At 45.1% G+C, this 71,689-nt stretch overlaps 3 protein-coding genes across 3 annotated transcripts; 1 reads left to right on the plus strand and 2 right to left on the minus strand.

Annotated features, from left to right (window-relative positions):
* Positions 1-11,356: 11,356 nt before the first annotated feature.
* ZNF174 (zinc finger protein 174) lies at positions 11,357-17,276 on the minus strand. Its single transcript, XM_065893670.1, has 3 exons — positions 16,436-17,276; positions 15,222-15,444; positions 11,357-12,426 (listed from the first exon to the last, which is right to left on the minus strand). Exons 1-3 carry the CDS (start codon positions 16,841-16,843, stop codon positions 11,825-11,827), a joined length of 1,233 nt encoding a protein of 410 aa, XP_065749742.1. The 5' UTR covers positions 16,844-17,276; the 3' UTR covers positions 11,357-11,824.
* Positions 17,277-18,732: 1,456 nt separating this feature from the next.
* On the plus strand, positions 18,733-29,976 carry ZSCAN32 (zinc finger and SCAN domain containing 32). The gene is given in 8 exon segments (XM_065893663.1): positions 18,733-19,095; positions 20,413-20,578; positions 25,460-25,462; positions 27,573-27,614; positions 27,617-27,884; positions 27,886-28,040; positions 29,119-29,854; positions 29,856-29,976. Coding segments are annotated over 8 exon segments (1,854 nt in total).
* Positions 29,977-32,676: 2,700 nt separating this feature from the next.
* OR2C1 (olfactory receptor family 2 subfamily C member 1) lies at positions 32,677-50,551 on the minus strand. The gene is given in 4 exon segments (XM_065893219.1): positions 32,677-32,821; positions 37,308-37,390; positions 37,630-37,713; positions 49,562-50,551. Coding segments are annotated over 4 exon segments (1,302 nt in total).
* Between the last annotated feature and the right edge of the window lie 21,138 nt (positions 50,552-71,689).

Consider the following 71,689-nt stretch of genomic DNA (forward strand, 5'->3'; position numbering starts at 1 on the left):
CTGAATCACTTCGCTGTAACCTGAAACTAACAAAATGTTGTAAATCAACTATACTCCAAAAAAATTCAAACAAACAAGCAAACAAACAAAAAACAAACACATGCCCAAAACCGAACTCATGCCTTTAGTCTTTTTAAAAAAAAAAATTTATTTTTGGCTGTGTTGGGTCTTGCTGTGTGCGGGCTTTCTCTAGTTGAAGTGAGTAGGGGCTTTTTTTTTTTTTTTTTTTTTGCTGTATGTGGGCCTCTCACTGTTGTGGCCTCTCCCGTTGCAGAGCACAGGATCTAGACGCACAGACTCAGCGGCTCACAGGCCCAGCCGCTCCGCAGCATGTGGGATCCTCCCGGACTGGGGCACCAACCCGCGTCCCCTGCATCGGCAGGCGGACTCTCAACCACTGCGCCACCAGGGAAGCCCCAGTAGGGGCTACTTTTTGTTGCAGTGCGCGGGCTTCTCATTGTGGTGGTTTCTTTTGTAGTGGAGCACGGGCTCTAGGCACGCATACTTCATGTTGTGGCATGCAGGCTCAGTAGTTGTGGCTCGCAGGCTCTAGAGCACAGGCTCAGTAGTTGTGGCTCACAGGCTTAGTTGCTCTGCGGCATGTGGGATCTTCCCGGACCAGGACTCAAACCCACGTCCCCTGCATTGGCAGGTGGATTCTTAACCACTGTGCCACCAGGGAAGTCCCATGCCTTTAGTCCTTCATCTGTCTGCCTCCAGTATGTGGCACCACATCCACACAATTGCTCATGCTACTAACACACACTCCCTCCTCTACTCCTCAAACTTTCAATCATCAAGTCCTGTGGATTCTACCTCAAAAATATCTCTCAAAGCTGACTTCTCTCTGTCTCCACCCTTACCCAACAGCACTGCCCCGGGTTGACAGCAAGGCAGGGACAGGGTTTTGACGTTGTGGGGATTACCATAGCCAGACGCTGCAGACTGGGACAAGCTTGGAGACAACAGACACTCAGGAGGCTGTTGCAATAAAGCGAGTGAGAGATGAGGGCCCTCACTAGGGGTCACGGGAATGAGGAAGATGGCGGGGCTTTGAGACAGATTGAGGAGGAAAAGGTGACTCTTTGATGGGGTGAGAAAGCAGGGAGTCAAAGATGACTTGGAAGTTTCCGGTTTGGGTGACTTGATGGTTGGTAGCTTTGTGGAGAGATTGCTTGCTTCTCTCATGAGTTTACAGTTTTCCTAAACTTTCTAGGGAGACGTGTACATCACAAGTGAGGGTGACAGTGCAGCTGTGTTCAGTGTGATGGAGAAGAGGTATGTTATGCTGTGAGAGGGGTCGCACCTGGCCAGAAAGAAGAGCTGGACTTCATTGGTTGGAGGCTTCTGGAAAGGGCACAGGGTCCTAACAGAGAACATAACAAGGGCCTCAGGTAATGTGTCACCTGACCCCACACATAGTAGGCTTTTCCTACTCACCTGGTACTGTTTCCAGGGAAAAACATAAATTGGAGAACCCAGATGCCCAACCACACCCCACAGAGAGACAGGGTGTGACATTCCCAGATTCAGTTCAGTCACAGCTGGTATGAAGCTATCCCCTGAGCCATAAGATGCTTGCACACTTGGGTGCCCTGCAACTCCCCATCCCCCAGAACTGGAGAGCCCCCTGATAAAAGATACCACCTGGGGGTGGGAATCGAACCTGCAAGCCCACCATCCTGGTCCTGAAACACTGCTGTCAATGCATTAGGCCCCTCTGCCAGGAAGGGTGGCTGCGCCAGAGAGGCTCTTAACCACCTCTGGAGAGTGTGCCATCAGTGGTTAAAGCAAGAGATGCCCACCAAGGAGCAGATCCTGGAGCTGCTGGAACTGGAGCTCTCCGGCCCATCCTGTCTGAGGGATCCACACTGGGTTCAGTGTCACACCCAGAGGGTGACAAGAGACAGCAACCTGATGGGGGATTTGCAGAGAGAGCCCAGGAACCAGGATGCTGGGTGAGAAGGGCCAGAGGAGACTCAGAGAGTGAATACAGGATGGGTGATAAGCTCCTCTCCTTGGGAAAAAGTAGACAGGGGGATACCCTGAGCATATGTTACACCCCTGCTTCCTCTTCCCCCAGGGATCCTGTTTCCAAGGCCTCCAACAAGAGTCCACACCATTGAGCTGAGGGTCACCTTTATTTTGGCCAAAGAAAAGACCCAAACTTTCAAGGTTTCATGGGCAGCTCGGAGTAGAACTGAAAAGAAAACTAGAGAGCATTTTGTCTAAAACCTCATTTTACTGATAAGGAAACTGAGGTGCAGGCATCATAGAGCTCAGTAATTGGCTGCCTGCAGCACTGAAAATGGAACCTGGCTCTTCAGTGCCTTTTCCCCATCCCAGGCCTTTTCCCACCATCTCAGGCTGTCTCCTGGTCAGGTTCAAGTGCAGCGGCACGTGTGTGATCAGCTAACTCCTTGTGAAGAAGTAACTTCTGCCTCTCTCAAAAAGACATGGGTCTGGTTGTACAACTTTGTGACTATAATAAAAAAAACTGAACTTTGTACATTAAAAAGATGAATTTTATGGTATATGAATTATATCTCAATTTTAAAAATTACCTTTGGCGGGCTTCCCTGGTGGTGCAGTGGTTGGGAGTCCGCCTGCCGATGCAGAGGACACGGGTTCGTGCCCCAGTCCGGGAGGATCCCACATGCCGCAGAGCGACTGGGCCCGTGAGCCATGGCCGCTGGGCCTGCGCATCCGGAGCCTGTGCTCTGCAGCGGGAGAGGCCACAACAGTGAGAGGCCCACGTACCGCAAAAAAAAAAAAAAATTACCTTTGAAGTAAAAAAAAAGTTGAAATGTATTTTAAAGCTGCAATAAAATATTTAAATGTAATATACAAAATAACACATCAGAGACATGAAATAATTTATGCTACCAGCATGACTTCTTTTGGGGCAGACCTGAGAGTAAAGCTGCTTTTGCCTTTTCCATGCAAAGATATCTTGTAAGATGAACTGTTAGATCCATTAGCATTTTTCAACCTTATCTGTGTGCGTTAGAAGTTTCTCAATAGTGTGCAACCAAAATAAAAATCAAATAAACTGCATGTTAATATAGGAATGCAGTTCCCAAAAAGATATTTAAAAATACTGAAAAGATATGTGTCCTGGTTTAGGCACGATTTCCTTCCATAGAACCCACCTGTTGCAAAGGGAAAAGAGTGTCTCATAGTTTCTAATAACTGAGCGTGGGAGAGTTTTCACTGGGGTTTGGGGAAAAGCTATGGACTAAGCAGGAAATCCAGATGAAAAGAGGAGCCGGTGCATGTCTCTGGTGGGGAGGCGTGCTTCCTGCTCAGCTCCTCCACCCACCCCTTACTCTTTAGAAGCAAACTTCTCCATCAGAACTTTCTCCTTAGCTCCAGTTTCTCCCTCCTGAGGGCATGTATCTGACTTCTGGTCTGATCCTTGACCTCCGATTCTCAAAATCCTTGATCAGAGAGGACTCTTACCATCCTCTTCCAGAACAGAGCCTGTTTTCCAGGAAATCATCCTGCTCAGTGCAGCATATGCCTCAGAAGTGGACATACAGGGGCATGCGCTCTGGAGGTGTCTGGGTCCCTGATGTGCTCTGAAAACATACCTCACTGGTGGGCTTCTTCCCTGCATTCAAAGGAGTTCAGATGGATTGGTGTTTATGAAGCCTTCATTCGGGGCGTTCTAGAGGCCATAACATGATCCCCCTCATCCCTGCACAGGCCCATCCAAGGTATTCACAGAAACAACCAGGGCTCCAGGGGCAAAAAGTCTGCATGGCCGGAAGTCCAGCTTCCTAGAACTTAAAACAACTAGGATGCTCCCAAATGAAATGTTGCAGCTTGTGAAGTGGCGAGTTCCCCTGTCTACAAGAATTTCTAACAAGAGCCTGGATGACAGCTTATCAGGGTGTGGTAGGAGGATCTATGTAACAGGCAGTGTGGACAATCTTGCTTTTTCCTCCAGCAATAGGCTGTGATTTTGAAGAGGTTTGTAAAGAGGAGTGTGGGGCAGTTGATCACCTCCCAGTTTTGCTGTGGGCCAGCTTTGCCAGGGGCAGCCTTGCCCACTGGTCCACACTTCCAGTGGTGGCTGGACCAGACCCATGAGAGCCACCCAGAACGGGGACCAGACCTCTTGAGGGGCGAAGTATTTATGCCCATGGAGCCTTTGCCTTAGAGTGCTGGGGCATTCACCACAATGGAGGCAAACAACTCGGATCCTCTCATTTAAACCTTATAAAGTTAAAGAAACAGGTTTGAAAGGGGAACTAGAGCCAGGACTGAAGCTAGGTCTGTCCAAAGCCAAAGTTCATGCACACCAGGTGCTATGGTCTGAACGTCTGTGCATCCCCCTAATTCCTATGTTAAAATCCTAACCCCCAGTGTGATGGTATTAGGAGGTAGGTCATGAGGATGGAGCCCTCACGAATGGGATTAGTGCCCTTATAAAAGACACCCCAAAGAGTTCCCTCAGCTTTTCCACCATGTAAGGACACAGCAAGAAGACAGCCCATCTATGAACCAAGAAGAGGGCTCTCACTAGAATTCAACCTGACCGTGCTGGTGCCTTGATCTCAGACTTCCAGCCTCCAGAACTGTGAGAAATAAATATGTATTGTTTGTAAGCCACCCAGCCTGTGGGATTTTGTTACAGCAGCCCAAACAGACTAAAACACTTGGCTATGCTGAACTATGTCCCGACGCTCCTTTATTAAAGTTTTCCAAAAGGTAAAATAAATGCCTTAAAACTCTTCCTCTGGACACTGTCTTTAGCCTGCACACCCCCATTCCACATGAACCATCTACCTCTCTGCAGCGTCACTTCCTAAGACTGTGCCACTTGCAGAATTTTGTGACTCTGGCCTTCCCTTTCACTGCTGAAAACACTGCTCTTGTCCTCCCAAGACCTCGGTGCAGTTGTCCCCTCCTGACACTCGGACACATCCATGGCCCCACATCTCCCAGGGGGACCCAGGTGAGCCCTAACTTGTAACCTTCATCTTTGGCTGTTCCACCCTCCTTAAAGCTGCTCCCATCTGGGATGGCCTCCCTCTGCCACCTTTGTCTCCCTCCTGGCCCCTAACCCTCTGCTCCAGCTCCTAGGACAAGCCCTTCCCTGGACCTCTGCCCCGATTCCTGCTTGCAGCTGCTCCAGGAACACTAATGTGCGGTGCCACTCTCACAAGACTCGGGGCCTTCTGGCAAATTTTTCATTGGGGTTTTTGAAAATATGTATTTGCAAAAAGTAAGGAGCACATTATTCATGATGGCCACAAGGTGGAAATGACCCCAGTGTCCATTGACAGATAAGTGGTTAAAATGCAGTCTATCCATGGGAATTCCCTGAGAGTCTAGTGGTTAGGAATTAGTACTTTCACTGCTGGGACCCAGGTTTGATCCCTTGTCTGGGAACTAAGATCCCACAAGCCACGTGGCACAGCCAAAATAAACAAACAGATAGATAGATAGATTTTTAATAAATAAATAAAATGTGATCTATCCATACAACGGTGTACTATTAAGCCATAAAAAGAAAAGAAATTCTAAAGAACCTCAGGAACATTGTGCTAAGTGAAATAATCCAGTCACAAAATGACAAATACTGTATGATTCCACTTATACGAGGTATGTGGAGTAGGCAACTTCGCAGAGACAGAAAGTAGAATGGGGGATGCCAGGTGCAAGAAGAAGGGGAACGGGGAGTTAGTGTTTAATGGGGACAGAGTTTAAGTTTGGGAAGATGGAAAAGTTCTAGAGATGGATCATGGTGATGGCTGCACAGCATTGTGAAGGTACCTGATGCCACTGAATCGTACAATAAAAATGGTTAGAATGGTAAACTTTATGTTATGTATATTTCACCACGATAAAAAAACTTTTAAAACGTCAATGTTAAAAAGAAAAGTAAGGAGCAGCATGAAGGGGCATTGAAGAAAGGGCGGGTGCCTCTGCTTTGGGGTGCCTCCCTCTAGGACATCAACTTTTCATAAACAGACTTTTGGAGAAATTCTTCTCCCCTTCCAGGACATTCTCTACCGCGACCCCAGTGTGAGCAAGTGCTAAATCCAGGAAAATAGGACCTCTCCACCCTCGAACACCTGTGGCCTCTCTGCTCATTCCAGGCACAAGTATTTGGATCTGAAAAGCTGAGAAGGAGATTTCAAGATGCTGTTTTACTTGACACATAATTCATTTTCTTTTTATGTAACACTTTACAGAAAATACTTTCACACACGTGTGTTCACTTCACCAATCATGTGAGGTAAGCAGAGTGGGTCTTCCCATTTCCAGTGGAGGAGACAGGCTTGAAGAATTTAAGTGACACATCCAGGTCAGGGGGCTGGGGGACAACAGAGCTGTGAGCAAAGCCATCCTTGGTCTTAGCCTGGTACCAAGTCCACTCTGGTTTGTTTATGGAGCTGCCTCAGACTTGACTAAGTCAGGTCAGGTAGGTAGACTAAGGTAGGTTCCTGGGGCTACCCTAGTTGGCTCTGCCCTTATCTGGTCCAGACGAATTTCTAGAGGCAGGAGTGACATTTTGCCTCACACGTCTGTTTCACTGGCAATTCAGGACTGTTACCGTATTAGTCAGTTTTGTATTTTGGCAGGTGACAGACAGTGCTTTAAAGAGTTATTGCAATTGTGCAAAAGTATTACATTACAACAGAATGGGAGAAAATATTTGCAAGTCATTTATCTGATAAGGATTTTAATCCAGAATATATAAAGAACTCTTCAACTCAACAATAAAAAGACAAAACCCCCAGTTTTAAAAGGGTAGAGGTTTTTGTTTTGTTTTGTTTTGTTTTGTGGTACGTGGGCCTCTAACTGTTGTGGCCTCTCCCATTGCGGAGCACAGGCTCCGGACACGCAGGCTCAGCGGTCATGGCTCACGGGCCCAGCCGCTCCGCAGCATGTGGGATCCTCCCGGACCGGGGCACGAACCCATGTCCCCTGCATCGGCAGGCAGACTCTCAACCACTGCGCCACCAGGGAAGCCCAAGGGTAGAGGTTTTGAATAGCTGTTTCTCTAAAGAAGATACACAAATGGCCAGTAAACACATGGAAAGATGCCAACATCATTAGCCAACAGGGAAGTGCAAATCAAAATCACAATGAGACACCACTTCATATCCACTAGCGTGGCTACGATCAGAAAGACAGATAATAGCAAGTGTTGACAAGGATGTGGAAAAATCCGAACCCTCATACACTGCTGGTGGGAATGGAAAATGGTGCAGACCCTGTGGAAAACAGTCTGGCGGTTCCTCAAATTCTTAAACATAGAGTTACCATAGGACACAGAAATTCCACTCCTAGGTATACAACCAAGAAAAATGAAAACATATGTTCACAGAAAAACTTGTACATGAATGTTCATAGCAGCATTATTCATAATAGCCAATCAGTGGAAACAACCCAAATGTCCATCAACTGATGAATGGATAGACAAAACATGGTCTGTTCACAGACTGAAATATTATTCGGCCACTAAAAGCATAAAGTACTGACATGTGCTACCACATGGAGGAACCTTGAAGACATTGTGCTGAGTGAAAGGAGGAAGGGGGCTCAAGGGGCCCCAGGGATGGGGAGTGAGGAGTGACTGCTAATGAGACAGGGTTTCTTTTTTTTTTTTTTTGGCTACACTGTACAGCTTGTGGGATCTTAGTTCCCTGACCAGGGATCGAACCCATGCCTCCTGCAGTGGAAGCCTGGAGTCCTAACCACTGGACTGCCAGAGAGGTCCTAAAGGTTTCTTTTTTTTTTTTTTTTTTTTTTTTTTTTTTTTTTTTTTGCGGTATGTGGGCCTCTCACGTTGCGGAGCACAGGCTCCGGACGCGCAGGCTCAGCGGCCATGACTCACAGGCCCAGCCGCTCCGCGGCATGTGGGATCTTCCCGGACCGGGGCACGATCCCGTGTCCCCTGCATCGGCAGGCGGACTCTCAACCACTGCGCCACCAGGGAAGCCCTAAAGGTTTCTTTTTAGGCTGTTGAAAATGTTCTAAAATTAGATTATGGTGGTATAACACTGTGAATCTACTTTAATTATTAAACTGTACACTTTAAATGGATACATTTTATATGTGAACTATATCTCAATAAAGTTGTAAAAAATAGCATTTTGGTTTTAGAAATATCTGGGGGAAATTTCAACTCTATCTATCAGATGGTATTTGGGAGTTGTTAATTTTGTTGGGAGCGATAACAGTATTATGGGATGGCTTTTACAAGTCCTTATCTGCTGTAGATGGAAAATGCTTTTCAGAGAAATCTGCGAGGTCCATATCCCTCACATATGCATGGAATCTTCCCCTCTCCCTGTCTCCTGGGGTAAGCCGGGGACCAAATAACCAAGGTAGGAATCATCCCACCCCCACATGGGTGAGTACAGGGCAAACTCAGAAAACATGGTGACACTTAACAGACCGCTCCATGGGTAAGGCTGCACACAAAAGGAGAGAGGTTATTTTCTCATATGGGGTAGCCGACTGTAAGTCAGCAGGTCAATGTTTTGTGCTGAGACTCTCTGGTGGAACCACACATGGGGACTCCCACATTTGAAGAAGTGAGTACAGACCAGCAAATGTGGCTGAGTGCCCAGGGGCCTTCTACCAGGACTTCAGACCCTCACGGGCACTCCTCCCCTGGAGCTGAGCCTTACCTGTCAAAGGAAAACTGGGCTGGGGGAGGCAGCAGCATCACAGGCTTGAAAACCTTTTGGGAGTGAGTGATATTCAGAGTGGTGATTTTGTCACATTTATTCAAGGTCCACAGTTGAACAGGTACCCAAAGACATTAAGATTCAGCAATTATTAATTTCATAATCAGAAGACAGAAAACACACATACACGGGTTCTTCAAAACATACCAAGTAAACAAAGCTCTTATCTTAAGAGAGATTTCCTGTCCCAAATCTAAGGAAAGTGGAAATCTATGTTCCTTTGCTTTTAGGAGAGATCGTCTTTGACTAACCGAATTGATTCACTAGATGGATGTGGTCGGCTGAATCACAGTCCCCGCCAAAGAGGTCCACATCCTAATCCCTGGAACCTGTGAATGTTCCCTTATATGGCAAAAGGGATTTTGCAGGTGTGTTAAGGATCTAGAGATGGGGAGATACCTCAGATTATCTGGGTGGACCCAATATAATCGTAAAGGTCCTCCTAAGAGGGAGGCTGGAGGATCAGAGTCAGAAGAGAAGGTGACGTGATGACAGAGACTGGACGGATGCATTTTGAAGATGGAGGGAGGGGCGCACTTTGAAGATGGAGGGAGGGGCCACAGGCCAAGGAATGCCAGCAGCCGCTAGAAGCTGAAAAAGGCGAGGGAACAGATTCACCCCTCAGAGCCTCCAAAGGAACCAGCCCACCTGACACCTTGACTTCTACTCAGTGAAGCTGATTTCAGACTTCTGACCTCCGGAACTATAAGAGAAGACATTTGTGTTGTTTTAAGCCACTAAGTTTGTGGTCATCTGTTACAGCACCAAGAGGAAACTAATACAGACGTAAATATAATTAGGGAAGTTACTAAGAAACAACAGTGAAACTGGCCTGGAGAAAAAAAGGTGGTAACAGAATAAGGAATCAGGAGGCTCTGACCAGTGAGAGGCAGGGGACAGGAGTGAGATAACAGGCAGGCCTAACAATAAAGATAAACTCTTGGGCTTCCCTGGTGGCGCAGTGGTTGAGAGTCCGCCTGCCGATGCAGGGGACGCGGGTTCGTGCCCCGGTCCGGGAAGATCCCACATGCCACGGAGCAGCTGGGCTCGTGAGCCGTGGCCGCTGCGCCTGCGCGTCCGGAGCCTGTGCTCCGCGGCGGGAGAGGCTGCGGCAGTGAGAGGCCCGCATACCGCAAAAAAAAAAAAAAAAAAAAAAAAAAGGTAAACTCTTCTAACATCTAACATAATTGTTGGAAAAGGGACCTTGGATTAGATTCTGAAGGGCCACCAAATACTAGGAAGCAGGCCACTGGGCTCCCATTAAGTCTCTCTCTGCCCAAAAGATGAGAGGTTTTGTCCACTGCATTCAAAGACTGCCACCGGGATCTCTGATTCAGGCAGGAATGGGCCCCAGGGTGAAGCAGGGGCCCTCAACTCTTCAATTACTGAACACCTATTTCTCCTGGCTGGGTGTGGGCTAAGTTCTAAAGCTAAAGTGATGGAAAATCAAGGTTCTGTCCTTAAAGAGCTTTTAACATATATAGCACAGTTCCCCAACGTTGGTACTACTGACATTTGGAACAGATAACTGTTTTGGGGCCGTCCTGTGCACTGCAGGATGTTTAGCTACGTCATTGGTCTCTACCTACCAGAGGCCAGGAGCTATGCTCCCTTCCCCCAAGTCATAACAACCAACGGTGTTTTCAGACGTTCCCAAATATCCTCTAGGGGGCGAAACTGCTACCAGGTTGAGCGCCACTGGTGAAGTCTACCTCTGCCTAGAACTTGTCAGAGGAGGCTTTGCAGAGCTGGCAACTCTTGTGAGATGCGAGAGGGAGTGGGGGTGGCGGGTCCTAAGGGCAAAGGGAAAAGTGTGTGCAAAGACCTGGGGGACAGGGCTGCCCACGTGAGCACCGGTCCCTCTGTGGTCAGAGGAACCTGAGATCCTTGGCGGGGGGGACACACAATAGCACAACCACAGCCCTGAGGTGGCCAGCAGTGACCTGAGGATACTGATGCTTTAGGAAGAACGCTACCTGCACCTGTTTCCTGCTTGACATACTGCACCCACCTACCAAAAGTCTTCTCTAAACTGGGAGATCCACTGGCTTGCCCAGTGTGACTAAGAATTGTATACTGATTGGGTTATAATTTCCATTTTGAGAGAATGAGGGGTGGGATTAGATGATCTCTCAGGCCTAGTTCTAGGACTTTAACATTTTACATAAATACATTTTGTCATTTTTAGAAACTTCTTTGAGGTATAACTTATATATCATAAAATTAATGTTTCAATGATTTTGGGTACTTGCTCTGAAATAATTCAGTTTTAGTATATTTTCATCACCCCAAGCATTTTGTTATTCTTAAAGCTACTGGCCTAAGTGAGAAAGGAAAGTAGGAAGGATTCCCTTTGCTGTCTTAGCAGCCTTGCTTCTTGTAGCTTTTCCTTATCACTATGGGTGGGGGGTTGCAGCAGCTGTGATTTTTCTTTTACCAAATCAAAGGTGCTTTGATATAAAAAGAACCTTTAGTGTGTGTGTATGTGTATTTATTTGGTAAAAGCACTAATACTTGGAGACCCCTGCCTCACACAAACGTGTCCATACTCCCACTTCATGCTTCCTTTGTTATGAACAGCCAGGAATGACAGGAAGAATATTAGGGGATTTACATTCCAATGAACTTCTGCCTTGAAATTCTTGCAGATCACTCATCTTTATTAAAGGAGTGTGTGCAATGATAAAGATTGTCTGGTATGACAGCAAATGTATAACTATATATAGGATTTATCCTTGAACAGATTTAGAGGATAAATAAAGCAGCAGGAGGAGATTTAACATCAAGGTGTGGGGCACATCTGCAGGATCATCCTGATTCTCCCTCAGTAGTGACTCCCCGCTCTCCAACAGACACCCCGGTGCTCTCTGACCCAATGCCTAGACCTTCCATCTCTTCCCCCATCATCGTACACGACCCCATGCACGATCAAGTCCCCTGTCAGCCTCTTCCTGACCAACGCCTCACCAGCCCGATGGGCACCATCACTCCTCAGGGATCTCGTTTTCTCCCTTGTAAGTCACGCAGATGGTCTTTGTGATTTACATGCAAGCGAGGGGAAGGAGAAATGCAAGTACCTTCTTCCGAACAGAGAGGACCCAGCCCTGCTTTCAGTCCCCATGGTGGAGTCTGTGATGCTGGTGAAGGTTTGAGCTCTGGCGAAAGCTTTTCCCACACTGGCCGCACTGGTAGGGCTTCTCTCCGGTGTGGATCCTCTGGTGCAGCTTCAGGGTGGACTGCCGCCCGAAGCAGTTCCCACACTCTCCACACGTGTAGGGCCTCTCCCCTGTGTGGACTCGCTTGTGTCTTTTCAGCTCTGAATTCCACGTGAAGCTTTTCCCACAGTCATCACATTTGTATGGTTTCTTCGCTGAGCGGGTCGGCTGGTGACCAAGACGTTGCAAACGGCTGCTCAGGTTTCTTTTGCTTCCCTTGCTTTTCTTCAGCTCTCTCAGTGGGTGGCTCTTCAGGGGGCTGCTGATGTATTCCAGTTCCCTGCAATGTCTCTGGTAGTGAGCAAATGGCTTCTGAGCGCGTGGGGGGCTGACCTGCCTCCGTGACAACCGGGGCTCACTCACAGTCGCCCCTCTGGGTTCGGGGCTCTGCAGACCATTCCCTTTGGGCCTGCCCACTGACAAGGTGCCTGGCTTTGCTCCTTTAGCCCCCTCCTGCTGTGGATTTTCCTTGTTGTCACTTTTCTTTCTGGAGGCCTCTATAATTATAAAGAATATGTTTCATTTCTGGGCTTCGAAGAAAGAACCCAAGCAAAAGAGCTATGAGATACACGGCAAAGTTTCTCAAAGTGCTGTTCTCCACTTGGCAACTTGCATTAGACTCATCTGGGGCAGCTATCCACCAAGCAGGCTGCCCCTGCTCCCCCAAGGCTGCTGAGTTAGAATCTCTGAGGGATGGAACCTGGAAGTCTGCAGTTAACAGGGGGAAGCTGGGGTGATTCTGATGTATACTAAAGTTAGGAAACAAGTTATCCAACCCCTCCCTCCTTCCTACCTTTGGGGAAAGGTTTAAGAAAGGAGAAATAGGGAAAAGCAAACCCATCAGAAATTTCAACATTGCAAACATACCCTCACTTACATGGACATTGACCACCACTCTCTTCAAATAATGGTAAATCCAGTAAGTGTGGTATTTTCTTCCATTATGAAGTTGATAGACAGCATATGTGATTGGAAATTGGGATATGGGCCAGACATGCACCCTCATTACAGAAACTCCACAACAGTGCTATTATCCAACAGGATTCCTGCCATGTGGAAGATCTATTCAGTATGGCAGCCACTAGCCACATGTGGCTACTGAGTACTTGAAATGTGGCTTGTGTGACTGAGAAACTGAATTTTTAATTTTATTTAACTTTAATTTAAATTCAGATTTAAAAAGCAGCCCACACAATTATGGTCAACTGCTCTTCAACAAGGTTGTCATGATAATTCAATGGAGTAAAGAATAATCTTTTCAACAAGTGGTGCTGAACAACTGGATTTCTACATACAAAAGAATGAAGTTGGACCCCGACTCACAACACATACAAAAATTAACTCAAAATGGATCAAAGACCTAAATGTAAGAGCTAAACCTATCTCTCTTTGAACAGAACAAAGGTACAAACCTTTGTGATGGTGGATTAGGCAATAGTACATTCGATACGTTACCAAAAGCACAAGCAAACAAAAAGATAAACTGGACCTCCTCAACATCCAAAACATTTGTGCTTCAAAGGATACTATCAAGGAAGTGAAAAGATAACCCACATAATGGGAGAAAATATTTGCAAATTATACATAAGGGTCTAGTATCCAGATTATACAAAGAACTCTTACAACAATAAAAAGACCAACCCAGTTAAAAATGAGCAAAGGGGACTTCCCTGGTGGCACAGTGGTTAAGAATCCACCTGCCAATGCAGGCGACACGGGTTTGAGCCCTGGTCCAGGAAGATCCCACATGCTGCGGAGCAACTAAGCCCGCGAGCCACAACTACTGAAGCCTGCATGCCTAGAGCCCGTGCTCCGCAACAAGAGAAGCCACAGCAATGAGAAACCCGGACACTACAACGAAGAGTACCCCCACTCACTGCAACTAGAGAAAGCCCATGCACAGCAATGAAGACCCAATGCAGCCAAAAATAAATAAATAAATAAAATTTAAAAAAATGAGCAAAGGATCTGAATAGACATTTCTACAAAGAAGATACACAATTGGCCAATAGGCACATGAAAAGATGCTCAACATCATCAGTCATTAGGGAAATAACTCAAAAGCTCCATGAGATACCACTTCATGCCTAATAGGATGGATGCAATAAAAAGGACAAAAAATAACAAGTGTCAACAGGGATGTAGAGAAATTGGAATACTCATAGACTGCTGGATGTAAAATGGCGCAGCCACTTTGGAAAAGTCCAACCTCAAAATGTTAAACAGTGAGTTACCATAGGACATCCACACGAAAACTTGTACACAACTGTTAACAGCAGCACTATTCATAATAGCCAACAGGTGGAAACAACCCAAGTGTCCATCAACTGATAAACAGACGAAATGTCCACAGAGTGCAATATTATTCAGCCATTAAAAAGGAATGAAGTACTGACACATGCTACAACATGGATGAACCTTGAGCATGAGACTCCACCCTCTCTGGAATCAAATAAAAGGAAATGGAGACAGCATGCACACCCAGCTGCCTCTGCTGAGGCAGAAGGGAATATGTGTGGTCCACTTTCTTTAGGACCATGAAGGCCGTAGGTTATGAGGCGGGACCTCAGCCAGGGCCACAGTGCTTTCCTGCTGGATGCCCTAGGTCTTCTCCATTCATGAGTTTTGAGAATAATGAAATCAAAATGTTTCGCTGAATGTAGCAAATCTTAAGGAATCTAGCTTTCTTGTAACCTTCTTTTCTAACCTGTTGACCATATCCTGTATTCACATCACCAAGACTGGCCAAAGTGTCACTTTCATTCAGTCAGAGAGACCACAGGACTGGTGGAGCAGGGCCTGCAATTATACTGGCATTGTACCAGAGACAGATAAGGAAATGGACACGGACAATGTCACAGGAGGAGAAAGAGGCAAAACATAAAACAGAGAGGGTTTTTTTTCTCTAATTAGCAGAATATTGTTTAGGTCCCTTCTAAACATGGGACCATTTTAAGTGACGAGACTCAGCCACAGCTTGAATGGAAGTTCATCAGTGGTCATATTTGGATTTGTCTTCACTATAAGTAGCTCTGAAAGGGACAGAAAAGTAGGCACTAGAATAATCCTGTGCACTAGATTCTCAAATAGTCATGAACAGAAAATGATAAAAGCACACCTTAGTAACACTACCATTCTAATTCGTGAAATTCGTTGGAGAATAAAGATCTACTATCACATACAATATTGAAAAAAAAGCCCAATACCTGGTCTATGGCTTTTTAGAACCATGAAATGCTTCGATGGAGATAAGGGCATGACGAGAGAGAGAGAAGAGGCACTGAGTATTTACCTGTCTCAGCCAATTTGGGGGTTGGGTCCTGGAGGAGCAGGGATTTTTCCCAATGACGGGGGCTCCGCTGATCCTGAGATCCTGCCTGGGACGTCTCCTCCAGAGAGCTCTCCCTGGGATATCTGCTAGGAGTTTGCAGTTGAAAGTCTGGCAGTTCCTGTTCTCCAAGCTGGGATCCAGTTTTCTCCAAGAGCACCTTCTGGCCCTCCATACAAACAGCCACCTAGGAACAAGCCCCATGCATTAGAGCACAACTCAAGGACTGTCTGAGGGCAGCTTAACCTCTCACTGCTCTGTAATGACTTTTTCCCTGGAAATTTCTGATAATGGCCTGGGGGTCAACCTTGAGAGAGAATGCTGAAACTCTCAAAGGAAGCAAAGGGAAGGACGTGCAGAATGACCAAAAGGAGGCTGCTTCAAATCAGCCGATACTTCCTGTCCTTAAAGCTTGGGGCTTTCTCAAGGCCTGGAGTCAAAGTCATCAGAGAGCAGGCAAAAATATATCAGGGTCAGCCATGACACCCACCCAGCAGGTTCCTACCCTATGCTCACTTGCCTCCCTGCTTCTGGAGGAAACAGGCCCCGTAGGATCAGGAAGCAGTAGGGTGGGGGCCGTTAAAAACCACCCTTACCAATAAATTGTTTTGCCCAAGGCTCTCCTGGTAAGGAGATCTCAGTAGTAAGAGGAATGCCCTACCCCTGTTCCCTAACTGCTTCCGTTCACCAAAGCACATGATTGTTTGCTTCCTCCCTAGGCTCCTACTGCGGTCTGACTTGGGGGTGGGATTTGGAAGGAATACTAGCCAATTGAGCTGGAGTTTCCTGATCCAAAGGCAATATGCAAGACACTTCAGACAAGGTCTAATAAAGTTCCCCCCAAATCAAATTCCTATCCAGTAGAATGACCCTGCCTGCTATGAATCCTGACTGTAGAAAAACTTCAAAAAGAAAGCATCAGGGGAGATCTGTCAGCAAAGTTTCAAGAGCCTTACTTGATCCTCTACTTTCTCACTGGAATGCCTGTGGCTGGGTTTTCTGAAAACCTGTTACATCTCCCTAGGAGGGTGGGGGGAGGAGGGTTCCAAATAGAGGCCAGAAGCAACGTTTGAAATTCTGGACTCTATCTAGGGAGGGGTCCAGGAACCAAACACTAACCAGATGAAAAAGAAAGATGAAAAAGAAATCCTGGAGACCACAGAAAGTACCCTCCTTACCCACTGCTTTGGTCCCTTGGTTGCTCTGTAAAAATCTTCCACCAGGGTCACAATCTCCTTGCTGCTCATTGGACATTGATGCCTGGCCCGAGCCTGGATCTCCGGAGGCAGGATGTTCAGAAACTGCTCCAGCACCAGCAGCTCCAAAATCTGCTCCTTGGTGTGCACCTCAGGCTGCAGCCACTGACGGCAGAGCTGCCGGAGACGGGAGAGCGCCTCTTGGGGTCCAGACACCTCTTGATAACAAAACCGTCTAAAACTCTGGCGGGAGAGCTCAGGATCGGGCCAGTCTTTTTGCAGAGCGGGCTCCCGTTTTTCTTCTAGTTTTGCTATTATATGTCTCTCTTGCTTGGAGGAAGCCTGAATGTGGGACTGCGAGCTCAAAGTTATCTCCATCTTAGCCGCCATTTTGGGGCTCAGGAGACAGCTTCTCTCTCCTTGTAAACAGCTCAAGCCTTCGGGATCATGGCCCTGAATGCTAGAAAGATGCTAGAAACGAAGCTCCTCTGAGGATACTGGAGAGGAAAGGATGCAAACAGAGCCTCCTCATTCGCTGAACTTGACCCCAAACTCCTGAAGACAACACAGTCCCTGAGAGTGGGAAGAGTTTGTTTTTCTGCCAGTTTCTTGAACTGTCTTGCAAAGGAGAAAAGTCATAATGTCCTAAAAGGAAACTGGGGGAAATACCGCTTTTATTTCAGCGGCAAGCACAAGAGATCTCAGAGGAAAATGCGCAACGTGACCTAGTGGGCTGGCAGGAATCCCTGGGAAAAGTTCAGGCTGTCATCCAGGTAGCCTGCACCAGCTCCCCCGCATCCTCCACAGGCCGACTTCTAGCATCTCGCCGGGCGCTACAGGGCGAGCCCAGGCAGGCCACGGCGCACGCTGGGGGTTGTGAGTTAGCGGAAACCTCCTGCTAGCGAGCAAGGTACACGGAGGCGCAGCAGCTGCTCACCCCCGAGGCTCCGAGGCCCAGCCGCTCCGGCCTCCGAGGGCGCCCGGCTCCGACTCCGCGCCCCAGCTGGCCCGGGGCTTGGCGAAGCTGCAGCACTCTGGCGCGCGGCTCAACTACGTGGCCGGGTGCGAGCCGGGGGTGGCGCCTGCGACGGCAGCACCGCCGACAGCCCCGCTCCACATGCCCACCTGCAGCCGACTCACCTCTCTGGGGACCGGGGACCCAGAACCCAGGAGCCAAGGCTGAGGGCGGGGCAGAAGCCACTCGTCGCGGACACTCCCACAGGCTGCCGCGAAACTGTGCCACGGGAGAGCGCGCCTCCTCCGCAGAGGGATTGGCTCCTCAGGGGCGTTCTCTCTCATCTATCGGCTGCTGGATCTGTCGATGCTGGCGAGAACGGCGCCCCGCCGTCGCAGTGCACTCCGGGAGTTGTAGTCCGCTGGCAAGACTCGCGAGCAAGCGCAGTGGGCGGATCCGCGCGGGGGCTTGCGGTGCTGACTTCCGGCCCTGTGGCCGAGCGTGTTTGGGGAGTCGCGAGTGAGTGCGTCAGGTGAGTGCTCCGCTTCTTGGCGGCCGGGGGCTTGCTGCTGGCAGTCGTCTCAGAGGCAGTTGGGCCAGGTCAGGGCGCCCCTCGCACGCTCGGCGGTCACCCTCCTGTGCCGCGGCCCCTCGCCCCGGCCCACCCGAGCCGGCCAGGGCTGTCCCGATCCCTGTGCCCCAGCGCGGACTCTCTTCGGCCTGTGGCCCTGCCCGTCTCACCCCCGGGAGACCGGAGCGGGAGCCCGCGGACTTGTTTCCTAGTCCACTTCAGCCGCAGGACCTAACCCTAGCATCGAGTGCACTGGAGTACTCAGGGCATCCTTGCCGAATGAAAAGGAAATCAGCCTGGGCTTCCCCGGTGGCGCAGTGGTTGAGAGTCCGCCTGCCGATGCAGGGAACACGGGTTCGTGCCCTGGTCCGGGAAGATCCCACATGCCGCGGAGCGGCTGGGCCCGTGAGCCATGGCCGCTGAGCCTGCGCGTCCGGAGCCTGTGCTCCGCAACGGGAGAGGCCACAACAGTGAGAGGCCCGCGTACTGCATAAAAAAAAAAACATAAGAACTAGAGTGGAGGAATATGGGATGGTTTCATGCTGTCTTTTTTGATTCTTTTCAGCCTCACTGAGCCTTTTTCAAGTGTGCGTCTGAGTCTGCATGTCTATGAAATGCTCATGTCTCTGATTCCAAAAAGACACACTTTTCACTGGTATCCAGGAGACCCGCTTCTCAGTGATAAGAAAAGAGGTGGAATCTGATCTGCAGGATGGAAGTGGCAACCGGTAAGCCAGTTCGTTGAAGCAAACCATGGCTGCAATAAGGAGTTCCCAGGCACACCCGTCCCCAAGCAAGGACTCCACACAGGGACAGAAATCAGCCCTGCACAACAACGGCCCTGACTATGAAGCTTCCCGCCAGCGCTTCCGGCAGTTCTGCTACCAGGAGGTAGCTGGTCCACATGAAGCTTTTAGCAAACTCTGGGAACTCTGTTGTCAGTGGCTGAGGCCTAAGACACACTCAAAAGAGCAAATCCTGGAGCTGCTGGTTTTGGAGCAGTTTCTGACCATCTTGCCAGAAAAGATCCAGAGCTGGGTGAGGGAGCAGTGTCCAGAAAATGGTGATGAAGCTGTGGCTCTGGTTGAGGATGTACAGAGAGCACCTGGGCAGCAGGTGAGAAAAGGCAGTCAGAACCTTGTGGTTTTAGTCATGAAGAAGCTGGTGTGAGGAGCTCAAGAATCCAGTTACTGGAGAGGCGCTTAGCTGAGAAATGCCAGAAGCTGTCTGCTGCCCAGAAAGTATTAGCTATCCTGCCTTGGTCCTATAGCCTTGGTCTATGGGAAGAATTTCTCATTTGCTGAAATAACTTAGACATTCATATATTCACTGAAACCTTGGAGTCACTAATTAAAGTGAGATAACACTCTCCAAAACAAGGCGAGGAAAAGGACAACAATCCTTCACTCAGCAGGTCAGGAAAATTAGAGATGTTGTTGAATTTAAATCTAACCTCTCTTGCTAGAAGGTTCCTTGAAGGAGTGTGTCATGTGTTGTACACTAAACAAAGTCATATTAGAGCCGGTCCTTGCTGCCTGAATTAAGTGGTCAGTTTGGGACAGTGATGAGTTTCACAAAATACCTACTTGTAGAGGTAAGGACTCGGTCTGAGATCCACTCAGTGTAATGTTTTGTATATTTTGGGAGAAGGGGGGTGTGAAAGGCACAGGAGAAGGAAAAGAAACATGAGGGCTTCAGTTGTGGGAGATTCTGTGGGAAGAAGGCGGCTGAAATCCAGGTCAGAAATCTGGGAGAGGCAACGAATAACGGAGGAGTGTGGGTCAGAGGAGTGCCAGCCTGAACGTGACTGTGGCCAGAGCAGGAAGCAGCCTGCTGGCGCCCGAGTCTGCATGGCTGGATCAGGATGTGCTTGCGTTTCCCAGCGAGGAGGCGGATGTGCACACCAGCTGTAGGAGGAAGAGTGGTGAAGGGGGTGTCGGTGAAATTTCATAGGATTGAAAGGTTTCGACATAATTTGGAGGGGGGAGCAGTATGGTGGTGATGCATTAGAAATGGGGGAAGTTAATTTAATATCCATGATTTGGAGACTGTTAATAATAACCAGGATGGATGGAGAAGGGCAGTGGAGCACATGTACGAAGTTAAGAGTTTGGAGAGGGGACCTAAGCAGAGCGGGAATCCCTCTGTGCTAACAGTCATCCTGGTCCCGGTTCCCCTTGCCATTTCTGTGTGGACCATCTCTCCCTTATCGTCCACCACCATTTCAGGATCACACTCTTAATGTGAATGAAAACAGCATAAGAATGTAAGGGTTAAAATGGCTATTTGAAACCCATCAGGGGGGTGAAGGGGAGAGCAGGAAGTGGAGGTGAGAAGTAGTAAGGGAGGTGATACCCCAGCTACCTCTCAGTATCTCTCCTCTGTCACTTTAGACAGGAATTTGTAGTGACAGATGATGGGGTCTGTTCTCAGGTCCCGGAATCTGGGAAGGACTTGAAAATGCCCGTCGAGGAGACGGCCTCTTTGGGAGCAGCCAAAGAATCACTGAGATCCCACCTGAAACAGGGGGTTCTTCCAGAAGAATGGACTGTGAAGGGGTCACGGAGCTCACCCCAGAGACCGTGGGGACAGTCAGAAGGTAAGCAGAAGCCTCTGCCCTCCCCCAAGGTGTGAGGGACAGTCATCTCTTGGAAATACAGGTCTGAGCTCAAGTTGGCCCCTGGGTTCCAGATTAAATGCCTTTGAGATACATCCAAAAATCAAGTTTTCAAATTATAGTTGATGGTACTAGCACTTAAAATGTGGGTGGAGATCCTTTATGTGTTAGCTTAATTCTCTCTTATCACAAGTTAATTCTATTGCGTCTGAATCAGGTGTTACTAAAGGTGAGCATAATTACCTCACCTTCTACAGAGCAGTTCTTCATGAACTTGAATACAACCCCCTTCCATCCAGCTTAATCTCTTCCAAAATACATTTCTCCTATTACTTTTTCCTTTCTTCCAGTGCTTTTTTAAAAAATTGTCCTAATTTTTTAGAAAAAGGTTAATTAAAAATTTAATTAAATTTAATTGATCTCAAATTCATCACCTAATGTAAAATTAGCCATCTCAAGTGAACCATTCAGTTGCATCTAGTACAGTCACAATGTTGTACTATCACACCTCTGTCTCATTCCAAAAGTTTCATCCTCCCCAAAATAAACGCCATGCCCATTAAGCAGTTGCTCCTCATTCTCTCTCTTTGTATTTGCCTGTTCTGAACATTTCATAGAAATAGAATCGTACAATATATGACCTTTTGTTTCTAGCCTCTCTCATTTATCACGTTTCCAGCCTACGAAGTATCACTACTTGGTTTGTTTTGGGGGCTGAGTAATATTCCATTGCGCAGACAGACCAAGGCTCTATCTTTATAAGTCTCTTTCTGTGAAGCACTTTGGCTGCACACATTTCTAGATTATGTAAAGGCCACTGCTGCCTTTTCTGTGTAATTCAAAGCTGCCCTTACAGGTTTCTAAGTAATTATTTTAAAGCCACCTTACCTTTATTTAACTCAGATCCTAAAGAAAAGCACTGTGTCTTCATGCTGTTTAAAAAGGCAAGCTTCTGTTGATGAAATGAGAAACAGTCTTAAGAGTTTATTTGCTTTTGTATTTTTTTGGGGGGGGGTAGGAGTTTATTAATTATTTATTTTTGCTGTGTTGGGTCTTCGTTTCTGTGCGAGGGCTTTCTCTAGTTGTGGCAAGCGGGGGCCACTCTTCATCGCGGTGTGGGGGCCTCTCACTATCGCGGCCTTGTTGCAGAGCACAGGCTCCAGACGCGCAGGCTCAGTAGTTGTGGCTCATGGGCCTAGTTACTCCACGGCATGTGGGATCCTCCCAGACCAGAGCTCGAACCTGTGTCCCCTGCATTAGCAGGCAGATTCTCAACCACTGCGCCACCAGGGAAGTCCCTGCTTTTGTATTTTTTAAGTGAAGTAAATACACTATCAATATGTTAGAAAACTTTGCCATTTAGAATTTATTTACTTTTAATCCTTGGGAACATCTGTGCTCTTTGGTGTGTGATTTCTGAGACTTTGGGGTCTGAGTAAAGGGGGCAGGACTCACTGTGTTCCACGTTCTGCAACCTCAGCTCACTGTACCTGCGGGCTGCTCCCAAGTGGTGAAACCTCCCCAGGGGTCAAGTTCCACTAATAAGTCATCAAAATGTACCATTTTCTTTGTACTATTCTTGAAGATGGGGATCTGGAAAAGAATGTATTATCTTGGTCTGAAAAAAAAAAAGAATCGAGTTCCCATGGTATTTTTAAGAGCACTATAGGGGATTTCCCTGGTGGCACAGTGGTTAAGAATCTGCCTGCCAATGCAAGGGACACCGGTTTGAGCCCTGGTCCAGGAAGATCCCACATGCGGCGCAGCAACTAAGCCTGTGTGCCACAGCTACTGAGCCTGTGCTCTCGAGCCCACAAGCCACAACTACTGAGCCCATGTGCCACAACTACTGAAGCCTATGCACCTAGAGCCTGTTCTCTACAAGAGAAGCCACTGCAGTGAGAAGCCCACATACCACAACAAAGAGTAGCCCCCACTCGCCGCAACTAGAGAAAAGCCTGTGCATAGCAACGAAGACCCAGCACAGCCAAAAACTAGATAAATAAATTTAAAAAAAAAAAAAAGCATTATAGTCATCTCTGAGTGGTTGGGCAATGAGACATTCCCTCCCCTTGCTCCCAAGTATTCTATTAAAATTTTTAAAAAATATACTATGGGGCTTCCCTGGTGGCGCGGTGGTTAAGAGTTCGCCTGCCAATGCGGGGGATACGGGTTCGAGCCCTGGTCCGGGACGATCCCACATGCCGCGGAGCCACTAAGCCCGTGCGTCACAACTACTGAGCCTGTGCTCTAGAGCCCGTGAGCCACAGCTACTGAACCCACATGCCTGGAGCCCGTGCTCTGCAGCAGGAGAGGCCACTGCACTGAGAGGCCCAGGCACAGCAGCGAGGAGCAGCCCCCGCTCGCTGCAACTAGAGAAAGCCCGCGCACAGCAGCGAACACCCAACGCAACCAAAAATAAGTACATAATATAAATAAATTAAAAATATATATATACTATGCACATATTTCTTTAGAATGAAAAAACCTTTTTTTAAAGCTATTATGTCAGGAGAGATCTGTTGAAAGGAACTTCTTAACACACAGGCCATTGGCTGTGGCAGTGGTCCTGAAACTTGACTGCATCAGACTCACCTGAGGACGTGTTAAACAGATTCCCAGGCCTCACCCCCAGAGTTGCTGATTCATTATATCCCAGTGGGGCCCAGGAATATGCATCTCTGATGAGCTCCCAGGTACTGCTGAGGCTGCTGGCCTGGGGACCCCACTCACAACCTCTGCTCTGTGGCTGTTACGTGGAGACTGCCCTCTAACAGTGGCTGTTTTCTCCCCTAGCCTGGCTTACTCTGCAGGCTCCCAGGAACCTTCCTCAGAGGAGGGGTCTTGGAGACCAGGAGACAGGTGCTGTGCTCCACACAGCTGGGGCCCAGGTGAGCTACGGTGGATACCTTTTGTCTCTTTAAGTTCCCCTTTCATCTTGTGCTCACTCTCAGCCTAAAGTCCCTTATTTTCTAGAGATGCTGGAAAGATTTTTACGTGGTCCATTGAGTTTCTCTTGGGTTGTTTCCTTGTTCTGTCCACTGACATCATCATATGGCTCTTTACCCATCCCTTATTTTCTAGAGATGCTGGAAAGATTTTTACGTGGTCCATTGAGTTTCTCTTGGGTTGTTTCCTTGTTCTGTCCACTGACATCATCATATGGCTCTTTACCCATCCCGATCCTTCTCTTGGAGGCCTGACCTCTCCCTGCCTTGCTTTGCCCCTGATCTGATACCCGTGGTCCTGTCTCTGCCCCACCCCAAGCTAGAGCGGTGCTATTTTATCGGTAGCAGCAGACCCCTGTGTTGTTACAGGGATGAGCCACATGTGAGGACAGAGCCATATCCCTCTGTCAGGAAGGGCAGATAACACCTGGGCCCCAAACAGAGGGCCCTCTACAGGGCCTGGCTGGGTAAGGATCCACGTTCCCTCTAGGTCCAGAGTAAATGTGTTCAGTTGTCTGGAGACAGAGAGACCAAGAGAACCCAAGAGGAAAGGAGACAGAGGCAGTGGGGAGCCTGTTGGGTGGGGGGAAAGAAGGAACAGGAACATACTGAGAGGCGACAAGAGACACAGAGAAAGGAAGACACAGAGAGGGACAGAGTGATAGAAGGAAGGGAAAGCACGGGCTTATGACAGGGGCAGTGGGGACAGAGCATGTGGGAGGCAGAGGATGAGTGGAGAGGGAAGACAGACAGCAGCTAGGGAGGCACAGGCTGTGCTGGGAACAGGGGAGAGATGAGTGAACTTGTGCTCACACACACAGCTGTGATAGGTCCTGGGGAGCAGAGGAGACTGAAAGACAAGAGAATCCAACCGTGATAGTCTACTTCTATGCCCAGGCCCTTCAGGAGGCAACAAGAGCCCTTTTTCAGAGTCTCTGGACCGATCTCTTGCCTTTTTTCAAATCAGTTTTGCCCCATCTGGGCTGCTCCTCCTCAAAGCAGCCTCCCCGACCATCAGATTCAGAGACAGATGCTCTGCAGCCTTGATGTCTCCTCCCTGCATCTCCACATGCAGGGTTGCTCATTCATGGTCGGAAGGACATCCTGGGCTGGATCAGAGAACACGCAGGGACCCCAGATATGCAGGGCTGCAGGGCAAGGAAAAGGCCTAAGACTCCCACAAGGGAGACTAGAGTGAAAGCCCATGAGACACCAGCAAACAGGGAAGAAGAAATCAAGGGTGAAGCACAAGAGCCAGACTCAGCAAATGGGACAGAGCCTGGCCCACCCTGGGTGGCCAAGGACACCAGGACTCTCCTGTCTGTTCTCAGCAGCCTCGGTTTTATGAGAAACTGCAGGAGCACCAGCAGAGCAGCCAGCTCTGTGGGGAAGTCGCTGAGTTCTTGTGTGAACGAGGTTTCCACCAGACTCTGGAGCAGCATGAACCAGTTCAGAAGCCTCTGGGCCAGTGACTGTCGAAGGAGGGGAGGCTGCAGCCAGGCACCCTGTGCCTTTCAGGAGGAGAAGGAAGCTCTGCCAGCCTCACAGGGCTCCTCCAGTTCTCCCAGGAGCTTGGCAGACAGGGCTGTTGAGGCCAAAGGGCCAAGCCAAGGGCCATGGAAGCGCAAAGAGGCGAGGCTCGAGGATGCAGTGGGGGGCTCAGACAGCTACAAATTTTTTTTTTTTTTTTTTTGCGGTACACGGGCCTCGCACTGTTGTGGCCTCTCCCGTTGCGGAGCACAGGCTCTGGACGCGCAGGCTCAGTGGCCATGGCTCATGGGCCCAGCCACTCGGCGGCATGTGGGATCTTCCTGGACCGGGGCATGAACCCGCGTACCCTGCATCGGCAGGCAGACTCTCAACCACTGCGCCACCAGGGAAGCCCTGAGACAGCTACAAATTTGACAGGAAGCAGCCAGTCCAGGAAACTGGAGTCCCCACACCTACAGCCAGCTCCAGAGCCACGTGGGTGAGGGCCTCTCGGCACACATGGCCTGGTACTGTCACCTATAAGCAAACCATGCCCCCACTTTGTGCCTTGTCTTCCAGCTGTAAGTTGAGGACTGTTCCTGTTCCCTCACTGCTGGGGAAATGCTGGGATGAAGGCTCTAGTGGACACCCAACATAAAGCCATTCACTCGGCCACCTGCAGGTTACACACAGGGAAAAGCAGTACCTAAACAATTATGTTGTCTTGGTAACCCAGGGGATTTTCTTTTGAGTTGTAAATTGTAAAGCCAAAGCCTGGGCTTTTCTGTGACCTAAGAAGTAAATTGTGTGAGTAAATGTTATATCTAGATTTTGTTAACTGAACATAAAAGAACAAAGCTAATGTTAGCCTGGGGAAGGAGCACTGTGTTCTCTGTGGAAGGTGGGTGATGTCCTAGCTGGAGCCGCTGTGTGGATTCAGAGAGCTGTCATCTTAGTCTGGGAATCAGGTTCCATTGTAGCTGCAGGGCAATGGGGCAGGATAAGAGTGATGGAGCATGTGGGGACAGAGGGTGGGTTGCATTTTTAATTTGGGTTGTCAGGGTAGTTCTCACTGAGAAAATGACATTAGAGATGTGAAGGAGAATGGGTGAACTGTGTGACTCTCTGGGGAGACTAACAGTCGGAGGGGATCATCAGTGCAAAGGCTCTGAGCTAGAGGAGCCTGGGCAAGGAGGCCAGTGCGCCTGGTGCAGATTGAGAGGGGATGAGAGTAATAAACAAGGTCAGAACCAGATCACGTGGGGCAGCACTACTGAGTGAAATTGAGAGCAAGCGTTTAGAAACTTTTATAGCAATCTGACATTGCTGCACCATCTAACTGCATATTCAATGTATTTTGAAAAACAAAAAAACCTGGTTCTTCACAGATACTTTGAGAAGCACTAACCTAGGGCCTCAGGCCCTACATAGAGGACTTTGTAAGGACTCTGGCTTTTTCTGTGTGAAATGGGGTAGCCTTGCAGGATTCTGAGCAGAGGAGTAATAGTTTTAAAAGGATCATGTTGAGAATTTCAATTTATTTGACACTTAACTCTATTTAAACATGTGTTCGTGTCTCCGTTTTCTTACGGAGACCTTTGGAGGACTGTGATCTTCTTGAAGGCAGGGTCCATGTCATACGACAGTTGCATTTCTCAGAAACTGGCCTGCTGGCACTCACAGAGGTTAGTTGAGTTGAATGAAGAGGAGGGGCCCACTCTGACAGCTGGATTGAGAGAGACTGTAGGAGGTCCAGAGGAGAGTCAAGACCAGGTAGGCGGCCACTGCAGTAATCCAGGCACAAGAAGACAGTGGCTCAGAGAAGAGTGGACTAGAGGGTGATGAGAAGAGGCTGCGTGCCCTTCAGAGCATCATGACCAGGTGTGGTCAGAATGCATTTGCTGGGACGGCTCTAGGCAAATGAGCCCTCAGCCACCGGCCCAGATGGGCAGCCCCTGTGGGGCCTGTGCTGAGTGTTCTTGAGTAACCAGCCTTCCTGAACTGCTCTTCCCAGACCTTTACTACTTATTCTCACCTTGGGACACTACCTGCAGTAATTCAGTTTCTTGCATACACAGGGATGACAAGAAATATAAACAGATGTACAGGAGCCAGATCAGGAGGGACTCAGACATCAGAGGTGGGACTTAGCAGAAGTATCCTATCTTCCCTCTTGTGAATCTTTGCTTCCATCCAAGTCTTACCTGTTCACCAGGTCCTCTTATATGGCCACTCACCCTCAGAGATTCCCACCACCCTGGAGACAGACAAGCACGAGGCTTATCGTGAATCATCTCTCAGGGGAAATTAGTGGGATTCAGGATAAAGAGAAATAAAAGCAGAAGCTTTGGTAAAGACTCTACAACCCCTCCTCAGCTGGAGAGGATTTCACTGGAAGTTGTTGCTTTAGGAACAAGCGCACAGTGAGATCTCCCCAGGAACAACAGTAGCCAGCATGGCATAATTTGAGAGACTAGGACGTGGCTTCCTGGGCTGCTAAAACCCTGCACTGCGGTATCAGCCTGCCCTGCTCTGGTCACTGAGTTGTCTCCTGGCAGCAAGTGTGCACTGGGGCTATGAAGAGACCAAGACACTCCTGGCCATTCTCAGTTTTATGAAAAACTCCAGACCCATCAGCAGAACAGCCAGATCTCCAGGGCCTTGGTGGAACAACTCCAGGAGCAAAGCTTTCTGCAGACCCCAGAGCAGCATTGCGCCAAGTTCAAAAGCCTGCAGTTGAGTTCCCGCAACATGAGGAGAGGCTATGTGCCTGAGCCTTGTATCTTTTACGAGGAAACTGATGCCCTTTCCAGCCCCTGGGCCTCTGCACCTACTATGGCAAGCAGTACTGATCCTGGCCAAGAGGGAAGTTGAGGCTAGAGAGCTGAGTCAGCAGAATGGGGGGCCCACAGAGGCTGGAGAAGGTACCACCGTGGATGGTGAAGACTGGGAGGAAGAGGATTTCAGGGATCCTGGCCAGGCGGTTAGGAGGGTTGGCCTGCCAGACCTGTTCCCAAACAGACATGGTAAGACTCTTGGCTTTGACTCTTGGTCAAAGCATGGGAAAGTCCACTTAGGGCCATTAGCCTGGCATCATCAGAGAGCCATTCTGCTCCTGGCCTTGTCATCATCTTGATGTAGACCTGACATAGGCCAGAGAGTCTTGCTTTTCATGGTTAAGGATTATTTCCTTTGCACTTCAGAGCCCCGATTTTGCTTTGCTGGCCTCTTTCACAGGGTCCGTGTCATTCTTCCCCATGGATTTGCACTTACTTTGCTTCCACAGATGGCCAGTCAGGTCTTCAGCCCAGACTCACTCTCCTTCTCCAGCACTGACCCTCCTTTCAAATCTAAGCCTGGGCTTCCCAGATGCCCAGCAACTTGCCTTCTTCCTGTTTGAGATGGTTAAACCCGGGGTGGCCTTTTGTTACTCTTCCCAGAAGCCAGGCCATTCAAGTACTGAGACAGATGACAAACAGCTTGACTCCTTGACTCATTGTGTCAGAATATCCAAAAAGAGGTGCAATAGGAGCAAAGTGGGTGGATGGAGTTTTGGGTATATTTACTTGTGATCATAGAATTTGGAACTTAAAAATATTACAATTGGAAAATAAAACTTAGGTTTTTAATTAGCAGAAGCCTGAATCACATGAGAATTCCAATTAGTTTTTCTTCTTAAAGGTAGTTTAGTTGTAATTCTTTCCTCATTCCATTGTTTCCTGCTCCACAGTCTGATGTATTTTTTTTTTTTTTTTATGGCTGCGTTGGGTCTGTGTTGCTGCACACAGGCTTTCTCTAGTGGTGAGTGGGGGCTACTCTTCATTGTGGTGCACGGGCTTCTCATTGCGGTACTTCTCTTGTTGCAGAGCACAGGCTCTAGGTGCATGGGCTTTAGCAGTTGTGGCATGCGGGCTCAGTAGTTGTGGCTTGTGGGCTCTAGAGTGCAGGCTCAGTAGTTGTGGCACAAAGGCTTAGTTGTTCCGTGGCATGTGGGATCTTACTGGACCAGGGCTCGAACCCGTGTCCCCTGCATTGGCAGGCGGATTCCTAACCACTGCACCACCAGGGAAGTCCCGACAGTCTGATGTATTTCTCTTCTTGCAGGTATTGAGATCAAGAGCGGGATTACAAAAGAGAATTGGAAATGGGATGATACAGAGGAAGCAGAAATGAGCAAGCCTTTTCAGAGAAAGTCCAGTGAAGTCTTCTGGCATTCTGAGCTAAAAAGAGGCTGGGCGGGTGCTCCAGTGTCAAGAAGGCAACGAAGATGTTCTCCAGGGGAGAGTGAGGAGAAACCCCCATCCCAGAAGAGAATGAGTCACCAGAGACTTCGTACTGGGGAAAAGGCCTGTACACATTTCCTGTGTGGGAGAAACTGCTCTCAGAGTTCTCCCTCTCACCACCAGCCAGTCCCCAAAGTGGAAAAACCTTCTAAATGTCACGAATGTGGGAAAAGCTTTAGCCGAAGTTCTTATCTTGTTCGACACCAGAGAATCCACAAGGGAGAGAAGCCTCACAAGTGCAGTGAATGTGGGAAAGGCTTCAGCGAGCGCTCCAACCTCACTGCCCACCTAAGAACTCACACAGGGGAGAGACCCTACCAGTGTGGGGAATGTGGGAAAAGCTTCAACCAGAGCTCCAGCCTCATTGTCCACCAGAGGACCCACACGGGGGAGAAGCCTTATCAGTGCACTGTCTGTGCAAAGAGATTCAACAACAGCTCCCAGTTCAGCGCTCACCGGCGAGTCCACACTGGGGAGAGCCCACACAAGTGTGCGCAGTGTGGGAAAAGCTTCAACAATGGCTCCCACTTGAGTGCCCACCAGAAAACCCACACGGGAAAAGCCTTACCAGTGCTCTCAGTGTGAGAAAATCTTCACTAAGAACCCTTCCCTCATCCACTATCAGGGGGTGCACACAGAAGAGGTTCCCATATCCCAGGAAGGAAGGCATGTGCTATGAGTGTGGAAGAAACCTGACGGATCAATTCCTTATGTCAACACGTGTTTCTGGTGCTTCCTTCTGCTTGTTGAGAATTCTACTGGGCAATCCCCAGCTTAGCTATAGGTTTATTGACAACCGGATCTTAAGAACCATGTCCAGAAACAGGAATCAGGGTAAGAATGCTGAACTCTTTCTGGCTCTGCCTGGGACTCCTGGGTCCTGTCTCACTGTCGATTTCAATTCTGTTTGAAGGGGACAAGGCTACAGGATCCATAAGTCCTGCCAGGAAACCTGGGTATGACTGTTCCCAACAGAGAATGGGGGGGCTAGTGGCCTGAGCACTGTTTCTGGGCCATGTCAGAGAAGAAATTCTCCACCCTCATGGGAAGCACATCTAGAAGTTAACAGCCTGGATGTATTCTAAACCAACAACTGACCTCTGACACCTAGTGTTAGGTACTACTGCTAACTTCAGAGCAGATCACTACTCTGTAATCCAGCCACCACCAAAGAAAGAACAAAGGAAAGGAAGGAGAGGTTAAGCCACTGGGCAATATTAAATCTGTTTCCCTTGGTGACATAATCTCAGAGCAAGGGTAACATCTAGGTTAATCTTTGTAAGATTCCTCATTTTACCATCACCTCCACCCCAGTTCCTGGTTTATTGTCTCTTATAGTTAACACTTTCTACAAGCTTATAACCATTACCACTTCTGTTGACAATAAAGGTGTTTCTCCCTCTACTTCTTTGGCCTTTGGTTGAAATTTTCTCCATTAGAAACTTTACTCTCATGCAGAAGCCTGCACGGTCCTCAAGAGGATCCAAGGGTAGAAACTGCTTCAGGACAGTAGGACATGCAGAGAAGGAATAAGGGGCAGAAAATGGGGAGAGAAGGAATACAGTTGGGTTGGGGAGTAAGGAAAACACAGGGGCTGCAGGCAGCTCTGACTACAGGTGAAAAGAAGGCTGGGTGTGAGGAGCATGAAGAGCCAAAATTAAAGCTTACTGATCCAGAACAAGGCATAGATGTTTAAGCTTTTGTGAAATCTCTATGATAAAATGTGAAAAATGGGTAAGTTGTCCATGGTTCTTGGCCTGTGCATGCAAGTTCTCAGTACCTTGCCTAAGCTTTGTTGAAAAGCAAGTGTCATGGTCTCTGCTTTAAGCCTTCTTGAGGAATTACAGATGAGCAAAGAAGAGTGTATACTCTACCTCAAAGCCCCCCAAAATTTTTTTTTAATTTAGAAAAAGAGAAGCAAAGGCAGGACAGAAAAATATACTTCAGTGTTTCCTCAGTTTGAGTCTCGCTTGGCCCATCCCACAGTTCTCTGCATACACGGTCCTTGAACATGGCCCAGTGGACAAGCTATGCAGGTCAGTTCCCAGAGTCACATACTTACCTCTGCTCTACAGAGAGTGGGAAAAAAATGATACCTTAGGAAAGCTCAGGCAAAGGCAAAGAGATGGGCTTGAATGTGACCCATTGGGGGACAGCCTGACTTCATTGGAGATCATGGTGGGGAAGAGGGGGACAGCCCGGGGTGGATCAACTACTGAAGGGCTTTGTACACCAGCTCAAAGAAGCTGGCTTTGATAAGTGAGGAAAGCCAGTGAAAGTCAATGGAATCGCTAAAGAAGCACAGGTACCCAGGCCTCACAGGCAGGTTCCTCCCACTCCTGGGTCTGCGGTAACCAGGGAAACTGGGATGCAACTGTTGAACTCCTTGCATTCTTAGATTGCCTCCACCGTCCAAACTGCTTTATCCTGTAGTCTGCTGGGCAGCAGAAAGAACACAGAGTACTAGAGCACGCAGCCCTTGCCTGTCAGCCTCTTGGGAGGGTCTGGAGCAGACAGTAAGAACTGGAGAATACATCCAGTTATTCATTCATTCAGGAAACATCTGATTGCCTATAAAGTACCAGGTATTACACAGAAGCCAAATACAAAGCAGTGAACGAAACACACTGTACCTTCCTTCCAGAACCAGCCTTACTGGACCCCTCAGAAATACAGCACAAGTCAGGCAGCACACCCAGCCCCCAAGCCCCAAGATCTGAGTTCCAGCTCCGCAGGGCCACTCTTCTAAGTTCCGAGTTCTGATAACCTAACCTGCTTCTGAGTTCTGATAAACCCAACCTTTCCCCCTACTCCCTGTGTGGTCGCTGCTTCCTACAGTTACCACCTCTGTTACCTTAGTGTCTACGTCCCACTGACAAATCAGCATGATCACTGCACCAACCACTTGAGAATAAATTTGAAGTAGGTTGTACAAAAGGCAACACCCCCACGTCTATCCATTTCCTCTGACGTGTAACTTATACTCCTGGTTGCTTCAGCCCTTCAGATATCCATTGAAAAGCCAGTTTTCCCCTGTACGTTTAATACTGGGGCTCTCCATATAGTGTCTGTGCATCCCTTCCTCACTGAAACATTTTAACTCATTGATACAATTTTTCAATTGACAGCATGCCTTTTTCCCAAGGACTGCTAACCACTTGCCACAGACAGGATCAAATAAATATTCTCACAACCCAGAGAAGTAGCGCGAAGCCTGCGCACCATTCCCTTTTCACACATCTGCTGTGGTTCCTCAGCCTAAGGTGGCTGATGGGTGGTCACAGCCAAAGCCAGAGCTGGGCCCCTCAGGCCTCCTACCCAACTTCCTTTCCTCTTGCCACCTCTTGTCTGCCTCTCCTGTGAGGGACTGCCTTACCGGTCAGTTTGGGAACAGCCAGGACTCCTGGGGTCCTGGGTGAGACTGTGCCCATGTCATCGCTGACACCATCACAGGCGAACCCTCGCTTTCACCATCATCAGCTCCAGCCTCCTCGCAGTCCTGCTGCTCGTCCTCGGCTCGGCTTCTGGATAGAGACAAAGAGAAGGACTGAGTGCAGGTCACAGGACACTAGCAATTAACCTGGCTACTCCCTGTAATATGGAAGTTAGCCTGAAGGATTTTGAACTTGTGCCACTCTGTTCTGGCATCTGGAGAAAGCTGTGGTCCTGAAGCTGCTCGGGCATTCCCTGTACACTTGGCCATTCTAGTGGCACTTCTGGAGTTTTTGATAAATTGGGGATTTACTGAGATTTGCACGTAAAGTCTGGGTTTCCTGGTAGCCCCAATGCACACCTATCATAGGTTTAAAGTGACTTGCATGGTGATTAAAGTGAAAGAGCTGGATTTTGAACCTGGGTCAGATCAATTTCAAAACCTTTAATTTTTCACTGTCACTCTCAACACTCTTTCTGGCTAACAATTTCTGTGAAACCTCCAAACACAGACCTTATACTACATGTTCATGCCACGAGGGCAGCCTTGTTGTGGCAGGGGCCGTAGGCCCAGCCTCCTGGGGAGGAGGAAGGTACAGTTGAGGTTTCATGTCACACCCATTACCAGCAACTACCTCCCGGGCATGGTGTTGTGCCTGGCACAAGATTAAGAGCTAGTTATTACACAGTATAGATTAGACATGGTTCCCAAGAAACTTTTACAGCCAAAAGTGAGAAAAAGCAAAAAGAGACCCATTAAAAAGACAGAAAAGGAGACCCATCAGAGATCTCACTTGTTATACAGGATGGTAAAAAGGTACCCCTTCCGTCGAGGCACAGTACGTGTGGCTGGGCAGAGAGTCAGGACCCTGCCACCTGATAGTGGCAGAGTCTTACAGGTCTAAACTAAGATCTGGCCCTGTGCCTTGCATGGCAGCAGGTCACCATGTAAGCCCCTAGACCTGATTCATACATGACCCTTCTAAGAGCTATCATGGAATGAAGTTTTCTGAAGGGAGAACCAGAGGGAACGGCAAAGCCTCTATATGGAACTGAGCTGCCTCAGAACCACAACTGCGTCCCAAATCACTAGCTTCCTGCTCCCAACTGTGGTCATGACCGAACGATAAGGTTACGTCTCTGATGGATGGCACCGGCACGGACAACCTCTCATTCCTGGATTCTTCCTGCCTCTCCCCTTTCCAGCCTGAGACTCTGTTCTTCAAATAGGTGGGTTGTTCTTTAAGGCCCCAGGGTCTGAGTGGTCTGAGCATAGCTCTGCCTCTTCTCTTGGGAAAGCCCCTGAGGATGGGCTTCATGGTCTCCAATAGAAGCCTGGTAACTGCCCCCCTCCCCACCATAACCCCGGTTGCTGGCTCTTCTTGGAGCACAAACACCATCACCTGGAAATAAACCCCATCAATGGACACCCTACCTCCCCCGCCAAAGATCATCATATGGGCCCAGGGAGGAAAAGTATAGGAACGGAGATTCCTGCAAAGCCAGAGTTAGAAACTTGATTGAGGAATATGATGTGTGTGGCTGAGCAGAACAGCAGAGAGTGCTTCCGAGTCCTGTGTGCTCAGGGCAGTGCTGGGAGGTCTGGGGCAGCCCCTGCCCAGGGCCCCACAGTGCTGTTATATCTTGCAGCACTACTATCAGTCCTCAGCAGGTCCCCAGTCTGGCCCTCTCCTGACCAGAAATCCGGTTCTGTTTATCTATTTTGTGAGAGGTGTGACCCAGACCCTGAGGACGTAACCAAAGTTCCCACAGCTAGCTGAGCGTTATAATCCCTCTGTCTTCAACAGGCATGTCAAGAACCAGAAGACTCTCGTTTACAGAGCTGGCTCAGGTCATTATAACCTGCAGAGGAGAAAGCCTGAGTTCTACAGGGACAAATACTTCCCTTCCTTTATTCTTGGCAGCTGAGACCTACTGAAAGCTCAGTGATTGATAAGGGTCCAAACTCTCTCTCCACCCACCCTCCTTCCTTCAAAGGGGAAAGAAAATCTGTTCTCTTAAAAGCTGGCATGGACACCAATAAGGAAAACAAACAAGTGCTTGAGAAGCAACAGCTAAATCAAGGTTTTCCACCTTGTTCCAACTGCTTGTCCCCTAACCCAGGCCCTCTCCAACCTGATCCCATTTCTCTTTCTTTACTCCCCTTCTCACCATTACCTTCGTCTCCTGGGTTCTCACTCTAAAAGCTGCACCAAGGTCACTGCCTTCTCAACGCTTCCTGGATGATGCACCCTCATCCAGGCTTGGATCTTCCTATGCAGAAAGGAAGACGTGTAGGGAATTGCTTCAGCTCCAGGATCTTCTCGTTGATGTAGTTTGGGCTGCAGCCATCATAAGCACAGCTCTCAGAGCTGGCTGAAAGCTTGTGAGTGAGGCCCAGCAGTTGCCAATATCGTGAGAGTCTGAAGAGCTGGTGGGACACCTCCAAGTTGCCAACCTCTCTGAGATGTCAGAACCTGCCATCAGCCACCTGAGAGAATGTGAGTAATGAAGACAAATTCAACTGAGGCTCATGTGTTCTCAAATGCAGTTCCTACAATGTGGAGAATCACTTCCAGCTAGGCCTCTCCAATAAGAACTTCATTTCTACTTCACTTTGCTAAGTTTGGGTGAGAAGGTATAGTTTTTTTTGTTTTGTTTTTTGCAGTACGCGGGCCTCTCACTGTTGTGGCCTCTCCAGCTGCGAAGCACAGGCTCCGGACGCGCAGGCTCAGTGGCTATGGCTTATGGGACCAGCCGCTCCGCGGCACGTGGGATCTTCCCGGACTGGGCACGAATCCGCGTCCCCTGCATCGGCAGGCGGACTCTCAACCACTGCGCTCCCATTCAAGTCAGACAGTGTCCTAATGGAAATCTCACAGACTTTGTCAGGTGGATCCAGTTTCCAGTGCCAGCTCAACTCCTCATTAACTGATGTGGGGCAAAATACTCAACTTCTCTAAGCTTCTTTTTCTCATCTGAGCATAACTATACCAATCCTGCAGCATACAGAAAAAGATTAGAAATGCTATTTGTAAAGCATCTGGCCAGTGCTTGGCACTTACAAGATGCAGAGTAAATGGTTTGTGGTGATAATAACAGAAGCTCTATCTTACAGGAACTTCTTTATAGCATATCTCACTACTCGATATGTATTTATTGGTTTCATGTCTGTCATCCCTACAAGAATGTAAGGTTCTTGGAGAGCAGGTAATTTGTTTTGTTCATTGCTGAATCACAGCACCTTGAATAGTGTCTCATGCAAAATAAATATTTTGCAAAGGAATGAAAGGGTGAAAAAAGACAAGGAAGTCTGGGTCTTTAGACCTGATTGACTGCTTAAAGTACTTAAGCATTGTAAAGAATATGAAAGGAGGCGAAGACTGGTCTCTGGCTGAGACGTCTCTGAAATCTGTCTCCCCTTCGTTTCCACTTCTATCGCTATAAGGTTGCATTTCGGAACTTCAGCACTATTTTTTGTTGTTGTTTTAAAGCTCAGGTTTTTGTTTTTTGGCTACGCTGCGCGGCACGCAGGATCTTAGTTCACCGACCAGGGATCGAACCCCAGCCCCCTGCAGTGGAAGTGTGGAGTCCTAACTGCTGGACCTCCAGGGAATTCCCTTGAACTTCAGCACAACAGTATTGACATTTGGGGCCAGACCAGTCTTTATTGTCTGTGTGGGTCGGGGTGGGGGGTTGGGGGGGTGTCCTATGCATTGTAGGATGTTTAGCTGCACTCCTTGTCTCCACCCACTAGATGTCAGGAGCACCTGTCAGTCATGACAAGACTACTCCAGATTTTGCCAAATATCTTTGGGGGGTCAAAATCTTCCCTGGTTGAGAACCCCTGGTCAGGGACACATCATTAGGCCAGGCTGGTACAAGAGTCTTCCATCTATCTACCTGATCTTCCTACAGAGCAGATCTGGATCTCTTGACTTTCTACAAATCTAATTCAATTGTGTAAACTGCTCTGCTCAAAAGCCTTCAAGACTTCCTAATACCACTGAAATAAGTCAAGATCTCCTAACTTGCAAAGGCTCTCCCTGGATTCTAGATCTAACCTACTGCTCCAGTCTCACTGCGCACTCTCCTACACATGGTCTACAATCCAGCACAGGTGAACTGGTCCCACATCGTGGAACAGGCTCTCTGCTTTCCATAGTGTCTTTGCCCTCTAACCTTTTCCCAAGACCTGATTTCATTCTTTCCAGAGAAACTGAACACCAGGGGCTGCCAATCTCCATTCCTCCCAAGCTAGGGAGGAAGGGCACCTAAGCCTAGAAATTAGAAATACGGTAAATTTTATGTTCTCATGAGTGGAGTCCATCAAAGAAGACAAAAAACCCACTGGAAGAGGATTGGTAACAGCACCATCACCACCTTCTTGACGCTTCCTTGACGCTCTGAACTCCTCGGCCCTGTCTGTAACTCTTTCTCAGGGAGCCTTCTCTTACTCCACCTAACACCAGAACTTGTTTCTGAAAGTTTATCTACTCCACAGTTTGGGAGCTCTCTGAGTGCAAGGAGCATGTCTGAACTGTGTTCGTGTCCTCACTGCCCAACACAAGGGCGCACAAGGACGCGATAGGGCCTCGGTGAACCAGTGTTTTATTCACGTAAAGCACAAGGGTAAAAGGCTCTGCGCCTTTCAAAGCACACTTCACGGGGAAAAAAAGCGGACAGGAGCCTCCAAAGGGCGACAGGTCCCGTACACCAGCCTACCAAACAGAGGCCTCCCAGGCCTCTCCAAACAGAGGGAGGCGGCACCGGGTCACGGCCACTGAGAGCCTTCCCGTCACAAGACCCAGGACATCATGAGAGCCTCAGGGGAGAGGGCGGAGCCGCGGAGCTCCAGTCCGCCCCGCCGCGAAAAGCCTCAAACGCGCGACTCACCCACCTGGTCAAATTTCCCAGAGCGCGCGGCCTGAAGCTGCCGCGGGGCAGGCCGGGACTTCCAGAAAGCCTGACGAATGCGCAAGGGCTAAGCCAGAAAACAGCGCCGCCGGATACGCACAACCCTCCCCAGCTGGTTCCGCCCCCCCTCTAATCGACAGCAGTCTTCCCCAATGAGGAGACGGGTTCCTCGTTTGCGTCATAACCTGGACCAATAACGCTGTTCGAAAACCTGGGGCCCTGGATCAGGACGTTTGTTATTCCCTCCTATTGGTTACTGCTGCTGTTCTGCTCGACAGGAGGTTCCGCTTCTCTTACTTGGAAGGGTCTTTGTACCAGGCTTACCCGGACTCATACCCTACTTACAGATGAGACAATGGCAGTATCAAAAATACGTAACGCTTACTATATGTTTGGCACAGTTTTATACACGTACACAGTAACTTATCCTCACACCAATCCTATGAAGCCAGTACTATTACCGTCCTCCAGACGAGAAAACTGCGACAGTTTAAGTGACTGTCTAATCACAGAAGTAGGACTAGAACTCGCTTCTAACCCAATGCTTTTCTTCCCTCTGTTTTAATTTTTTTATATTCCACAAGTATCGCAAAACATTCTCATTTAAAAATGAAGCCTCTCATCCCTTAACTCCCAAGTTACACTCCCTCTCCAGAGGAAATAACTGTCATTAGTGTGTATGTCTTGCTGGATCTTAATCTGTAATTTTGTCTACTTAGTATATCTTACAAGTTTTTCTGTTTCAATATATCAACCTCATCTTTTTTTTTTTAAACTCCTGTGTTTGGCATTTACCATTATGTGTTCAATCTTCAATCATTTCCCTTTTGATGGACATTCAAATACTTTCCTAATTTTCGTGTGTGTGTGTGTGTGTGTGTGTGTGTGTGTGTGTGTGTGATTCTGGATTGGGATATTCTGAATATATTCTGAAGAGGGAGCTCATGGGTTGGGATAAGAGTGTGTGGGAAAGAAAAGTGGAGGCTTCTCTCTGCCTTTATTCTGGCCCCACTTCATCCATCCATCATTTATAAACAATCTGGTTGCACAGTGAGTGTAGTACTCCATCAGGATATAAATGGAGGGAGCTGGGATGTGATATAGACTGATAAACCTCCTTAGGGTAAGTATACCATCTTTGATTAAGTACAACACTGAGCAGTTTTCTCTAAGCACTCGCACATGCACTATCTACTTTGATCCTTACATTGTTCCTGCCATCTACTATATCCACATTTCAGATGATGAAACAGAGTGCTAGAGAGGGTTAATAAAACATAAGCCTGGGACATCTTGTTGTGGCGGAAAGCAAGGAAATGCTCAAGGAATATGGGGACAAGTCAAAAAACACAAAAGCCAGTTTGAATGGACTCCCAGTGATGAAACAAGGGACAAAAATATAATGATATTAAAAAGTTATAAACCATAGAATAGAATAGGAAACATTGATTCTGTAAGATGTAAATAAATAAAAGATTAAATTGAGTTTCATTAGTATCAGGATATTTAAGTAGTTTCAAAGTATTTCCCTGTAAAATGCTTATTAATTACAAAATAGGAAATAATGGAAAAGCCTAGCAGACACCACCTTCATTTAGTGATCCAAGTAGCATCACTAGTAATGGGAGACATTGAAATTTACACCACCTGTCTTAGTCTGCTTAGGCTGCCATAACTAAATACCATAGATTGAGTGACTTAAACAATAGGAATTAATTTTCTTACAATTATGGAGCCTGGAAACCCAAGATTAAGGTTCTGGCAGGATTCAGTTTCTGGTGAGGGCTCGTTCCTGGCTTGCAGAAGGCTGCTTCGTCTACAGTTGGCCTTTCCTTTGACTGTGTGTGGAGAGAGAAAGATCTCCCTCTCCTTCTTCTCTTTATAAGGTCACCAGTCCCATCAGATGAGGGGCACACCCTTATGATACCACTTAACCCTAATTACCTCCTAAAGGCTCTATGTTCAAATACAATTAATTACATTGGGGTTTAGGATTTCAATATATGAATTTTCAGGTGGGGTACAAATTTGGTCCATAGCACCACCTGACAGCATACGATGAGAAGAATGCAACATCACATGTGTGGAATTCCTGACAAAGATGACCTGAATCTAACTATGAGGAAAAAACTGAAATTGAGCTATGTTCTACTAAATAACTGGATGACCTTTTAAAGTGTCAGGGTCATGAAAGTCAAGAAAAGACAGAGGAACAATTTCAGACTGACAGAGACTAAGGAGACATGACAACTACATGCAACGTGTAATTTTGAACAGAATCCTTTTGCTATGAAATGCATTGTTGAGACAACTGGCAAAAGCTGAATGGGGTCTCAGGATTAAATAATATAATGTATTGATGTTCATTTAGTAATTTTGATGGCTACATGGTGGTCCTGTAGGAGAACGTCCTTGTTTGTTAGAGATACACAGTAAAATATTTGGGGAAGACACAGTATCATGCTGTCAACTTACTCTCAAATCATCCAGGGAGAGAAAGTCCTTTATATCATGCTTCCAACATTTCTGTAAGTTTGTGATTATTACAAAAAGAAAAAAATTTGGAAAAGGCACAAGCTTTAGAGTCAAGAGTACTTGGGTTTGATTCCCAGACCTACCACTGTGTACTGGGAGCACATTTCCTCTTGTGCTCCAATGTCCTCATCTTAAAATGGGGATGGTCTAGGTTGTTGTGAGGATTAAAGGAGTTGATCCTATAAAGGGTTTAGATTGTTACATAGCCCAGGATAAGTACTCAATAAAGTTGATGTGCTCAACCCATCTATATAGTCAAATAAACCGGATTTTTCCACCCAATCGTTAATGGAGTGTCCAAATTAGCCTGTAATTTAGCATTCACATACTAGAGAATAAGCTCAACAAGCCAAAGGCACTTTCCAATTCTTATTTCTCACCATCTCCTTTATTCCAACATCTCCTAACCACAGCCATGTAATTGAACCTGAAGGCTGTGAAGACGGAAAAAGGACTGACTCCCTTCATTGACAGGTTCAAAATTTAGTCATTGCACTCACTTTGCTAGGATACAGGGCAAGGTGGGACTTGGACAGACTCTGTGAAAGGCTCTAAGAGATGGGCTCTTAAATTCACTTAAATCCAATGACCACACTAGCATATTCAAATTCTCTACATTTATATTTTACTAAGGTTGGTGAACCTTCTATAGTTCTTGGTATATCTTTTGTTTTGCATTTTTTTGAATATCCAACTGAATAAGACACAAAACATACTTTTTCTTCTGAAACCCTAGAAATGGAACGTCAAAGTCCTTAATAACAAGGAGCTTTCCTCACATTTAATGGCTTTTTTCCCAATTTTTGACTTTGTTTCAAGCTCACCACTGAGAATGGAAGATGAATATGTGTACACTTTGATGATGGTGTATGTGATCCCCATGATGCATTCATGTCCCAAGCTTTTTCTCCTCTCTGTAATTCTCTGTGTCTTACTATGCCCCTAAATGCAAGTTAGATTCAAAACGTCCTGTACTTTCCGTAGGGAGACTCTGCAAAACTCTGAAGTGTCTGAAGAACGCCTGTCTATTTTCTTCCTATTTTCCCCCAAGTAATTTTGCAATTTAAACGAATTAGCTAGGGGATATCTCCTTGGAAAATACAATTCTCATAAATTAATCAACTGGCATTCTGGTGTGTATATCAACTTAGGAGTTTAGTCATTGTGATTCTACCTCCTGAGAACTTCATCTAATCTGAGTGTGCTGATCAATAAAACTTTTGAGCCTGCACGACTCTGGACTTTGATGAGCTCACCAAGATTATGCTGCTAGGTGGCTAGTCCTGGAGACATACTTCAGTATTACTGGGTAAGGAACTGAGACAATAGGTCATGGTTCTGATCTACAACTAGAAAAACAAATTCAGGCTGGGACAATATAACTAGATGTCTTTGGGGAGGCATTATGCAAATGTGGAAAGAGGGGAAATGTCATTATTTGTTCAGCATTGTCCAAGTGACAGGATGACCCCAAAGTGGCAAATATGAAAATGGTTCATTTGACATTTTTAGTTCCTAGTGTGAAAAAGGGAGATTCATGGGGCTTGTTAATTAATTCAACTCACTAAGTATTTATTGAGCATCTACTATGTATAAGGCATGTGTTTAGGTGCTGTGAAGGACACAAGACTCTTTAGAAAGTAGCCCTAAAATCATTGATCATCTTTTCTCTGGTAATGTAGTTGCCAGGTAACTTTCTCATATCAACCGAGCTTCTCTCCCCGGGGAAAGAACATATGAACTGCAGTGGCAGGTGTGGATTCCCTTGGCAATTCTAGTGATGTGAAGAATCACGTACTGGCATTCTAATTCCAATACCTGAGTTCTTTGGTAAGTCATGGTGTGCTGGACTGATTGCTGAATTTTAGAAACTTTAGAGGTGAAAGACTAGATCATGAGGCAGAGGAGATGCTTTACAAATGGATGATCTTTCCTGGGCTCTTAAACTTGCTTAAGGAATCTCAGAGCATTCCATAATTCACTGACCATACTAGCATATCCAAATGCTGGTAGCAAATCTGATGGCTGGGACTTTGGTGAGGAAATGATTTAATTAATTAATTTTTTGGCTATGTGGCATGCGGAATCTTAGTTCCCCGACCAGGGATCAAACCTGCACCCCCTGCAGTGGAAGCGTGGAGTCTCAACCACTGGACAGCCAGGGAAGTCCCAGTGAGAAAATAATTTAAATAAAACTATTTAATTGAAAGAAAAATGGTCTTGGGAATTCCCCAGCAATTCAGTGGTTAGGACTTCAGGCTTCCACTGCAGGGGGCACTGGTTCGATCCCTGGTCGAGAAACTAAGGTCCCACAAGCCGGAGGGCACGGCCAAAAAGAAAAGAAAAGAAAAATGGTCTTCTTACCATTTCCTTTTTAAATTTAATTTTATTTGCTTTTTATACAGCAGGTTCTTATTAGTTATCCATTTTGTACATATTAGTGTATACATGTCAATCCCAATCTCCCAATTCATCACACCACCACGACACCCCGCCCAACGCCACTTTCCCCCCTTGGTGTCCATATGTTTGTTCTCTGCATCTGTGTCTCAATTTCTGCCCTGCAAACCAGTTCATCTGAACCACTTCTCTAGGTTCCACATATGTGCGTTAATATACGATATTTGTTTTCTCTTTCTGACTTACTTTACTCTGTATGACAGTCTCAGGATCTATCCACATCTCTACAAATGACCTGATTTCATTCTTTTATGGCTAATATTCCATTGTATATATGTGCCAAATCTTCTTTATCCATTCATCTGTCGATTGGCATTTAGGTTGCTTCCATGTCCTGGCTATTGTAAATAGTGCTGCAGTGAATATTGGGTGCATGTGTCTTTTTGAATTACGGTTTTCTCTGGGTATATACCCAGTGGTGGGATTGCTGGGTCATATGGTAACTCTATTTTTAGTTTTTTAAGGAACCTCCACACTGTCCTCCATAGTGGCTGTATCGATTTACATTCCCACCAATAGTGCAAGAAGGTTCCCTTTTCTCCACACCCTCTCCAGCATTTGTTGTTTGCAGATTTTCTGATGATGCCCATTCTGACTGGTGTGAGGTGATACCTCATAGTAGTTTTGATTTGCATTTCTCTAATAATTAGTGATGTTGAGCAGCTTTTCATGTGCTTCTTGGCCATCTGTAAGTCTTCTTTGGAGAAATTTCTATTTAGGTCTTCTGCCCATTTTTGGACTGAGTTGTTTGCTTTTTAATGTTGAGCTGCATGAGCTGTTTACATATTTTGGAGATTAATCCTTTGTCTGTTGATTCATTTGCAAATATTTTCCCCCATTCTGAGGGTTGTCTTTTCATCTTGTTTGTAGTTTCCTTTGCTGTGCAAAAACTTTTAAGTTTCATTAGGTCCCATTTGTTTATTTTTGTTTTTATTTCCATCACTCTAGGAGGTGGATCAAAAAAGATCTTGCCGTGATTTACGTCAAAGAGTGTTCTTCCTATGTTTTCCTCTAAGAGTTTTATAGTGTCCATTCTTACATTTAGGTCTCTAATCCATTTTGAGTTTATTTTTGTGTATGGTGTTAGAGAGTGTTCTAATTTCATTCTTTTACATGTAGCTGTCCAGTTCTCCCAGCACGACTTATTGAAGAGACTGTCTTTTCTCCATTGTATATCCTTGCCTCCTTTGTCATAGATTAGTTGACCATATGTGCGTGGGTTTATCTCTGGGCTTTCTATCCTGTTCCATTGATCTATATTTCTGTTTTTGTGCCAGTACCATATTGTCTTGATTACTGTAGCTTTGTAGTATAGTCTGAAGTCTGGGAGCATGATTCCTCCAACTCTGATTTTTTCCCTCAAGACTGCATTGGCTATTCAGGGTCTTTTGTGTCTCCAAACAAATTAAAAAAATTTTTTTTCTTGTTCTGTAAAAAATACCATTGGTAATTTGATAGGGATTGCATTGAATCTGTAGATTTCTTTGGTTAGTATAGTCATTTTCACAATATTGATTCTTCCAATCCAAGATCATGGTATATCTCTCCATCTGTTGGTATCATCTTTAATTTCTTTCATCAGTGTCTTATAGTTTTCTGCATACAGGTCTTCCGTCTCCCTAGGTAGGTTTACTCCTAGGTATTTTATTCTTTTTGTTGCAGTGGTAAATGGGAGTGTTTCCTTAATTTCTCTTTCAGATTTTTCATCATTAGTGTATAGGAATGCAAGAGATTTCTGTGCATTAATTTTGTATCCTGCAACTTTGCCATATTCATTGATTAGCTCTAGTAGTTTTCTGGTGGCGTTTTTAGGATTTTCTATGTATAGTATCATGTCATCTACAAACAATGACAGTTTTACTTCTTCTTTTCCAATTAGTATTCCTTTTATTTCTTTTTCTTCTCTAATTGCTGTGGCTAGGACTTCCAAAACTATACTGAATAATAGTGGTGAGAGTGGACATCCTTGTCTTGTTCCTGATCTTAGAGGAAATGCTAGAAGAAATACTTTCATTTTTAACCATTGAGAATGATGTTTGCTGTGGGTTTGTCATATATGCCCTTTTTATGTTGAGATAGGTTCCCTCTATGCCCACTTTCTGGTGACTTTTTATAATAAATGGGTGTTGAATTTTGTCAAAAGCTTTTTCTGCATCTATTGAGATGATCATATGGTTTTTCTTCTTCAATTTGTTAATATGGTGTATCACATTGATTGATTTGTGTATATTGAAGAATCCTTGCATCTCTGGGATAAATCCCACTTGATCATGGTGTATGATCCTTTTAATGTGTTGTTGGATTCTGTTTGCTAGTATTTTATTGAGGATTTTTGCATCTATATTCATCAGTGATATTGGTCTGTAATTTTCTCTTTTTGTAGTATCTTTGTCTGGTTTTGGTATCAGGGTGACGGTGGTCTCATAGAATGAGTTTGGGGGTGTTCCTTACTCTGCAATTTTTTAGAAGAGTTTGAGAAGGATGGGTGTTAGCTCTTCTGTAAATGTTTGATAGAATTCACCTGTAGAGCCATCTGGTCCTGGACTTTTGTTTGTTGGAAGATTTTTAATCACAGTTTCAATTTCATTACTTGTGATTGGTCTGTTCATATTTTCTATTTCTTCCTGATTCAGTCTTGGAAGGTTATACCTTTCTAAGAATTTGTCCATTTCTTCCAGGCTGTCCACTTTATTGGCATAGAGTTCCTTGTAGTAGTCTCTTAGGATGCTTTGTATTTCTGCAGTGTCTGTTGTAACTTGTCCTTTTTCATTTCTAATTTTAATGATTTGAGTCTTCTCCCTTTTTTTCTTGATGAGTCTGGCTAATGGTTTATCAAGTTTGTTTATCTTCGCAAAGAACCAGTTTTTAGTTTTATTGATCTTTCCTATTGTTTTGTTTCTATTTCATTTATTTCTGCTCTGATTTTATGATTTCTTTCCTTCTACTAACTTTGGGGTTATTTTGTTCTTCTTTCTATAGTTCCTTTAGGTATAAGGTTAGATTGTTTATTTGAGATGTTTATTATTTGTTGAGGTAGGATTGTATTGCTATAAACTTCCCTCTTAGAATTGCTTTTGCTGCATCCCATAGGTTTTGGATTGTCAGGTTTTCATTGTCATTTGTCTCTAGGTATTTTTTGATTTCCTCTTTGATTTCTTCAGTGATCTCTTGGTTATTTCGTAAAATATTGTTTAGCCTCCATGTGTTTGTGTTTTTTACTTTTTTTCCCTGTAATTGATTTCTAATCTCATAGCATTATGGTCAGAAAAGATACTTAATATGAGTTCAATTTTCTTAAATTTGCTGAGGTTTGATTTGTGACCTAAGATGTGATCTATCCTGGAGAATGTTCTGTGTGCATTTGAAAAGAAAGTGTCATCTGCGGTTTTTGGATGGAATGTCCTATAGATATCAATTAAATCTATCTGGTCTATTGTGTCATTTAAAGCTTGGGTTTCCTTATTAATTTTCTGTTTGGATGATCTGTCCATTGGTGTAAGTGAGGTGTTAAGGTCCCCCACTATTATTGTGTTACTGTCGATTTCTTCTTTTATAGCTGTTAGCAGTTGCCTTATGTATTGAGGTGCTCCTATGTTGGGTGCATATATATTTATAATTGTTATATCTTCTTCTTGGATTGATGTCTTGATCATTATGTAGTGTCCTTCCTTGTCTCTTGTAACATTCTGTATTTTAAAGTCTATTTTATCTGATATGAGTATTGCTACTCCAGCTTTCTTTTGATTTCCATTTGCATAGAATATTTTTTTCCATCCCCTCACTTTCAGTCTGTATCTGTCCCTAGGTCTGAAGTGGGTCTCTTGTAGACAGCATATATATGGGTCTTGTTTTTGTATCCATTCAGCAAGCCTGTGTCTTTTGGTTGGAGGATTTAATCCATTCACGTCTAAGGTAATTATCAATATGTATGTTCCTATTACCACTTTCTTAATTGTTTTGGGTTTGTTTTTGTAGGCCCTTTTCTTCCCTTGTGTTTCCCACTTAGAGAAGTTTCTTTAGCATTTGTTGTAGAGCTGGTTTGGTGGTGCTGAATTCTCTTAGCTTTTGGTTGTCTGTAAAGCTTTTGATTTCTCCATCGAATCTGAATGAGATCCTTGCTGGGTAGAGTAATCTTGGTTGTAGGTTCTTCCCTTTCATCACTTTAAATATGCCATGCCACTCCTTTCTGGCTTGTACAGTTTCTGCTGAGAAATCAGCTCTTAACCTTATGGGAGTTCCCTTGTATATTATTTGTCATTTTTCCCTTGCTGCTTTCAATAATTTTTCTGTGTCTTTAATTTTTGCCAATTTGATTACTATTTCTCAGTGTGTTTCCTTGGGTTTATCCTTTATGGGACTCTCTGCGCTTCCTGGACTTGCGTGGCTATTTCCTTTCCCATGTTAGGGAAGTTTTCGACTATAATCTCTTCAAATATTTTCTCAGGTCCTTTCTCTCTCTCTTCTCATTCTGAGACCCGTATAATATGAGTGTTGTTGCATTTAATGTTGTCCCAGAGGTCTCTTAGGCTGTCTTTATTTCTTTTTTCTTTATTCTGTTCCGCAGAGGTGAATTCCTCCTTTCTGTCTTCCAGGTCACTTATCTGTTTTTCTACCTCAGTTATTCTGCTATTGATTCCTTCTGGTGTAGTTTTCATTTCAGTTATTGTATTGTTCATCTATGTTTGTTTGTTCTTTAATTCTTCTAGGTCTTTTTTAAACATTTCTTACATCTTCTTGATCTTTGCCTCCATTCATTTTGGAGGTCCCGGATCATCTTCACTATCATTATTCTGAATTCTTTTTCTGGAAGGTTACCTATCTCCACTTCATTTAGTTGTTTTTCTGGGGTTTTATCTTGTTCCTTCATCTGGTACATAGCCCTCTGCCTTTTCATCTTGTCTATCTTTCTGAATGTGGTTTTTGTTCCACAGGCTGCAGGATTGTAGTTCTTCTTGCTTCTGTTGTCTGCCGTCTGGTAGATTAGGTTATCTAAGAGTCTTGTGCAACTTTCCTGATGGGAGCGACCGGTGGTGGGTAGAACTGGCTGTTGTTCTGGTGGCAGAGCTCAGTAAAACTTTAATCCGCTTGTCTGCTGATGGGTGGGGCTGGGTTCCCTCCCTGTTGGTTTTTTGGCCTGAGGTGACCCAACCCTGGAGCCTACTTGGGCTCTTTGGTGGGGCTAATGTCGGACTCTGGGAGGGCTCACACCAAGGAGTACTTCCCAGAACTTCTGCTGCCAGTGTCCTTGTCCACATGGTGAGACACAGCCACCCTCTGCCTCTGCAGGAGACCCTCCAACACTAGCAAATAAGTCTAGTTCAGTCTCCTATGGGGGTCACTGCTCCTTCCCCTGGGACCCGATGTGCACACTACTTTGTGTGTGCCCTCCAAGAGTGGAGTCTCTGTTTCTCCCAGTCCTGTCAAAATCCTACAGTCAAATCTCGCTCGCCTTCAAAGTCTGATCCTCTGGGAATTCCTTCTCCTGTTGCCGGACCCCCAGCTTGGAAGCCTGACGTGGGGCTCAGAACCTTCACTCCAGTGGGTGGACTTCTGTGGTATAAGTGTTCTCCAGTTTGTGAGTCAACCACCCAGCAGTTATGGGATTTGATTTTATTGTGATTGTGCCCCTCCTTCTGTCTCATTGTGGCTTCTCCTTTGTCTTTGGATGTGGGGTATCTTTTTTGGTGAGTTCCAGTGTCTTCCTGTTGATGATTGTTCAGCAGTTAGTTGTGATTCCAGTGCTCTCGCAAGAGGGAGTGAGAGCACGTCCTTCTACTCCGTCATCTTGAACCAATCTCCTTCCTACCATTTCTCATTCAACATTGGATAAGGCAAAAGGGAAAATGGAATGGAGACATAAAATAGAGGTTAAACAAGATGACAGAGGGGCATATGACTGGGAAGTGTGGGTAGATAGACTGAAACATTAAGAAAATACAAAGAGAGATGGACAAAGATGATGGATGGATAGGGTGCAAAGATGAATTCTTGGGTTTTCAACTGAGGCTAATAAAACCTGGCTTGATTTTATGGAATTATATAAGATACTGCCAAGTGGAGGTGCTTTCTTTAGAAAAGTACAGAATTCTCTAGAAATACAATAATACATATGTAATATTTATTACACGTAATAAAATGTGGACAGCAGTGACAGTGAACTAAGTCTGTACTAAGTCAACAACCTCTGAGTCATTGATGACACATCTGCCCTGTTATCTGTGGTCCACAGTAGGATATTTTGTAAAGAAGTGTAGAACATTAGAAATAACATTAACGGGCTTCCCTGGTGGCGCAGTGGTTGAGAGTCGGCCTGCCGATGCGGGGGGCACAGGTTCGTGCCCCGGTCGGGGAGGGTCCCATGTGCCGCGGAGCAGCTGGGCCAGTGGACCATGGCCGCTGAGCCTGCGCGTCCGGAGCCTGTGCTCCGCAAGGGGAGAGCCCGCAGCGGTGAGAGGCCCGCGTACCGCAAATAAATAAATAAATAAATAAAGACACAAACCTACTAGAGAACGGACTTGAGGATATGGGGAGGGGGAAGGGTGAGCTGTGACAAAGCGAGAGAGAGGCATGGACATATATACACTACCAAACGTAAGGTAGATAGCTAGTGGGAAGCAGCCGCATAGCACAGGGAGATCAGCTCGGAGCTTTGTGACCACTTGGAGGGGTGGGATAGGGAGGGTGGGAGGGAGGGAGACACAAGAGGGAAGAGATATGGGAACATATGTACATGTATAACTGATTTTCTTTGTTATAAAGCAGAAACTAACACACCATTGTAAAGCAATCATACCCCAATAAAGATGTTAAAAAAAAAATCCCTTTAACCTCAAAAAAAAAGAAATAACATTAACCATGTACCAACAGCTTAGTGCTGTCAAGAACATGCTTGTACTGCGGTCAGTACTCCTCATGTTCACCTGGCCAGAGAGAATGAGAAAAAGCTTGTAGAGATGAAGAGGTGGTAAATGATAGTTTTCCCTTCCTTCAGCTGACTTCCCCAGCAGCCTCCTCAGCGCCCCCTTCACCTCCTTGTTCCTCAGAGTGTAAATGAGAGGGTTCACCATGGGTGTGACCACAGAGTAGAAGAGGGAAATGAATTTGTCCTGGTTGCTGGTCTTAGCTGGAAGCAGATACCCATAGATAACTGAGCCATAAAAGAGGAGTACCACCACCAGATAAGAGAGGCACGTGTTAAAGGTCTTTCTCTGTCCCTTGGCCGAGTGGATCTTCAGCACTGCCTGAGCTATGTAGCAGTAGGAGATCAGGATGATGCTTAATGGGACAGTGGTGAAGAAGGTTCAGACACCATTGAGCACAGCCTCATTGAGACTTGTGTCTCCACAGGCTAGTTTGATCATGGCGGGCACCTCACACAGGAAGCTGTCCACCCTCTGGTGCCCTCACAAATGGAGCTGCAGAGTGAAGGTTGACTGGACCACAGAGTTGCCCAAGCCACCCACCCAGGCAATGGCAGCCAGCAGCCAGCAGAGCTGGGGGTTCATGATGGTGGTGTAGTGCAGGGGCCAGCACACTGCGACATAGTAGTCAAATGCCATCACCAACAGCAGGATGCACTCAGTAGCCCCTAGCCAGAGGAAAACATTGAGTTGGGTCACACAGCCACCATAGCTGATGGTCTTGTCTGATCCCCACAAGATGATCAGCACTTGGGGGACTGAGCTAGTAGTAAAAGCAAGATGCAGGGAGGAGAGGTTGCTGAGGAAGAAGTACATGGGTGTGTGGAGCCGGGCATCCAGGCTGGAAAGCAGGATCATGGTTGAGTTCCCAACAAGGGTCAGCAAGTAGGAGAAGAGGATGACTACAAAAAAGATTATCTCCAGCTGGGGATGGTCAGATACACCCATCAGAATAAAGCTCTCCAAGGAGCTGCTGTTGGCCCTTTCCATCTCTGGTTGCCTTCAGTCACTCGAGGAATCTGTCCAGGGACAACCAGGAGTAAAGCAAGTGAAGAAGCTACTGGATTGGGTGGATCTGCATCAGTGCAGGTCTGATGTCACCGACCTTTGTAGTTAAGTACCAATTTAAATTTTATGATTGCAAGGTTTCATTGCAATCGCCAAACACTGTCAGTCCTACAATGAATGGAAACTTTAATCCATCTGAATATCAACATGAGCTATCACAAAATGAAGGAAGTGCTTCATGAAGAACAAAAAGATCAGGGTCTTCAGTTCAACACAGTGATGACCCAAGAAATTCATCTTTGCACCCTGTCCATCCATCATCTTTGTCCATGATGAAGGAGTGTGAACTCCTTCAGTTCAAAAGGGTAGAGGGAGTTGACCATTGGAACTAAATGTGGAAATTCTCAAAAAATACTAATTTCCCCAGCCAAGGTTTTGGTATACTCAGGGGAGGGGTGAGCAGACCTGCTGTATTTGGAAGAATTCCCCAAATGTTTCTGATAAATTTCTTCCCTTCTCTTCTCTATCCCTCCCCTCCCAAGTGAAAACTCCTGGTCCTGAAAGATGAAGTTTGAGGGAGAAGGTGATGAGTCTATACAATCATGAAAAGAATGGGAAGCATGAATATAGACATATTCACCAAATACAGAAGATACAAACACGTGAGTTAAAAAGAGGTAAATGTAGAACAGAACAAAACTTCATGTAAGCCCAAGTACATGTAGGTGGAACAGGCTAAAGATAGAAACAGGGTCTACCCCAAAAGGAGTTAAATCAGTTACAGGATACCCATAATTAGAAAAGGAAAATAGAAGATTTCAGAGGGGATCCCCGAAAGTTTGAGGTATATGACCACTATGCCCACCTCTAAACCATGGAGTAATTCTTAACATCTCATAAACAAAAATTATCTCTTGTTAATAATGGGCCAATTACCATCTCCCTTCATTGGGCAAGACCTAGGCTTTACTGAAGATCACGAACCAAAGCCCACCCCCCTTCTTTGGCTAATAAATAAAAGGATCTGGGCTTCCCTGGTGGCGCAGTGGTTGAGAATCTGCCTGCTAATGCAGGGGACGCGGGTTCGAGCCCTGGTCTGGGAAGATCCCACATGCTGCGGAGCAACTAGGCCCGTGAGCCACAACTACTGAGCCTGCACATCTGGAGCCTGTGCTCCGCAGCAAGAGAGGCCGCAATAGTGAGAGTCCCCCACACCGCGATGAAGAGTGGCCCCCGCTTGCCACAACTAGAGAAAGCCCTCGCACAGAAATGAAGACCCAACACAGCTCAAAATTAATTAATTAATTAATTAATTTAAAAAAAAAGAAATTCTGACTTCCTAACTGCAAGGAAATCAGAATTTTAAAATAAATAAATAAAAGGATCTGAGAAGAAAACAAAAATAATCTTGGGTCAGCTGTCCTCATCTGGAAGCTGAAGACTGGGAGTAAATGCTCTGCTCTTCCTCTGGATCATGACATGTCCCACAGGAACCCTGGCTGCCACGCCCAAAGAGCAGGCTTGATGGGAGTTTCCACTCAAGGGAAGTGTGCATGTGTGCTTATCTGGTTCTGGTGCTCTAGACAGGGACCACTTGGCTACACCTCTTGGCTGAAGACCCTGAGAACTGTCCTTTTCATCAATAAGTAGCAAATATACTGGAGATCCTAACGCTATATCCCACCCAGATGTCAGGCAGGAAATCTCTTCTAATTGTCTGTTTCTTTAGGTCAACAAGGTAGTCCTTCTTTTGAGTCAGGGATGATAAAGATTTCAGAGCACTTTTCAACCCTCCTTCATACCTCTATCGAATACCTTGAGAAGAGGTAACTACTTAGGGCTTCCCTGGTGGCACAGTGGTTAAGAATCCGCCTGCCAATGCTGGGAACACAGGTTCGAGCCCTGGTCTGGGAAGACCCCACATGCTGCGGAGCAACTAAGGCCATGCGCCACAACTATTGAGCCTGCACTCTAGAGCCCGCGAGCCACAGCTAGTGAAGCCTGCGCGCCTGGAGCCCATGCTCCGCAACAAGAGAAGCCACCGCAATGAGAAGCCCGCACCACAATGGAAGAGTAGCCCCCGCTCGCCACAACTAGATAAAGCCCCAATGCAGCCAAAAATAAATAAATTAATTTAAAAAGAAGAAGAGGGGACTGCTTATTCTTTTCATTTAGGACTTAAGGGAGCTGAGGAACTGAGGTACCAATCTGGTAGCTCATATTTCTGTTCTTCCTGGTATCCATCTCACTACCTCCTCCTAGAAGTGCCTGTCCTCTTGTACCCCTAGGGGAAAGAAACACAGACAGACATGGCCCATCTTCTTCCATAAGTTGTCTGGTCTCTGGGTGGCTGATGTTTTGTGTCTGCTCAGCTGGGGACTCTTTCGGTCCCCACTCTATGCATACCAGTCAGCACAGAAAAAGGAAAGGGTATATAGTGGGAGGCTGTTGACCCCAGGCACTCAGAAACTCCCAAGCAAACATGAATGTAACTTCAAGTTTGAATTCAGCAACTTGATTGCTCTTCAGGGTGTTTTCCACCCTTAAAAGGTCTCTCCACTTGGTTCCTAGCTCTCTTGTAATCTGGAATGTTAAATTGATCCGGCACTATTTGCATTTTAAGAGGAGCCTAGAAAGGACAATACTGAACTCAGAGGATGCGCCATGTATGGTGCAATTTAGGAGCACCCACATGGAGTTTGTTTGGCTACAGAAAGATTTTTAGGAATCACTCATGTATACATAGATGGTTCCCATCTTGGCCTGTCTGTAAATTTGTTTTGAACTTTCAGGATATTGAGAAGAGCAGCCAAGACTTGCTTCTTAAAGATAATCCTGGGTGTGGTAATAACCCACCTTCGCCCAGATTTCTGCCCATTCCTCCCCTAAATTTTACCACAATTCTCAACTGGCCACTCGTGGATTAGCCACAGCAAATACAGAATTTGGAGTTGGCTTTCTCCTGTCATGGAAACTGCTCCTGAGCTGTCAGCACTCCCCGTATGTGGGTGCAAGTTCTCGGAATTCAAGCCTTGCTTTAATATTAGCCTGAGTAATAAAAGGAAAGGGAATCATAAAAAATAAAAACAAATAAATAAACCTAATCCTGAATTCCTGACCCTGGCAGAGAAGTATTTATATATGTTTTATTTTAAAATATTTCATTTATGTGGGAGACAGTTGACAGTGATATTCCTGAGAGCTCAGTTTGTGCCTATCTTGCATCTAAGGTCTAAGTTAACCTTGTCATGATGACTTGGTCAGAACTGGAGATAAGGTTTTCAGTGTAAACATTGTGGCAGCATGGCAGGCAAGAGCCACATAACAGAACAAAATTTGTCTACAAGGTTGAAGTCTAAGGTGGATTTCAGGTATTTGATGGGGTGAACAGGAGTTCTACCCCCGAATCTTAGAATTCAAGAATTAGAGATGTGGGAATCGGGAAGACGGTGGAAGAGTAATATGTGGAGATCACCTTCCTCCCCACAGATACACCAGAAATACATCTACATGTGGAACAACTCCTACAGAACACCTACTGAACGCTGGCAGAAGACCTCAGACCTCCCAAAAGGCAAGAAACTCCCCACGTACCTGGGTAGGGCAAAAGAAAAAAGAATAAACAGAGACAAAAGAATAGGGACGGGACCTGCAACAGTGGAAGGGAGCTGTGAAGGAGGAAAGGGTTCCACACACTAGGAAGCCCCTTCACGGGCGGAGACTGCGGGTAGCGGAGGGGGAAAGCATCGGGGCCGCGGAGGAGAGCACAGCAACAGGGGTGCGGAGGGCAAAACGGGGAGATTCCCGCACAGAGGATCAGTGCTGACCGGCGCTCACCAGCCCGAGAGGCTTGTTTGCTCACCCGCCGGGGTGGGCGGGGCTGGGAGCTGAGGCTCAGGCCTCAGTCAGAGCGCAGGGAGAGGACTGGCGGCGTGAACACAGCCTGAAGGGGTTAGTGCGCCACGGCTAGCAGGAAGGGAGTCCGGGAAAAGGTCTGGACCTGCAGAAGAGGCAAGAGACTTTTTCTTTCCTCTTTGTTTCCTGGTACGCCAGAAGAGGGGATTAAGAGCGCTGCTTAAAGGAGCTCCAGAGACGGCCGTGAGCCGCGGCTAACAGCGCAGGCCCCAGAGACGGGCATGAGATGCTAAGGATGCTGCTGCCGCCACCAAGAAGCCTGTGTGCGAGCACAGGTCACTCTCCACACCTCCCTTCCCGGGAGCCTGTGCAGCCCGCCACTGCCAGGGTCCCGGGATCCAGGGACAACTTCCCCGGGAGAACGCACGGTGAGCCTCGGGCTGGTGCAACATCACACCGGCCTCTGCCGCCGCAGGCTCGCCCCGCATCCGCATCCCTCCCTCCCCGCTCGGCCTAAGTGAGCCAGAGCCCCAGAGTCAGCTGCTCCTTTAACCTCGTCCTGTCTGAGCGAAAAACAGACACCCTCCAGAGACCTACACGCAGAGGCGGGGCCAAATCCAAAGCTGAGCCCTGGGAGCTGTGCAAACAAAGAAGAGAAAGGGAAATCTCTCCCAGCAGCCTCAGGAGCAGCGGATTAAATCTCCACAAGCACCTTGATGTACCCTGCATCTGTGGAATACCTGAATAGACAACGAATCATCCGAAATTGAGACGGTGGACTTTGGGAGCAGCGATATATATATATTTCCCCCCCTTTTTCTCTTTGTGAGTGTGTATGTGTATGCTTCTGTGTGTGATTTTGTCTGTATAGCTTTGCTTTTATCATTTGTCCTAGCGTTCTGCCTGTCCTTTTTTTTTCTTTTTAAAGAAATCTTTTTCTTGGGCTTCCCTGGTGGCGCAGTGGTTGAGAGTCCGCCTGCCGATGCAGGGGACATGGGTTCATGCCCCGGAGCGGGAAGATCCCACATGCCGCGGAGCGGCTAGGCCCGTGAGCCATGGCCACTGGGCCTGTACGTCCGGAGCCTGTGCTCCACAACGGGAGAGGCCACAAAAGTGAGAGGCCCGCGTACCGCAAAAAAACACACAAAAAACTCTAGATGGGATCAATAGAATAACTGAGGCAGAAGAATGGATAAGTGACCTGGAAGATAAAATAGTGGAAATAACTACTGCAGAGCAGAATAAAGAAAAAAGAATGAAAAGAACTGAAGACAGTCTCAGAGACCTCTGAGACAACATTAAACACGCCAACATTCGAATTATAGGGGTTCCAGAAGAAGAGAAAAAGAAAGGGACTGAGAAAATATTTGAAGAGATTATAGTTGAAAACTTCCCTAATATGGGAAAGGAAAAAGTTAATCAAGTCCCGGAAGCACAGAGAGTCCATACAGGATAAATCCAAGGAGAAACACACCAAGACACATATTAATCAAACTGTCAAAAATTAAATACAAAGAAAACATATTAAAAGCAGCAAGGGAAAAACAACAAATAACACACAAGGGAGTCCCCATAAGGTTAACAGCTGATCTTTCAGCAGAAACTCTGCAAGCCAGAAGGGACAGCAGGACATATTTAAAGTGATGAAGGAGAAAAACCTACAACCAACATTACTCTACCCAGCAAGGATCTCATTCAGATTTGATGGAGAAATTAAAACCTTTACAGACAAGCAAAAGCTGAGAGAGTTCAGCACCACCAAACCAGCTTTACAACGAATGCTAAAGGAACTTCTCTAGGCAAGAAACACAAGAGAAGGAAAAGACCTACAATAAAAAATCTAAAACAATTAAGAAAATGGGAATAGGAACATACATATCGATAATTACCTTAAATGTAAATGGATTAAATGCTCCCACCAAAAGACACTGACTGAATGGATACAAAAACAAAACCCTTATATATGCTGTCTACAAGAGACCCACTTCAGACCTAGAGACACATACAGATTGACAGTAAGGGGATGGAAAAAGATATTCCATGCAAATGGAAACCAAAAGAAAGCTGGAGTAGCAATTCTCATATTAGACAAAATAGACTTTAAAATAAACACTATTAGAAGAGACAAAGAAGGACACTACATAATGATCAAGGGATCGACCCAAGAAGAAGATATAACAATTGTAAATATTTATGCACCCAACATAGGAGCACCTCAATACATAAGGCAAATACTAACAGCCATAAAAGGGGAAATCGACAGTAACACATTCATAGTAGGGGACTTTAACACCCCACTTTCACCCATGGACAGATCACCCAAAATGAAAATAAATAAGGAAACACAAACTTTAAATGATACATTAAACAAGATGGACTTAATTGTTATTTATAGGACATTCCATCCAAAAACAACAGAATACACATTTTTCTCAAGTGCTCATGGAACATTCTCCAGGATAGATCATATCTTTGGTCACAAATCAAGCCTTGGTAAATTTAAGAAAATTGAGATTGTATCAAGTACCTTTTCCGACCACAATGCTATGAGACTAGATATCAATTACAGGAAAAGATCTGTAAAAAATACAAACACATGGAGGCTAAACAATACACTACTTAATAACAAAGTGATCACTAAAGACATCAAAGAGGAAATCAAAAAATACCTAGAAACAAATGACAATGGAGACACGACGACCCAAAACCTATGGGATGCACCAAAAGCAGTTCTAAGAGGGAAGTTTATAGCAATACAATCCTACCTTAAGAAACAGGAAACATCTCGAATAAACAACCTAACCCTGTACCTAAAGCAATTAGAGAAAGAAGAACAAAAAAACCCCAAAGTTAGCAGAAGGAAAGAAATCATAAAAATCAGATCAGAAATAAATGAAAAAGAAATGAAGGAAACGATAGCAAAGATCAATAAAACTAAAAGCTGGTTCTTTGAGAAGATAAACAAAATTGATAAACCATTAGCCAGAGTCATCAAGAAATAAAGGGAGAAGACTCAAATCAATAGAATTAGAAATGAAAAAGGAGAAGTAACAACTGACACTGCAGAAATACAAAAGATCATGAGAGATTACTACAAGCAACTCTATGCCAATAAAATGGAGAACCTGGAAGAAATAAACAAATTCTTAGAAATGCACAACCTGCCAAGACTGAATCAGGAAGAAATAGAAAATATGAACAGACAAATCACAAGCACTAAAATTGAAACTGTGATTTAAAATCTTCCAACAAACAAAAGCCCGGGAGCAGATGGCTTCACAGGAGAATTCTATCAAACATTTAGAGAAGAGCTAACACCTATCCTTCTCAAACTCTTCCAAAATATAGCAGAGGGAGGAACACTTCCAAACTCATTCTACGAGGCCACCATCACCTTGATACCAAAACCAGACAAGGATGTCACAAAGAAACAAAGCTACAGGCCAATATCACTGATGAACATAGATGTAAAAATCCTCAACAAAATACTAGCAAACAGAATCCAACAGCACATTAAAAGGATCATACACCATGATCAAGTGGGGTTTATTCCAGGAATGCAAGGATTGTTCAATATATGCAAATCAATCAACGCTATACACCATATTAACAAATTGAAGGAGAAAAACCATATGATCATCTCAATAGATGCAGAGAAAGCTTTTGACAAAATTCAACACTCATTTATGATAAAAACCCTGCAGAAAAGTAGGCATAGAGGGAAATTTGCTCAACATAATAAAGGCCATATATGACAAACCCACAGCCAACATCATCCTCAACGGTGAAAAATTGAAAGCATTTCCACTAAGGTCAGGAACAAGACAAGGTTGCCCACTCTCACCACTCTTATTCAACATAGTTTTGGAAGTTTTAGCCACAGCAATCAGAGAAGAAAAGGAAATAAAAGGAATCCAAATCAGAAAAGAAGTAAAGCTGTCACTGTTTGCAGATGACATGATACTATACATAGAGAATCCTAAAGATGCTACCAGAAAACTACTAGAGCTAATCAATGAATTTGGTAAAGTAGTAGGATACAAAATTAATGCACAGAAATCTCTGGCATTCCTATACACTAATGATGAAAAATATGAAAGTGAAATCAAGAAAACACTCCCATTTACCACTGCAACAAAAAGAATAAAATATCTAGGAATAAACCTACCTAAGGAGACAAAAGACCTGTATGCAGAAAATTATAAGACACTGATGAAAGAAATTAAAGATGATACAAATAGATGGAGAGATATACCATGTTCTTGGATTGGAAGAATCAACATTGTGAAAATGACTTTACTACCCAAAGCAATCTACAGATTCAATGCAATCCCTATCAAACTACCACTGGCATTTTATCACAGAACTAGAACAAAAAATTTCACAATTTGTATGGAAACACAAAAGACCCCGAATAGCCAAAGCAATCTTGAGAAAGAAAAACGGAGCTGGAGGAATCATCGTCCCTGACTTCAGACTATACTACAAAGCTACAGTAATCAAGACAGTATGGTACTGGCACAAAAACAGAAATATAGATCAATGGAACAGGATAGAAAGCCCAGAGATAAACCCATGGACATATGGTCACCTTATCTTTGATAAAGGAGGCAGGAATGTACAGTGGAGATAGGACAGCCTCTTCAATAAGTGGTGCTGGGAAAACTGGACAGGTACATGTAAAAGTATGAGATTAGATCACTCCCTAACACCATACACAAAAATAAGCTCAAAATGGATTAAAGACCTAAATGTAAGGCCAGAAACTATCAAACTCTTAGAGAAAAACATAGGCAGAACACTCTATGACATAAATCACAGCAAGATCCTTTTTGACCCACCTCCTAGAGAAATGGAAATAAAAACAAAAATAAACAAATGGCACCTAATGAACTTCAAAGCTTTTGCACAGCAAAGGAAACCATAAACAAGACCAAAAGACAACCCTCAGAATGGGAGAAAATATTTGCAAATGAAGCAACTGACAAAGGATTAATCTCCAAAATTTACAAGCAGCTCATGCAGCTCAATAACAAAAAAACAAACAACCCAATCCAAAAATGGGCATAAGACCTAAACAGACATTTCTCCAAAGAAGATATACAGACTGCCAACAAACACATGAAAGAATGCTCAACATCATTAATCATTAGAGAAATGCAAATCAAAACTACAATGAGATATCATCTCATACCAGTCAGAAAGGCCATCATCAAAAAATCTAGAAACAAACAAACAAAAAAATCTAGAAACAATAAATGCTGGGGAGGGTGTGGAGAAAAGGGAACCCTCTTGCACTGCTGGTGGGAATGTGAATTGGTACAGCCACTATGGAGAACAGTATGGAGGTTCCTTAAAAAACTACAAATAGGACTACCATATGACCCAGCAATCCCACTACTGGGCATATACCCTGAGAAAACCATAATTCAAAAAGAGTCATGTACCATAATGTTCATTGCAGCTCTATTTACAACAGCCAGGAGATGGAAACAACCTAAGTGTCCATGATCGGATGAATGGATAAAGAAGATGTCATACATATATACAATGGAATATTACTCAGCCATAAAAAGAAACGGAATTGAGCTATTTGTATGGAGGTGGATGGCCTTAGAGTCTGTCATACAGAGTGAAGTAAGTCAGAAAGAGAAAGACAAATACAGTATGCTAACATATATATATATATGGAATCTAAGAAAAAAAAATGTCATGAAGAACCTAGGGGTAAGACAGGAATGAAGACACAGACCTGGGCTTCCCTGGTGGCACAGTGGTTGAGAGTCCGCCTGCCAATGCAGGGGACGTGGGTTCGTGCCCCAGTCCGGGAGGATCCCACTTGCCGTGGAGCGGCTGGGCCCGTGAGCCATGGCCGCTGAGCCTGCGCGTCCGGAGCCTGTGCTCCGCAACGGGAGAGGCCACAACAGTGAGAGGCTCGCGTACTGCAAAAAAAAAAAAAAAAAAAAAAGACACAGACCTACTAGAGAATGGACTTGAGGATATGGGGAGGGAGAAGGGTAAGCTGTGACAAAGCGAGAGAGTGGCATGGACATATACACTACCAAACGTAAAATAGATAGCTAGTGGGAAGCAGCTGCATAGCACAGGGAGCACAGGGAGATCAGCTGGGTGCTTTGTGACCACCTAGAGGTGTGGGATAGAGAGGGTGGGAGGGAGGGAGACGCAAGAGGGAAGAAATATGGGAACATATGTATAACTGATTCACTTTATTATAAAGCCGAAACTAACACACCATTGTAAAGCAATTATACTCCAATAAAGATGTAAAAAAAAAAAGAAGAATTAGAGATGTGGAAGTTTGAATCTTAAAAGAGATAAACATAGGATCAATAAAAGAAAAAATGATGTAGTTCATAGTAAACCTATGGGAATTATTACTCCTAAGAGCAGCACAGTTGAAAAAATATATTAAAATTTAAGATTCATAAAGGGAAATGAAGGGAATCTATGAAGTCTGAAGGGGCCTCTACATTTGATGTTTGCGTCAGGGAATTCAACCAAGCTCCCTTAAATTGATTTCTGATGCTACTGCTGGAAAAAGAATGCTGGATGCACGGACTATCAGGCTGGCTAAAGGGGTAATTCTAATGAGCATAGGATTTTATAAAATTAAAAGAAGGCTAAATGCATGGTAGTACATCAAATACATATAAAAATTTACCACCAAAAACTGAGACTGGAAAAGGCTGGATAAGCATGGTGTTCCATCGAGGGTACATTTCTGTGCAAGCTGAGGGCAGTTTGCAGCGGGTCTTGTAAGGGAAAACCGGAGAGGGGAGTGCTCTACTTCAGGTCCAGGAAGCTTTCTGCCCTGTCTTGCCTAGGAAATTCCTTATTGGAGGGTCTTACATTTTTTTAAGATTTTTTTTGTTGCTGTTGTGGACCATTTTAAAAGTCTTTATTGAATCTGTTACAATATTGCTTCTGTTTTATGTTTTTTGTTTTTTGGCCCCGAGGCATGTAGGATCTTAGCTCCCCGACCAGGGATTGAACCTGCACCCCCTGCACTGGGAGGCAAAATCTTAACCACTGGACAGCCAGGAAGTCTCCTGTCAGACATTTTTAAAAAGACAAGGAGCATGTGTAGATTTTCAGAGAAGAGGGAGAAGGAGGAAATAGGTTCTATGGAAAATGGCCAAGATGTTAGCTCATTTAAGAAGTGATTAAAGAATGTCTTTGCTATATGGTGGGATTTCAAAGATTCCTGTTTGCAGAGTAGGTGCTCTCCTTACCTAGAAAAAGCAAAAACAGGCTTAAATTAAAAGCAAGAGAAATTGTGATTATACATTCTGAGATTTTGGCATGATAAAATATTGGCAAATTCTTTGGCAAGAGAAAAAGGAATTAGAGACTTCGTGTTTAGAGATTTGCCTGACCAAGGGCACTGGGCTGTCCCTAAGTCTGCTATGACCCTTTTCTGTTGGAGGATTCTGTTCCTAGGACTTGAATGTGCACACAAAAGGGCCTTTTTTTACGGGGGGGTCAGGATAAAAATTTTCCAGCTTCTCTCCTAGACATTCTAGAGACGACTTTTATTCAATAAAAGTTCTTAATTTGTAGTTTTACAATTCCCCTGTGCAGCTTAAATATTTTTCCTTCCTATCTCTTCTCTTAGCTGATAGAGAAGGTCACAAATATGCTTGGGGCCCTAATACCATATCACCTCCAACTTTTCCCAGGCAGGAAGAAGCCAAAATCAGCCCCTGTAAAAGGCTGTTTCACACGATCTCTCTTCTCTGATCCCCATGACTGCTCTTTCCTTCTCTTTTTTCCTCTTTGCCTCTCTTTCCCATACCCTGGATTCTCCACTAATAAATGTCTACAGATTTTCTATGGAAACATACCTTTGGCTTCAAGATTCCACCTGAATCTGTCACACTGTCACTGGTGCTTGGTGGATCAAGTAGGAGAGAGAGTGTGGAATTAGGATGGTGGCTGTGCTCTGTGGCTGCTCCCGTGCCCTCGAGCTGAGAGCGCAGGCTTGGGGTTGGCCCTGGCTCTCTGAGGAGTGCTGGCTCTGCCACCTGGAAGCCAGGCTCGCTCTGGCTCATTCTGCAGGGCCCAAGAGGGGATCTCTGTCCCCCACAGGCAATTAGCACAAAGCACTCGCATGGCTGGAACACAGGAAAAAGGCTGTCCCCGAAGAACCGACTGGTTCTTTCACCTGAACTCCATCTCCAAACACAGATTACTAATTGAAAGAGCAATAAGAATAACTGCATTCCTTAAATAATTACTAATTATATAATTTTATCCTTTCCAAGGTACTTTCACAGGATCTAGCTTAGTTGTTAAAATGCTTTCTATGGCAGGTGGCCTTATCCCCACTTGGTAGACAAGTAAACCAAGCATAAAGTGAGAATAAAATGACTTGCTTAGTGTTAAACAGTGTTCGTTTTCTCACGAGGCATAAACAGACCATTCTATGTAGAGGAGGTTTTTTTTTTTTGAAGTATAGTTGATTTACATATAATTTTGAAGTACAGTTGATTTACATATAGCTGATATTATGTTAGTTTCAGGTGTACAATATAGTGATTCAGTATTTTTTATAGATTATACTCCATTTAAAGTTATTATAAAATATTGGCTGTATTTCCCGCGCTGTACAATATATGCTTGTTGCTTATTTATTTTCGTTTCTTTTTTTTGCGGTACGCGGGCCTCTCACTATTGTGGCGTCTCCCGCTGCAGAGCACAGGCTACGGACGCACAGGCTCAGCAGCCATGCCTCACGGGCCCAGCCGCTCCGCGGCATGTGGGATCTTCCCGCACCGGGGCACGAACCCGTGTCCCCTGCAACGGCAGGCAGACTCCCAACCACTGCGTCACCATGGAAGCCCATCTTTTATTTTTTTTAATTATTTTTTAACATCTTTATTGGAGTATAATTGCTTTACAATGGTGTGTTAGTTTCTGCTTTATAACAAAGTGAATTAGTTATACATATACATATGTTCCCATATCTCTTCCCTCTTGCGTCTCCCTCCCTCCCACCCTCCCTATCCCACACCTCTAGGTGGTCACAAAGCACCGAGCTGATCTCCCTGTGCTATGCGGCTGCTTCCCACTAGCTCTCTATTTTACGTTTGGTAGTGTATATATGTCCATGCCCCTCTCTCACTTTGTCACAGCTTACCCTTCCCCCTCCCCATATCCTCAAGTCCATTCTCTAGTAGGTCTGTGTCTTTTTTTAAGTTACCTTGTTTGTATTTATTTTTGGCTGTGTTGGGTCTCCATTGCTATGCACGGGCTTTCTCTAGTCGCAGCGAGCGGGGGCTACTCTTCATTGCGGTGCACGGGCTTCTCATTGCGGTGGCTTCTCTTTGTTGTGGAGCACAGGCTCTAGGTGCACGGGTTTCAGTAGTTGTGGCACATGGGCCTAGTTGCTTCACGGCATGTGGGATCTTCCCGGACCAGGGCGCGAACCCATGTCCCCTGCACTGTCAGGCGGATTCTTAACCACTGAGCCACCAGAGAAGTCCCACTTATTTATTTTATACATAGTCGTTTGTATCTCTTAATTCCCTACCCCTATCTTGCCCCTTCCCCTTCCTTAGCCCCACTGGTAACCACTAGTTTGTTCTCTATATCAGTGAGTCTGTTTCTGTTTTCATATATTCATTTATTTTACTTTTTAGATACCACATCTAAGTGATTTGTCATTGTCTGATTTATTTCACCAAGCATAATAGCCTCTAGGTCCATCCACGTTGTCGCAAGTGGCAGAATTTCATTCTATTTTATGTTTGAGTAATATGGCATTGTAAAAATATACCACATCTTCTTTATGCATTCATCTGTTGATGGACACTTAGGTTGCTTCTGTATCATGGCCATTGTAAATAACGCTGCTGTGAACATTGGGGTGCATGTATCTCTTCAAATTAATGTTTTCGTTTTCTTCAGATATATACCTATGAGTGGAATTGCTGGATCATATGGTAGTTCTATTTTTAGTTTTTTGAGGAACCTCCATAATGTTTTCCATAGTTGCTGCATCAATTTACCTTTCCACCAACAGTGTAGTAGGGTTCCCTTTTCTCCACATCTTCACCAACATTTGTTATTTGTAGACTTTTTTTTTTTTTAATTTGGCTGCTCTGCGTGACTTGTGGGATCTTAATTCCCCGACCAGGGACTGAATCCGTGCCCTCAGCAGTGGTTTCTGGACTGCCAGGGAATTCCCTGTAGACTTTTTTTTACAATAGCCATTCTGACAGGTATGAGGTGCTCACACCTGTCTCATTGTACTTTGGATTTGCATTTCTCTGATGATTAGCGATGTTGAGCATCTTTTCATATGCCTGTTGGCTATGTGTATATCAAATTTTAAAAAATGTCTATTCATGTCTTGCCCATTTTTAAAATAAATTTATTTCTTTTTATTTTTGTTTATTTTTGGCGGTATTGGGTCTTTGTTGCTGCACGCGGGCCTTCTCTAGTTGTGGCGAGCAGGGTCTAGTCTTTGTTGCAGTGCGTGGGCTTCTCATTGTGGTGACTTCTTTTGTTGCGGAGTACAGGTTCCAGGCATGCGGGCTTCAGTAGTTGTGGCATGTAGGCTCAGTAGTTGTGGCTCACAGGCTCTAGAGCACAGACTCAGTAGTTGTGGTGCACGGGCTTAGTTGCACCGCGCCATGTGGGATCTTCCTGGACCAGGGCTTGAACCTGTGTCCCCTGCATTGGCAGGTTCTTAACCGCTGCACCACGAGGGAAGACCTCTTCTGCCCATTTTTAAATTAGGGTTTTATTTTAATTTAGATGTATGAGCTGTTTATATATTTTGGACATTAACTCCTTGTTGGTCATATAATTTGCAAATATTTTCTCCCATTCAGTAGGTTCTTTTCATTTTGTCAATGGTTTCCTTTGTTGTGCAAAAGCTTTTAAATTTAATTAGGTGCCACTTATTTATTTTAGCTTTTGTTACCTTTGCCTTAGGAGACAAATAAAAAAAAATACTGCCGTGATTTATGTCAAAGAGTGTGCTGCCTATGTTCTCTTCTGGGAGTTTTATGGTTTCAGGTCTTACATTTAAGTCTTTAATCCACTTTGAGTTCATTTTTGTAAATGATTTGAGAAAATGTTCTAATTTCATTTTTTTACATGTAGCAGTCCAGTTTTCCCAGCACCACTTATTGAAGAAACTGTTTTTTCTCCATCGTATATTCTTGCCTCCTTTGTCATAGATTAAGTGACCATCAGTGCTTGGATTTATTTCTGAGCTACTTTGTTCCATTGATCTATGTGTTTTTGTGCCAGTACCATGCCATTCTAATTCCTGTAGCTTTTTAGTAGAGTCTGAACCCAGGGAGTGTGGTACTTCCAGCTTTGTTCATTTATTTCAAGATTGCTTTGGCAATTTGGGGTCTTTTGTGGTTCCACATAAATTTCAGGATTATTTGTTCCAGTTCTGTGAAAAATGTCACGGGTATTCTGACAGGGACAGCAATAGGGTAGATTGCTTTGGGTAGTATGGACATTTTAACAATATTATTTCTTCCAATCCATGAACACAGGATGTCTTTCCATTTTTTTGTATCATCTTCAATTTCCTTCATCCTTATTTTATAGTTTTCAGAGTATAGGTCTTTCACCTCCTTGGTTAAGTTTATTCCTAGGTCTTTTATTCTTTTTGATGAGGAAGTTAGTATTTTTGACTCATCATCTGGGAGATGAGTCAAAAATACTAACTTTTTTTTTGTCTTTGAGTGTTTTATTTGTGGGGGGGAATAGAAAAAAGGGGATTCCCACTATCTCTGGCCTTAACATAAGAGGATAAGAGGCTTGAAACTTAGACACTCACACCATTCTGTGTGAAGAGGAATCACCTACAAATGATGCTAAATAAACATGTAAAATGTGACTGGCAACTTGATTAGGTCATTAGATGTCATGTAAGATAAATTACCCCAAAACTGCTGACTTAGAAACCACCTCATTCAAGGAACGGTCACTAAGGGTAGACAGTATCCCAGGTGCTGGTGGGGTACAGGGGTGAGCCTGGCCCCTGCCCAGTGGGGCTCCCTGCCCCATAGGCCTGTCTCCAACAATTCTCTCGCACTCGTAAGCACTGTGGGCTGCTTGTTTTGTGTGCCAGATGCTCTGTTCAGTAGTTTACATTACCACAATGACCACACTACTTACTGTTCAGAGATAGTAGATAATTGTCCAGGGCACATGGACTAGTTAGTAAACGGCAGAGCTGCTTAAACTATGTCTATTTGACTATAAAGTCCACAATCACAAAAAACTGGAGAATCTCAATGTCCATCAGTGGGGAATTCAGTAAATATGTCACCTTGGAATACTGTACAAAATGTGATCATAGGTCTCTGCAAGACTTCTCTTTTGTTAATTTAACTTAATATTACTTTATTTACTTTTCCACTTTATTACCAATCCCACTCTCATTCCCCTCCACTCTCATAGGCACCTCCTCTGTCTCATATGTTTGACATATAAGTGTTTTGGTATGTATTGAATCCTTGTAGAACATGTTATGTTGTTTTATATATGTAAATGTTTTAAATTTGCATCAATGTTGTTGTGCTATACCTCCTGTTCTGCTTACATTTTAACACTTTTTTTTTTTTTCTGTGGTATGCGGGCCTCTCACTGTTGTGGCCTCTCCCGTTTCGGAGCACAGGCTCCAGACGCGCAGGCTCAGAGGCCATGGCTCACGGGCCCAGCCACTCCGCGGCATGTGGGATCCTCCCGGACCGGAGCACGAAGCCGTGTCCCCTGCATCGGCAGGCGGACTCTCAACCACTGCACCACCAGGGAAGCCCTTTAACTCCTTTTTTCCCACAGTGTTATTACTTATATTTTAAAAGATATATCCATGTTGTTATGTGTATATTTAGTTTAGTGTTTTCAATGCTGAATATGCATCTATCATCTTTTATTTGTACATTCCACTAGGGATGAATGTGTAACTTGTCTTAATTTCCCACAACCACAGACAATGCTGCAGTGAACATTTGTGTACAGGTCCCTTTATGGACCTGCATGAGCCTCTATTGTATGCACATATGTGTACACAAACACACACACATGACTGAGAATGCTGAGGAACAGGGATATATATACATAAGCACTACCAGACTCTTTCAAAGGGTTGTAGCAGTATACCACTCCCAACAGCTATAAATGAAGCGTTCTGATCCCGCGCCCCCCTGCCCCAACCTAGTTAATACCTACTACAATCAAATTTTCTAATTTACGCTAATCTGATGGGTATAAAATGGTATCTCAGATTAATTTGATTTTAATTTAAAGTGATTACTAGTGAGATTGGACATTTTAAATTTTTATTTATTTATTTTTGGCTGCATTGGGTCTTCGTTGCTGTGTGTGGTCTTTTCTCTAGTTGCAGCGAGCAGGGGCTACTCTTCATTGCAGTGCGTGGGCTTCTCATTTCGGTGGCTTCTCTTGTTGTGGGGCATGGGCTTCATGGGCTTCACTAGTTGTGAAGCACATGGGCTTCACTAGTTGTGGCACGCAGGCTCAGTAGTTGTGGCTTGTGCGCTCTAGAGCTCAGGCTCAGTAGTTGTGCTGCATGGGCTTAGTTGCTCCGCGGCATGTAGGATCTTCCCAAACCAGGGCTTGAACCCGTATCTCCTGCATTGGCAGGTGGATTCTTAACCACTGCGCCACCAGGGAAGCCCGAGATTGGACATTTTTTAATAAAGGTGTTGGCTATTCTTATTTCTCCTTCTATAAACTGCCTTTTCATATCCTCTGCCCATTCTTATTTTAGTTTTTCTGTGGTTTCCTGATTTGCAGTAGATCCTAGAATACTCTAGATAAATTTTGCCAGGTATATACACTGTAGATATTTCCCCCTAGTTTAGTCTATGCTAACCTCTGAACAGAAATCCTAAAGTTTTATATAATCCAATTAATACATTATCTGCCTTAAAATTGATCTGTGCATTTAAGATTTTTAAGAAGTTCTTCCCAATCCCAAATTTACAAATATATTTCATTTCAATTTCTTCATATAGTTTTATCTTTCATATGTAAGTTTTTAATTCTCTGGAGTTCATTATTGTATACGGTAGGAGGTAGTGATCCAAATTAATTATTTTATAAGAAAATAGGCGGTTTATTTTTCCTTCACAAAAAGCAAGTTCAGAAATAGACAATCAGGGACTTCCCTGGTGGTCCAGTGGTTAAGAATCCACCTCCCAATGCAGGGAACCTAGGTTCAATCCCTGGTCGGGAAACTAAGATCCCACAGACCGAGGGATAAGCCCGAGCACTCTAGAGCCTGCACACAAAAACTAGAGAGAAGCCCTTGCGCAGCAACAAAGATCCTGCATGCCGCAACTAAGACCTGACACAGCCAAATAGATAAATAAATAAGAAATCGACAATCAAGATCTAGCATGGCAGCAGCTCAACAATCACCAATTCAGGTTCCTTGTGCCTTTTTGTTCCACCATTCTTTTTTTTTAAGATTTTTTTTTTGATGTGTACCAGTTTTTTTAAATTAATTAATTTATTTATTTTTGGCTGTGTTGGGTCTTCGTTGCTGTGCCCGAGCTTTCTCTAGTTGCAGCGAGCAGGGGCTACTCTTCGTTGCGGTACGCGGGCTTCTCATTGTCGTGGCTTCTCTAGTTGCAGAGCACGGGCTCTAGGCGCGTGGGCCTCAGTAGTTGTGGCATGTGGGCTCAGTAGCTGTGGCTCGCAGGCTCTAGAGTGCAGACTCAGTAGTTGTGGCACATGGGCTCAATTGCCACTCGGCATGTGGGATCTTCCCGGACCAGGGCTCAAACCCGTGTCCCCTGCATTGGCAGGCAGATTCTTAACCACTGCGCCACCAGGGGAGCCCTATGTGGACCTTTTTGTAAGTCTTCATTGAATTTATTATGCTTTATGTTTTGGCTTTTTGGCCACAAGGCATGTGGGACCTTAGCTCCCTGACCAGGGATCGAACCTGCATCCCCTGCATTGGAAGGCGAAGTCTTAACCACTGGACTGCCAAGGAAGTCCCTGTTCCACCATTCTTTTTTTTTTTTTTTTTTAAGAAAGTTGCCTTGAACTTCCCTGGTGGCACAGAGGTTGAGAGTCTGCCTGCCGATGCAGGGGACGCGGGTTCGTGCCCCGGTCCAGGAAGATCCCACATGCCACGGAGCGGCTGGGCCTGTGACCCATGGCCACTGAGCCTGCGTGTCCGGAGCCTGTGCTCCGCAGCGGGAGAGGTCACAACAGTGAGAAGCCCACGTACCGGAAAAAAAAAAAAAAAAAGAAAGTTGCCTTATTATTTTTCAATTTTTTTATTATTTAGTTATTTATTATTTATTTTCGGCTGCGCCAGGTCTTAGTTGCAGCACCGGGATCTTTGTTGCAGCATGCGGAATCTTTTAATTGCGGCATGTGGACTTCTCAGTTGCGGCATGCATGCAGGACCTGGTTCCCCAATCAGGGATCGAACCCAGGCCCCCTGCATTAGGAGGACGGAGTCTTACCCCCTGGACTACCAGGGAATTCCCCCTGTTCCACCATTCTTAACAGTGGCGTCTATCCTCACGGCCACCTGTGGTCTAAGATGGTGGTAGGTGCTCTAGCCACATGTCCACATTCGTGCACGGAAGGTGGAAGGAGATGTTTGCGCCTAGTTTGGGAAGCTATCCTAGAAGTCCCACCGAATATCTTCCCCATACATCTCATGGATGAGGATTCAGTTATATAACTACACCTAATTGCATAGGAGGCTGGAAAATGTAGTTTTTAGCTGGTCACAATTATTATATCACATCACATCACATCATGTCAGGCAGCCCCCATAATACAAGTGTTGTATTAGTAAGAAAGAAATGGAGAAGAGGTATTGAGCAGCCAAGCAATAGTCCCTGCCCCAAGAAGAATGATTAACTTCTTTTGAAATAGACTTCTGTATTGTTTGGCTAAATACAATAAGAATGTATTTCTTTACAATTAGAAAAATCAATTAGGGAAAGTTTTGAGTGCCTTTTAAATTTTTATTGAGATAAAATTCACATAACAAAATTCATAATTTTAACCATTTAAAATGTTCAATCCTGTGGTTTATAGTATATTCACAAGGTTGTTCAATCATTACCTTTGTCTGCTTCCAAAATATTTTCATCATCCCCAAAGAAAACCCTCTACCCATTTAGTAGTTACTCCCCATTCTCCCTTGCTCCATCCTCTGACAACCATTAATCTCCTTTCTGTCTCTGTGGATTTTCCTATTCCAGATATTTCATATATATGGAATCATATGTGACCTTTTGGGCCTGACTTCCTTTACTTAGCATAATGTTTTCAAGCTTCATCCCCATTGTACTAAATTCCTTTTTATGAATTGATAATATCCCATTATATGGATATACTACATTTTGTTCCTCCATGAACACTTGGGTGGTTTAAACCTTTTGGCTATTGTGAACAGTGTTCCTATGAACATTCACTTGCAAGTTTTTGTTTGAAAGCATGTTTTCAATTCTTTCAAGGATATACGTAGGAGTGGAATTATTGGTTCATATCGTAATTCTATGTTTAACTTTTTGAGGAATTGTCAAACTGTTTTCCACAGAGGCTGTATCATTTTATATTCTCACCAGCAACGTAGAGGGTTCCAATTTTTCTACATCTTTACCAATTATTGTTGTCCCTTTTAAAAAAACATTATAGCAATTCTAGGGGGTAATATGTATTTCTCTTTAGGGTTTTGATTTATATTTCCCCAATGACTAGTGATGTTGAGCATCATTTCATGTGCAATTGAATTGTCTTTTCACTTTTTTAATAGTGCCCTTTGAAATACAACAGTTGTTTATTTTGATGAGTCCAGTTTATCTATATTTTCTTTTTTGCTTTTGTTTCTGGTGTCATATCTAAGAATCCACTGCCAAATCCAAGGTCATGAAGATTTACCCATATGTTTTCTTTTAAGAGGTATATTTTTAGCTCTTACATTTAGGTCTTTTATTCATGTAGAGTTAATTTTTGTATATAGTGTGAGGTAAGGCTGCAATTTGATTATCTGCATGTCCATACCCATTCTTCTCAGTACCATTTGTTGACAGTACTATTCTTTCCCCATCGAATGGTCTTACCATTCTTGTCAGAAATCAATTGACCATAGATGTATGGGTTTATTCCTGGACTCTCAGTTCTATTCAGCTGATCTATATATCTATCTCTGTGGGGCTTTAAAAACATCTATTTATTTATTTATTTATTTATTTATTTATTTATTTATTTATTTTA

This window comes from Phocoena phocoena, chromosome 15 (genome assembly GCF_963924675.1).
Source record: "Phocoena phocoena chromosome 15, mPhoPho1.1, whole genome shotgun sequence".
In the NCBI taxonomy this organism is placed as follows: Eukaryota; Metazoa; Chordata; class Mammalia; order Artiodactyla; family Phocoenidae; genus Phocoena; species Phocoena phocoena.

What these genes read in the sequence shown, in the direction of transcription:
- ZNF174 (XM_065893670.1), bottom strand. Translation starts at nt 16,843, where the DNA reads ATGGCGGCTAAGATGGAGATAACTTTGAGCTCGCAGTCCCACATTCAG. An exon ending in CCAAGGGACCAAAGCAGTGG is followed by an intron (nt 15,445 to 16,435) that starts GTAAGGAGGGTA and finishes GCTTGTTCCTAG; the next exon opens with GTGGCTGTTTGTATGGAGGG. An exon ending in CCCCAAATTGGCTGAGACAG is followed by an intron (nt 12,427 to 15,221) that starts GTAAATACTCAG and finishes TTATAATTATAG; the next exon opens with AGGCCTCCAGAAAGAAAAGT.